General features: G+C 41.0%; 1 protein-coding gene and 1 long non-coding RNA gene across 3 annotated transcripts; one reads left to right on the top strand and one right to left on the bottom strand.

The window, feature by feature from the left end:
• Positions 1-32,442: 32,442 nt before the first annotated feature.
• LOC141920896 (uncharacterized) lies at positions 32,443-36,438 on the bottom strand. 2 transcript variants are annotated; one of them, XR_012622490.1, is made up of 3 exons: positions 36,309-36,438; positions 35,443-35,620; positions 32,443-33,474 (listed from the first exon to the last, which is right to left on the bottom strand). It is a non-coding gene; the product is annotated as an uncharacterized LOC141920896 (long non-coding RNA). The 2 variants fall into 2 exon arrangements; XR_012622489.1 differs by having other exon boundaries at positions 36,300-36,435.
• KCNK1 (potassium two pore domain channel subfamily K member 1) lies at positions 35,632-71,403 on the top strand. Its single transcript, XM_074818457.1, has 3 exons — positions 35,632-36,564; positions 65,513-65,908; positions 68,793-71,403. Exons 1-3 carry the CDS (start codon positions 36,210-36,212, stop codon positions 69,050-69,052), a joined length of 1,011 nt encoding a protein of 336 aa, XP_074674558.1. The 5' UTR covers positions 35,632-36,209; the 3' UTR covers positions 69,053-71,403.
• The last annotated feature ends 686 nt before the right edge of the window (positions 71,404-72,089 follow it).

Here is a 72,089-nt window from a genome sequence, read left to right as displayed (position 1 = left end):
ACAAGCACTCACTGGCACTGAATATATATATTAAAAAGCTTTCAAATGAAAATGCCTGAGAGAAGGGCTGAGCAAATTGATGCACCAAGACCTAGGAGTGAATAAGCAATAAGGGACAATATTTAGGGTTTGGAAGTTGGAAAGATGGGTGAGATCTTAGTAGAGAAGAAAAGGAGAAAGGTCAGGGAAAGATAGAGAAGGAGGTTCTCTGATCCTGGACCGGTGTCATTTAAGTCCCAGCTGAGTTATGTGACTCCAGACCACATGATTTCTTTCTTACTTGCTCAGGGCCCTAGCCAAGGGCTGGTTTGACCAATATGTAATTCATAGTGCTGCCTGAATACCCTGCAGCCTTTTAATCTTATCTCGTGTTAGTTTTTCATATCCATTTTGACATCAGCTACTCCTGTACAATTGCAATTGCACTGAAGCAGGAGCTTTTTGGACTACTGTGGAAATCCACAGAATCCATCAAAAAATCTTATTCAAATATAAAAAGAACCAATTTCTGCTCAGTGAGATCTGACACAGGGCTTCAATGATACTGCAATTGAGTCTGCAGCCCCAACTTCTGTGCTTCTTTCTATTCCTTCATTTTTACTGTCCTTCATCCATCCCTCAAGTACATTTTCTCTTTGATTTCTCAGTCTCTGTCTCTGTTCTTCCCTTTTCCACATGTAAGTACCCTTCCTTTTTCCGTTTCTCTTATGCCTTATGCAGTCTCTTTCCTTTCCCGCCTTCTACCGTTTCTCTACCTTTTATCATTTTTGCTGACACCTTTTTCTTTCCTTCCTCCTTCCTTCCCTCACCACTCCTGGGGCTCAGCTGTGGCCATCGGTCACTCTACAGCGGATCCCCAAGTGGCTTACAGCCTTACAGGGAAGGAACCTGTCCCTGTGCTCCCCCCAGCTCAGCCTGAGGGCAGAAAACCCTCATGTTCCTATCTCTCCCCATCGCTTTCCCTTGGGGAAAGCTCAGCAGAGACTGGACTAGGTGCCCCTGAGCAACACTCATGTTGAAGAAAACTTCATTGCTTTGTCCTTGGATGTAGGGCACAACATATAGGGCACAGCAGCAGTTTGCTGTAATGTGAAGCTGCAACTAGGGCACGTGGGCCACCAGAGCTTGCGCTGATACTTAGACCTCTAGTGAATTGATTTTAGCGCTAAAGGGTGCTGCGGGATGTTGCATCAGCTCATGGGTACTATTGTGTCTTTGGGGACAGGATCTGTACTGGGAGAGCTGATTTAAAACTTTTCTTCTGCTGTCAAGATCAAATATCTTGTAACAGGGAACATTTCTTGCCTAAGGGGCTTGACTGTGTCCTGCTAATAACAATATTCCCTGAATAGATTTTAACATATTTTTTTTCTTGTTCATTTAAAATTGATATTTGAAAGTTTCCTTTAAATGCATTTAGACATTTCCCTGGATGATCAATTATCTCAATTCATGTAATGTTCTCATGCGTAAGCATTCCCTATGATGGCAATAAATGAAATTCAGTAATAAACTCTCATAAATTTATTAAGGTCCCACAGCCACAGATCACCATTGTCAGTTCATATAATACTTCCCTAGTTACTTAAAAGCTATATTACATGCCATTACATTTATAATCCCACTTAATATTGGTCCACTTAACAACCTCTCAAACATTTGGAACTGAATTTACAGTCTCTCATCAGTGCCTCTCTGAGGTTTATTGCAACATTTCCTCTCTAAATGTTTTTGTGGTCTGAGAAAGTATTCTCATTGAAGTGTCATAATCTTCACTCAGCAGCTCACTTATATCTTCCCTCTTTATGTCTCTCTCTTTTTCTCTCAGCTCAGACCCTCCTCATTCCTTGTGTGTTCCACTCTAAGATAACCCCTTTCTATGCAGATGACAGCCTTAGGTCCTGGCTGTAAATCTTCAATGCAAATAGCTCTAGATCCTGCACACTGCTTGGAGCAGCAGGAAACAATAACTTCTGGGAATGTCATTGCCTTGGTAGTATTAGCTACTGTTATCTTGCAGAATAAACTTTATATCCCTGCTTTCCACTGACTATTCCTAAAAATACACAGCAGTTTGAATGTGCCATCAAGTCTCTCCTCTTTTATGAGACCATTTACCCCTGTTTATTCTCAACGTCTCTCCCTGACTAACGACCTCACGTTCAGGTGGGTCAGGCATGTTGACAGACCAGGGCACAAGTTTCCAGACTGAAATATATGACCAGTTCTTGTCTAGTGTTGCTGGCTAAGTAAAGTTCAGATAGGCTTTGCTATTAGAAAATCCTCTGGAGCGTACAAACCACAGTGAACTGGAACTACTGGTTTGTGCTGTCACCCTCTGATTTAGATCAGAGTGCTTCTGAATTTGCCAGGTGAGGCGTGACATGGGTTTTAACCTTTTATCACGCTTTCTGCAACCAGCTTATGCAGGAAATGTCTGACAAAGTTCCCCCTGTCTGAACAGTTTCCTGGGCAAGAACATAACTTCTCAGGTTCATGATGGTTTTTCTCTCTGTAATGCAGTATATCAGTACTATATTGTAGCAGTAGCAATCCATTAACGTTACAGCATCGTGCTTTTGGAAGGACTTTTGTAGAAAATCCTAATGCACCTCGCATTTTCCAAGAGCATGAATGCTGATCAAAGATCTGCTTGCTGGGGGTCAAGAAAGATGGATTGAGGTAACTGCTGATCCTGCCTATGTTCTTCCACTCATCCTGCCCCCAGCTTTTCCCCTGTGACACCACCCTGGCATGCAGGGCTACAGGCTTCCCACCTTTCACAGACCTCACTTCTGGGTCAGCTCCATGGCCAGATAGGGCTCAGCCTCTCCTGGGCTGCTGCCGCCCAAGACCTGACTTTTCTTATCATGTAACTGACTTTGTTATGAAATGAGGCTTTACTGATTAAATGCTCCAGCTTTCATGGAAACACAGAAGCACATCGTACATGGTATATGGATTGGAAAACAACTCCTGCCTGGCAGGCTGGTGGAGAAGGTGAGCATTGCGGTGTGATCAATACTGGTCTCAGCTTTCTGCAGCTCTACTCAGCAAGGGGCAGCCAGAAATCCTCAAAAATCACCAGCATAAAGCCTTTTCCACTAACACTATTAAGATCAAAACATTTCTATTCCTATAGCTGTGTAGAGTTTTAATTAGGGCTTTGTGGCTGGGGGGATTTTTTTCTCCCTTACTTGACACCGTAGGCTCCAAGATAGCTTTTTCATATTCTTTGACAAAATGAAACAGTGTCTTGACAAGACACAACAAAAGGGAAAGAACATCTTTTTCAGCAGAAGAAAACCGGCCTGGTGATTAATCTCTGCCACTGGCATAGTTGCTCAGGTGCAGACACAGCCAGCCGCCTCCGGGCGCTGGTAGGGGGCCATCCAGGCAGAGGACCACCATGCTTGAAGCTGGTATTGCCTCTCCACCCTCCAGCCGTAGGCAACTGCCCTTCTGCTGGAGGTTACTGCCTGCCACAGGGAATAGGCAAAGGGGAACGAAATGCATTTGCCTCCCGGTTTCTTCCATGCAAAATCTGGCTGTTTAGCTAGAAACGACATTAAAGGAATGCTCATTTAAGACTTCAAGGAGGTTTGGGGATGTGCCTTGCTGTCCCAGCCCTGCTGCATGGGCAATACTCTCTGGCAGAGAGGCTAAACATGCAGATGAGTTTGGGATCATGTCAAACCTCCAGAGAGCAGTCCTGCGGCCTCGCCTGCCATGTTTGCTCCTGTGGAGATGTTTCTGCTCCCATCTGGCTTGGGCCAGGTCCACGAGCAGCAAGCTGGGCTGGAGCTTCTCCCGGGAAGCAAATGGCAGAAAGTGGGCAGAGACAGCACAGCCTGGTGCTTCGTTCTATTTTTTTTTTTGGGGGGGGGGGGGGGGTGGAGAGGGTAATCTGGATTGCCACACAGAAGGTTCTATCACCTGCAACCTATCTATTGATAGAATTACACTGGGTCAAAAATTAAGCCTTTTTCTGTATAGATAAGATGTAGCATTAGCAATTTTGCAATTTCCTTGCATGCTTTCCTCATGTAGATTTCAATTAGGTGGATGATGATAGTGATCTCTTTGTTTTGTCTTTGTGGATACTACAGAAGGGATTATTTTCTTTTTTGCGCTTCTTTTTTTGGCCTTGCTATTATTATGCTGAGGCTTCAAACAGCTGAGTTGCCTGGAAATTCATATTTCCCCAGAAGAACGATTTGGCTTGTCTGCTGATGGCAGAGAGTGCAAGCTGGCACACTTACAAAAGAGAAAGCTTATTTTACCAGCAGCAACTGCATCTTTCATTCAACCTGGAACAGCAGACAGGAAACTAAGGGACTGTTCAAGAAGCAATTCCAGGCAAATTATGATATGAAATCAGCTTGGAAAGAACTGTGATGGAAAGCAACTATATTATTTTTTTTGCGTTTTTCTGTTACCATTTTTCCCTCTTTTTTTTTTTTTAAAGAGAATATTAGAATGAAACCAACCTTCATTCAGGAGGAAAGTATATTGATTCAGTTTTGTGTCTTTCAGCTTTTTCTCCTCTCTGATTTGTGAGCTCCTAAAAGGCCCCTTTCCATCACTTTTGTGAGGCAATGTGTTCCATATTTGAAGTTTGCACCATTTTGTGATTTCCATGGCTTAGAAGAATTTGGTTTTTCTTAAAGTATTATATCAGAAACAGGCTTTTGTTCTGCCTTTTGTTCCTTTAATGAAAAAAAAAATATTTTAGTGTGAAATCATCTTGATTTTCTCACAACTTTATTTATGCTGAATGGAGGACTGTGCCCTGTGGTACACTTCTCAGGAGGGACAAAGTTGCAGGCAGTAGAAGGTACAAAGCAGTAACACTGGTTAAACAGTCCTTCTTTCCTCCCAGTTGGAGGTATTTAAGAAGAAAGCAAATGTGTTACATGTGCTGACTGCTGTGTCTTCGTCTAGGTATTATGTGTCCTGCCCAGTTTATAATGTGTCAAAATTTGGAGGAGCAGAAAATTGTACAAGAGTTTGAAAAGTAAGGACTGAGACAGTAACTGCAGTGCACCCAATGTCTAGGTGGTATTATTTTCCACCAAGAGATCAATTTTATAGTCTACCTTTATGTTCTTTTATTATAATAGAAGGCCTGAGGAGGTTGAGCAGGGATGTCCTTCTCCACGTGACAGGCTGCAGAACCCATCTTGCCCATGGCAGGAGGATGCTGTTGTAGTGACCCTCCTGTTGTGGTGGATGCTTGAATGCATATCCTAGTGCAGTAATTTTGCTGTGCAGAAGTAGGTCAGGCCCTAGATGGACTGTCCCAGGGCCATGGACTGGGTATTCTAATATCCAGCTCAGGGTACCTGCACTGCTGGGGGCATGATGGACTCATCTGGTTGCTTCACAGCATCTCAGGGAGCTCAGCATATCTCACAGCTCTTCTATTACTGTATTGCTCGTGATACCGATGCCTGAAATCATCCTATGGCCGCACAGTGAAGACCATAATTAAAATATAAAAGCAACTATACTGGATGAGCCCAAAGGTTCACCCAGCATCCTTCCTTCAGCTGTGGCCAGCAACAGGTCCTTACGTAAGAGCATAAAAAGCAGGGCAAATGCAAAGGGGTACCTTCCTAGCTACTGAATTTTTTAGGGGCTTTCTGAGCTGGAGATTGCATGCAGACAGTCACGTTCCCTCACCAGTGGTGGACATGCATGATTACATGAATTTGTCTGATCCCTTTATAATTCATTGGTACATTTGGCCTCTGCAACTTCCATGAGCAGTTAGTTTCACAGTTTAATTAGATGTTATGAGAAAAGGTATTTCTTTCTCTTTGTTTTAAACCTGTTGCCTGATAATTGGGTTGCCTTCTAACTCTCATAGTGGGTGGAAGATTGAGTAATTGTTCCCTGTTTACTTCAGTTATCATTACAAGCCTCTATTATATCCCCTCTCAGTTGTCTCTTCTTTTCAGCTGAAGAGTCCAAGTCTAATTAATCTGTCCTCATTTCAGCAAGGCTGGAATCCAGCTCAAAATAATTGCCAAGTGAGATCCTAACACACTTGTCCAAATCATACCTACAAACCTTTGGAGGTTATTGTTCTACTTATAAAACCAATGGACATCTTTATAAGACATGCTATGAACGCAAAGGGCAGGTAAGGGGTACTCAGACAAGAAGGACAAAACAATAAATAAGTAATACTTTTTCACATAATGTAACTTTTGATCAGCTATAATGTAAAACTGAATGTTCTGGTAAAGTATCCAGGAAACTTGCATCTGGCACAGAAATTCCTGAGAAGACACAAAGTAAAATATGCTTCAATTCTGATTTCTGCAGAAGGGGAAAAATTAGGAGAGGCAGACCTTTAACTGGCAAAGTTCAACAGCGGGAGTTCTGTGGTGGTCTGTTGTTTTCTGACATGGTTAAATCCAGTTGCCAAGGAAGGGATTGAGTCATCGTACATCAAGAGCTAAGATGCTTTGAAAGGCATTTGTAAGTACCTGAATATAATTTAAAGCTGTCAAGATTATATAAAATCATATTAGTAAATGAACCACGGATAACAGAATGAATGGTTTAGATGTGCTTCATTTCAACTAGCTGAATATCAAAATCCAACCTGGTTTTGGCTAAATCACAAGGAAGACTGTTCGGTCCTTTCATTATATTATTCTCCATGTTACAGTATATGTTCTCTGCAAATTAATCTTTCCATGTTCACATCCATTACAGTATGTAAAAAAGAGGCAGGCATAACTTACTGTATGTATGTATATGCACTTTAAAATCAATTTATGGTTTCACAAGCCAAATTAAGAATGAGACTGTGCTGAGCACAAATGAACTCTGCAGTCATGAAGCTCCCAATCTGCTAAAATATTCTGTATAGATTTCAGGTGGAGTGGACTGTTTTTAGATTTCACATGTAACCATAGCACTGCAAAGTACAATATATCCAAAATAATCTCAGCAGCTACAACACCTCTTTGATCAATACAATGTACAAAATTCTGCGCAAAACCTGATCAGTGTCTGAACTTCTGTTCAGAAGCCAATTTTCCATCTGACAGTAGCTGTCTCCCACCTCCCATACACACGAATTATGTTTTCACTTCCTGGGTGTCTGTCAGGGAGTCAGGAGTTTGCGTTGCTCCAGGCACTTGCAGAGCAGCGGCTCTTTGGCCTCCCGGGCTCCTGGTCTACCTCAGTGTAGGCTGTTCCCTTCTAGTTTGTAGAAACTTTGGAAGTACTAGGGGACTGTTTGGAACTGGAGGAAAACCACATTTTGAAACATCTAAATCTTACGTGAAATAAAATTCTGTGTTTTTACTCAGCTTTAATTACAAGGCATATTTCAACTGAGGGTTTTATGATGTGCAGAAATCTAATAACCTTTATAAACCAGAGATTTAAGTTCTGTGATGAGTCCCAAAGTTTCAGACTTTTAGACTTACAATATGAGTATTTTCTGGGCTGCATAAGGGGAATAGAGGGAAGTTCCTGGATGGACATGTTGTATCTTAAAAAGAAAGAAAATACAAGCTGAATACTCTGCTATGTAAAGAAAACAACAGGCAAAGATAGCCAAAATAAGCAAAAATCGAAGGTGTGTCATTTAGTGTGATGACTAATGAACATTCAGATCTTGCAGCTTTACATATGGAAAAATAGGATGTGAAAACGCAGACAAGCACCTGAAGAGTGATGCTCTGTAGGCTTTGTCCTTGCTTCTCCGGGGCCTCCTGTACACGGGCAGAAACCGGGCAGCAAGGAGTGGAGCAGCCCATGCATGAGTGCCCTGGTTTTGTTCCCAGAGGTGCTTAGTCCTGGCCACCTGGAGCAGGTAGGCATCTTTCAGGAAGTTTCTCCACTCTGAAGACCACACTCAGTGGACTTAACCTTGGAACTTCTGGTTTAAAAAAACAAGACAAAAAAACAGGTCATACTGCCTTGACTTATTTCCCCTTCACTGTCTTGCACAAATCAAGTGTAGCTTCATCCAACCGAGTGTGAATTATCTCCTAGCTAGTCAGCAGCACTTGGAAAAATCTTGCTACAGACAGCATCTTTTAAACTGCTTAGTATTTTCCACATTATCAAGGTTATTTGTCCAGTGACTGTCACCTGCCTCCTCCTTATCCTTCTTCTAAACCAATAAAAAACATAGCTATTAATATATTCAAGGAACTTGGTATAGTCCTTCCTAGATCTTTAAGAGACATCATGCTACCTGGTTATGGAAAATTGATTCTGAAACTCCTGAAACTGAAAGAAAACTCCCTAGTACAGCAAAACCAATCATCCAAATGTTCATCCAGCAACAAAACAAAATTAATTCAGACTTTGGGATAGAGTCCCACTTCACTGTTTTCTTCTTTGCTTTTCTAAAAGCAATGTAATGTCCTCATTTACCTTAAAGTAACTTTAGTAAACTTCTGGTACTGGTATGTTTCAAGACACACATTTGGAGAAATCTAAATCCTGATATATCGTTGGTGGTGGGCTTTGTCATCACCTTTAGGATTCAGAAGGTTGGCACAGGGGGCACCAGTTCTTCATGAGGCTAATCTCTTGAGTAACCTACAGCTGAACACAAAAGCTGCCTCTTGCAGGTAGCTGAAAAAAAAAAATCCTGAGGCTTCTGAAGTGTGAGGCAACTGATGAATGACACATGAAGGCACACAGAAATGCTCTGGTCTTAAGCTTTCATCTGCTTGCTCCTTCTGAGTGCAAAATGGATTTGCAGTGCAGCTCAGGACAAACCAGTTTTACACACACTGAGCATGGGTGTAAACAATTACCAGGGCTGGGTGTTAACAGGAAACAGATACTGACATGGCAGCCATTTCTCAACTCCTCCCTTCCTTTCTGCTCACCTGGGTATCGAGGAACAAATCAGGATACATCAGTGGCTCACCCCAAGCCCTGTGGAAATGTCTTTCATCTTGTATATGCAATGCTGTGTTATGGAGCTGGTGACCTGCTCTTTCAATCTCTATTTTGTTTTTCACATTAGGAGCATTACAAGTGTATTGCAAAATATAGCTACTGAGTAAAGCAATAAGGGAGGAAAGAATCAAAGCCAACACATAGAAGTAGAAAATGCATCTGTCAGGGAGTACAGCCTTAATCTCCAGTGGGTTGTGCTTGCATTGATGTTTGTCAATGCAAAGTGTATGTTCTTACATGCATCTGCGTGGTTCCTGGTTGTTTTTATTTTATGTGTCTGTACAAAGACATTTTCCCTGCAGTAGTGTACTCTGGATAGGTCTGATCCTCCGACAAGGAGCAGAATTAGAGACAGTGGGGCTGTGTCAATGTAGCAGCAAACTGCTGGGGTGGCAGGATTGTTATCAGCAACTGCTCATAATGCAGCAGGGCAGCTCTCAGAAACACCCGCCGAGTGTCAGGTCCTGAGAAAGCTGCTTCTAATATAATCTAAAGCAAGCAACAAGGTTTATTTTGGTCAGTCTGTGGCTCTTGCAATTACAGAAGATTCTGTAATTTTGGAAATCAGATATCCTTTTTATTTAAAAACCCTGCAACTGTTCACCAAGTACACACAAAGGTGTAGAAATGGTGGCGTGGAACACAGAAGTGCTGGGACATATAGCTCTTACATAGTGATCATTTTGTGTGTTAACAATCATGAACTTCTGTGCACTGACAGGCAGGTTTTCTTTGCTGTGCTTAGTGCAGATACAGCACAAGCAGAAAAATAACATCTATTGATTCACTGATCTGGTAAGTAATAGATTTTTCAGGCAATATCCCCGAAGAGAAAAAGATGAAAATAATGTCATTTATTGCATGCTAGAGATGTGTCTCTATTTCTCATTTCCAACAGCTTCACATGTATTAGCAGTTTAAAATTTGAGCTTTAATAAATTGCATTTGCAGTATCTCACCTTTAACTCAATTACCCACTAATCAGACCTTCCATTAAAATATGATCAGAATCTCAGGAACTCATATAAATTTTTTAAAAGTAAAACAGATTTCACTTTCTATTTACATTATTTGAAACAAGTGTCACAGGATAACTCAGTCACTGAATAGAGTCAGTTGTATCTTAATCCAAAATGCCAAAAACCTGCTGTGATTTATCCACAGATGTGACAGGGGAAACTGGGAAACCAGCCTCATGTCCACTTTAAAGGCTCTGTGTAAAGATTCTCCTGGTCTAGTCCATGTTACAGTCACTGTACAACAGTGCTCCTCCACAGAGCTTGTGACCCTGCTCCCACAGCAAGGAGTTTTCTGGCTCGTGCAAATCACAGTAATGAGTGGGTCAGTTCTCTGACCCAGCACTTAAGTGAACTGAGACATCAATTCCCCCGAGGCTGAACTTATGCTTCCCTTCCTCATGGTAAGATGGGAGGCTAAAGATCCTCCATGAGTAGGTGGGACTCCTCTACAGGCAGAGAACATCTATATACAGCCTTAAACGTGGCAGGGCAGAAGCTTTGAGGACTGCAGCCTTTCTGCTGCCAGTGTTTGCAGTGGTGGCTGCTGCACACCACATTGCAGGGACACACTGTGCAACTGCCCAGCCTCTCCTCCCCTGCCTTCCCACCCCAGTTCACCTCTCCCTGTATCCAGCTCAGCAAAGACCCATCTTCAGAGGAGGTCACTGGGGCTGGTCCACTCAAGCAAGTGAAAGCAGAATTGAATTACCAGTTTTTCAAGGGACTTCCCCATGAAAATGGCTTTGTTTACATATAGCTGCTGTCTATGTTCAAAATGTATATGCTGAAGAAGAGCATTTCTCTGCAGCAGGCTCTGGTTGAGAATTTACTTTCTTCCTTTGCAGATCCCCCTGGATCTACTCCATTTCCTCCTGCTCATTGTGCAATTAAGAACTGAAATGGGAATGTGATTGTTCAAGCCAATATTGAGGCCTCCGTGGATGGGCACTTCATTTCTCTCATATCTGTTGTAAAGGCAAGTCCCCGCATCTATTCCCCTGGTGCAATGCCATACTGCGCTGCTGAGAAAGTCATTATCCTTCTCAGGGAATAGCTACGTGTCATGCAGTTGTGAAAGGCCTGAAAAGACAAAGAACTGCTACTTTTGAAACAAGAAAAAAAGAAATGGGAAAGCAGTTTTTGGAAGCAGCAGCAGTTTTCTCAAGGACAGCTGTAAATGGCACTTACTGCATACAAATCAAAGCCAGCAATGATGACAAGAAAGCAACAAATAAACAAGTCAACAACAATGCCAACAAAAAAGCATTCTGCTGCCAAGAAAATACTTTATTTCTCATTAGCATAATTATTGCTTAGATTTTCAACTCCAAATGCCACAAACAATTTAAAAGTTATGTTATGCTTAAATATTTTGTCATTTTTTGGCAAGAAGGCAGGCTTAGGGAGAGCAGAGTACGAATGCCATTGCTGCCTTGTTCTATAAAGTCATCTCCCTCATTTGAGGAATTACCCTTTTGCATTGCTGGAGTGATGGCAGCTCCAAACCTGATAGAAAACATCATGACACCCCTGAAATAGAGGGAGTTGTGCCAAGTTGCAGCAGCAGAACCTTTTAGATTTTAAGCCATGTGGTGCTGAAAACAGAACCAAGGATTTTCACCAAAGAAAATTTCATACTAAACTTTTCACTCCCAGGAAAAAGTTTGGAGAGGCACAGAGCTAAGATCTGGTCAAGGAAAAGTCCTTAGACTTTGTTTTTCATAGACATTTCTTCTTTTACTTCAGTTTTCAAACCTTATGGTGTATGTACACACAAACTAGACACCAAGATGGAATTGAGCAGAAACTTGGTGTCAGCTCAGAAGGAAGTGAAAGAACAAGCAGTTGGGACTCCCTTAAGCCAGAGAAAAGAGAGAGGACTGCGTTTCCCAGTCTTCCCAGTCCTCCTCGAGGCACTGCTTTCAAGTGTGTATAACATTATCGCATAACCCTCCAAATGTAATATCAGATTTAAGCATTGACAAATCTACATGAAGACAGTAATTTTTACCTTGCCTGATCCATTCTCTTTAACTAGAAACATAGCTACTGGTGATTTGAGAAGAAATTTCATTCTTGAGTCTTTTACTGAACAGCATATTTCTGCTATATAGTGCCCTTTCTGCTCTAAAGGATGGTCCACATCTTTTCCAAGATAAACTGAAGGGAGCTTTGCTGGTAGCTACCCTAGGATTAAGGTCCTGAAGTTGAGTGAGTCATATATAATGGATCTACCTTCTGAGAAGTCCCATCAATTAAAAACAAGGTACATTGGAGGAAAGTGCTCTGGCAGTGACTCACCATCTGAAGGACCTTTTGGAGTCAAGCCTACCCTTGTTTTATTGCGGGGGGCTGCTGGGGCATTACCTTTGAAAATCAATTCTTAGACATGATGGATGCTTTCAGCTTAAAGAGCTATGGACTATGGTAGGCAATGAATTGCTGCAATGATGCTATGGCTTTTGTTGAGTCTGTTAATAGTTGGTGGCTATAATTAGCAGAGCCCTTTATGCAACTACCATGTCCCTGAGAGAAATCAATGTTACAGCATTGTTTTACCTTCTTTCCCTTACCTAGACTTCTGTAAATTCAAATGCAAATGCAGCCATGAACATCAAGCTTTGAAATGTATTTTATAGAGCTTCACTAATGTATTACAATGTTTCAGCTGTAGTACAAGATGGTGAAGAATAAAGATGTATGCTCATATAATTACCTGGGGACATTTCGGGATTGGAAATCTTTAACACATTAGACAGATGCTTATCAGGTATGACACAGTATAATTTGTCCAGTTGGTTGGTCTACAAGTCCTCTGGAGGTCCCTGTTTTCCTTATTTTGCAATGATTCTGTCCATGTGGGATGATCATGTTACCTATGAACAGTCTGGTAAACTGGAGGAACAAAAAGCTTAATTGGACTCCTGTGTGGATTCTGTTACATCTAATAAAGTAGATGGTGCTTACAATTCTTTCAGAAAAAGTGTGTACAGAAAATTCTCCCTCCACATAGTCTCCTGTTGTTATAAATCTTATAGGACCAGAATACCTCTGATTTGATACACAGATTTGATTGAAATTGGCTGTTTTGTACAATAGTTATTAGACAAGGGCTGACATACCTACATGCAAGTAAGCACAGAAAGTGATCGGGCAAGCCTTATTACACCATGAAATCAGGTTGAAATGCAAAGCTGATGCAGCAACCTTATCTGGCAATTTAACAAATGACTACTCTGCAGGGGAAACAGGAAGATGTACATAAGGTTTTAATTATACTGATTATTGAGTGGATTTTTTAGTGCATTGCAACCATGGTTTTGTGATAATCAGGCAATGCAAAGCCATCAGAAGCTCTTTGGAACATTTCCTCATTTATTTTTGTTTGCAGATGACACCAAGTTGGGTGGGAGTGTTGATCTGCTCGAGGGTAGGGAGGCTCTGCAGAGAGACCTGGACAGGCTGGAGCGATGGGCTAAGGCCAACTGTAGGAGTTTCAATAAGGCCAAATGCCAGGTGCTGCACTTGGGCCACAACAACCCCCAGCAGCGCTACAGGCTTGGGGAGGAGTGGCTGGAGAGCTGCCAGTCAGAGAGGGACCTGGGGGTGTTGATTGACAGCCAGCTGAACAGGAGCCAGCAGTGTGCCCAGGTGGCCAAGAAGGCCAATGGCATCCTGGCTTGTGTCAGAAATAGCGTGGCCGGCAGGGACAGGGAAGTGATCTTACCCCTGTACTTGGCACTGGTGAGGCCACACTTCCATTACTGTGTTCAGTTTTGGGCCCCTCACTACAAAAAGGACATTGAATTCCTCGAGCGTGTCCAGAGAAGGGCAACGAAGCTGGTGAAGGGTCTGGAGCACATGTCGTACGAGGAGCGGCTGAGGGAACTGGGGTTGTTTAGTCTGGAGAAGAGGAGGCTGAGGGGAGACCTCATCGCCCTCTACAACTACCTGAAAGGAGGTTGCAGAGAGCTGGGGATGAGCCTCTTTAACCAAGTAATAAGCGACAGGACAAGAGGTAATGGCCTCAAGTTGCGCCAGGGAAGGTTTAGACTGGATATTAGGAAGTATTTCTTCACAGAACAGGTTGTTAGGCATTGGAATGGGCTGCCCAGAGAGGTGGTGGAGTCCCCATCCCTGGAGGTGTTTAAGAGTAGGATCGACATAGTGCTTACGGATGTGGTATAGTTGAGAACGGTCAGTGTTAGGTTAATGGCTGGACTGGATGATCTTCAAGGTCCTTTCCAACCTAGATGATTCTGTGATTCTGTGATTTTGTATCACTGGATTAGGGTAACAGAACCTGTGTGTAATAGTGGATCTGATTCCTTCATAGTAGGTATCACTGGTAAAACAACTAACAATTGTAATATGCACTAAGGGCTTATTAAGTGGAATTAAAATAAAACAGGGATCAGTAGCATGAATTTTATGTGGAATTTTATTTTTGTATGCTTGAACACCACCTACACCTGAAGCCAGGATGAGCGCTGCAGGTGATAAACTCATGCTTAAATTCAGTGCTGATGATTTCTACTTATAGATGGTAAAAGTCTTGGGGTTGTATTTGACCTTCCGTGTAACAATGCAACAGTGTATCCACTCTAACATCTGTCAGAAAACCTCAGAAGAACATACTAAGGAATGTTAGTTAGCTGCAGTTTTTCATAAGACTCTCTCTCAATAGTGACAAGTAAATGGGGGAAGTTGAGTGGGGAATTTCCCTGAATGTCAGAGGTCATTGCAGATGATCATTAAAAAGTGGATCTGATCCCTGAGAACATGGAATAGGGATCACATCAGGGAACAGCATCCTCGTTAAGGCAGAGCGATACATTTCACATCCTGTGGAGGAAGAATCTATGCCTCTTTTCACAGAATCACAGAATTGTCTAGGTTGGAAAAGACCTTGAAGATCATCCAGTCCAACCATTAACCTAACACTGACCGTTCTCAACTATACCACATCCGTAAGCGCTATGTCAATCCTACTCTTAAACACCTCCAGGGATGGGGACTCCACCACCTCCCTGGGCAGCCCATTCCAACGCCTAACAACCTGTTCTGTAAAGAAATGCTTCCTAATATCCAGTCTAAACCTTCCCTGGTACAACTTGAGGCCATTACCTCTTGTCCTATCACTTATTACTTGGTTAAAGAGACTCATCCCCAGCTCTCTGCAACCTCCTTTCAGGTAGTTGTAGAGGGCGATGAGGTCTCCCCTCAGCCTCCTCTTCTCCAGACTAAACAACCCCAGTTCCCTCAGCCGCTCCTCGTACGACATGTGCTCCAGACCCTTCACCAGCTTCGTTGCCCTTCTCTGGACACGCTCGAGGAATTCAATGTCCTTTTTGTAGTGAGGGGCCCAAAACTGAACACAGTAATCGAGGTGCGGCCTCACCAGTGCCGAGTACAGGGGTAAGATCACTTCCCTGTCCCTGCTGGCCACGCTATTTCTGACACAAGCCAGGATGCCATTGGCCTTCTTGGCCACCTGGGCACACTGCTGGCTCCTGTTCAGCTGGCTGTCAATCAACACCCCCAGGTCCCTCTCTGACTGGCAGCTCTCCAGCCACTCCTCCCCAAGCCTGTAGCGCTGCTGGGGGTTGTTGTGGCCCAAGTGCAGCACCCGGCATTTGGCCTTATTGAAACTCCTACAGTTGGCCTTAGCCCATCGCTCCAGCCTGTCCAGATCTCTCTGCAGAGCCTCCCTACCCTCGAGCAGATCAACACTCCCACCCAGCTTGGTGTCATCTGCAAACTTACTGGGGGTGCACTCGATCCCCTCGTCTAGATCATCAATAAAGATGCTGAAACAAGAGAGAAAGCCAGTAAAGTCACAGGAATCGCACTAAGACCAGGTCAGAGGAGCTAATGGGACACTGTGTGGCTCTATCTAAAGAAGTACAAGGTATTAAACCAAACCTGACCAAGGGATTCCAGTTTGCCTTCCTGCTGTGGTCCTTGTTTTTCCCAGTTGGTGCACTGCTTGCTTTCTCAGTATGCATTTATACAGCTTCATGCAAATTTATCCCCAGGGTTCCTGAATAAGAAAGGTGTAGATGACCAGGTGGTGTTCATGGCAGAATTAGATGGAAATATTTAGCTCAGCTATCTTTCATTTGTCTGCAGTAGATCTTCCCTTCTGACTAAATGCCAAAATGCTGCCTGTAAAATAACAAGTGTGATGTGCATGGAAGTTCAAAACTGCACACAGGCTAAGGAAAAAATCTGCCACTGATGGCTGCCACAGATTTTTCCAGAGAGGCTAAAGCTGTTAAAACTGCCACTCAAGCTTCTCCTGCCTTCCTCTGCACACATGCATTAAGAAGCATCAACCAGGGAAAGCCGTGGGGATTTGATGTTCCTAGCCTGACTCCAGCTGATTTAATGGGTAGGGTGGAGGCCAGTGGAGGCAGGCCCCGGAAGCAGAAGTTAATAAAGATTATTTGCCCATTCAGTGGCTTGGGGTCTTCTGTTGTCCTATCTTACCTACTGATGGCCTTTGCTGGTCTCTGAGATGGAAGGTGGTGAGACTCTATGCCTGTTTCCAGACTGAACTGGGACTTTGAGATCTCTATCCTTACTCCAGTTCAAAATGGAGAGGGGAACATGCTGCCTGCATGCTGCCCACCCCTCTGCCATTTTGTGAGATGTTTCTGCAGAGCTGGAAGGGTGGACACAGCATGCTGCTGCAAACAGCAGCACACAGCCAGCTCTGTACCAGCTGGGCTGCTTAGGAGGGGCAAGGCAGTGAAGAAAATACTTTCTTCTGGTTTTTTGGTATGTTTGGTTTTATTAGCAGTCTATAGGAAAAAGCTGTATGCAAAATAGTTTTTCCCTTGCTTTCTTAAATTCCCTGGTGCCACCTGTTGATAGTGCATGGTGTACTTATGCTGGATACAAGCCCACAGTAGCCAGGGTAGTTAGTGTTTTAATATTTCTTACATGGTCTGCTTGTCAGAGTTGTTTTCTCTCTTTTCACACCAGTACACCGGGACTTTCCTTATGCGATGACTGGAATGCTCCCTCCAGACTACCCTGTGTACAGTCACTCTGCACTGCTTTCAGAGCCCAGGCAGCAGATGCAAATGATCAAGGATGCATAAATCTTCAGCAGTGAGTGAAGAAGGCAAGGCTGGTACGCAATGGAAGGATGAACCACTAGTCTCTGGATATCTTATTGTCTTGTCCTACCACTGGCTCTTTTAGCAGATTGGTCCTATTTCAGGAGCTTTTTGAGGTATACCGACTCTACAGTTCTCTGCTGGTTCCTGTTAATGAAACAGATTATTGCCAGGGATCATTTCTGATTAAAGGATTAGGGCACAAGGATGAAATTGAAAGGGAATCGCTTTTGATTTCCTAGTCTTTAGATGCATGAAAGATGTTTTCTTAGCTCTGGAGTCAGGAAAACCATATCTGTGCTGATATGTGTTATGTTCATCCATCTGCTGAAGAAAAGAGGCTTCACTCCCTTTGAAGTTTACCCTTCTGGGCTTAGTGCTGGTACAAGCAACTGAAGTGGCAGCTTTGCCCTTTGAAGATGTCTCATTTCTGTCTGAGAGTTTCCTTCATTTTTTCCTTTGGAAGCTAGTGGAGTTAAGGGAATACAGAGCCAGCTTGAACTCAATATCAGGAAGGCTCTAACGTCCTGGTAATAAGAACACTGTAATAACCTGAGTGAAGCAGTGGCATCAGCAGCGGCAGGTTTCATTACATCCATCTCTGATGGAAAAAACTTTATTTCCCCTGGTCTCTCCATGGAGTGTTGCAGCGTGAAACAAAGGGGGACTTTCACATCACCTGCATTGAGGCACTAGTTCAGATTCCCAGGTGAGTGGGTTGGCTCCCCTCAGAGACTCCTGGATCTTCATTTATACTATTGTCTTCTGGAGGTGACTCCCTCACCATGACTACATAAGGATGAGTCTTGTAACTTAGCACTGCCATTAGGTACATAAAGCCAGATGTTGCAAACACCCTACAGCACAACATCAAATCCATTCAGACTCCACAATTCATTTAGCTCCTTTGAGATATGTATTACTGGAGCCATTACATCATATATTTTACACTTTCCAATTACTCTTTCCGTGTTCTTAATCAGCAATTAATTTTACAGCATCATTCTGACTTCCTGATTATTCAAACTTCTTTTCTTTATTTAATACACTATAGACAGATGTAAAACAAAAATAAAGTCAGCCTCTTCCAACCATTCTGAGTCATCATTAATTTCACCCAATTCTCATTTTTAATTGCCCTGTTATCTCTCTAGCTCCATACCCACTTCTTCTGGTTTCTCCTAGCACCTTTGGCTAACGGTAACTCATTCTGGGGTTTTAATTGCATTTTTAATTAAGGCTGCTACAACCCTATTGGCTCCTTTCATCATGCACAGTATTTTTTGGCATGCAATGAGGTACACGCTGGTCGTCGGGGACAGATTCTCACAGAGAGCGTAGGGACAGAGCGGAGCACATAACGCTGTCTGCTTTAAGAAGATGTTAGTTAATTTCTTAGCTGTCTCAAATGTTTGGGTTTAATTTAGTCACCTCATCACTGTCTCAGTGCTCTGTCTGTAAAACATCCTCTCTCTCTCTTATCAGCTAGTTGCATGATTTACCAAAATCCTTGTGCCTTGGTTTGATCACCCGGCCATTAATCAGCAGGTTCTTTGCCACATTCCCTCACACAGGCACCAAACAGCCCTCCCCTGCCCCAGCACTAGCACTTCTGGCATTTTCAGGATGCCAGGGGAACTTCCTTCTCTTGCATGTGTGCCACAGACCCACATCAGCTTCCTGCCCCTACCAAAAACCCTCATCTACTGCACAGAGCCTGCGAATGGATGGAGTGATGTGGCTGCTGGTCTATACCTAAACCTTCCCCTTCCTCTACACTTGTTTGCACATACTTCACGTGACCCAGGATGGGAGTACATGCTCTCTGCTGTGAACAGAGAAAAAACCCATCCTGTCCCTGCTGAGCGCTGCAGTTGTACCACCTTAAGCAGAGCAGTCATATGCCATTAAAGCCTAGCTAGTCTAGTGTTGCTGTAGAGACAGACAAAGCGACACACACACTCACATGGGTGAACAAGTGGCTAGTTTTTTTTATTACTAAAAACATGCGGTTTTATATATTTCAGGTGCCAGAGTGTCACAATATAATTGGTCAAAAAGTTGTTTTTAACATTCTCATTGGATAACCTTTATCAGTTTTCCCCTCTTCTTGCTTCATCCTGCTGTGTAGACTGCAGCTCCTTGAAAGTTATTTGCTTTAAGCAAAGCTTCCCTATCTCAAGGGTACACCAGAATCTTGTCAAGGTCAAACTCCTCTTCAATCAGGTTATCAGCAGACCAGCTGCCTTCCCCAACAATCTAGAGGACACCTATTATAGGTGGGTTCAATGACTCACTACTACTTCACTGTATATGACTCATCTCTCTGACTCTGTGTTAAAGTCCAGATTTGTGTCAATAGGAGTTGTGTTTAAAGAGTTGTAAGTGAACACCCTGACATGGCAGACATTAAAGATGGCATTATTTTATTTCCAAGAGTGCAGAGATTTTAGCTTTCACATCCTAGCCAAATTCTAACTTGAGTATTTACTTTTTGCATCTCAGAATGGTTTCTGCTATTTTTACTGGCAACTACAGTTTCAATTCCTATCCTAACCCCTTCAATTCCTATCCTAACCCCTACCAGGTTTAACCCCTACCACATATACTGTATATAGTACCACATAGAATGGAGCTTTTAGTGTATTTGTATATCCGGAAAAGATTTTGAGAAGAAAAGACAGTGAGTAATGTTCAAATATAAGAATATTTCTTCTTAGTAACTTATATACTCCTCCAGCTCTTCTGAGAGATATTGGTGTTTATAAAATGCTGCTCTGAGTTTCTCTGATGAAATGCGAGCTGTAAGAACAGTCACTGCTTTTAATCACAAATGAACCTGAGGTGTCATAATTACCCTTGGCTCTAGATTCAACAGAGTTTACAATGCATTAGAAAAACATAACCAACTATATGACTGCAGGGTAATTAGTTCAATAAAAGCAAGATGGACTTCTTGTAAAACAAGCTAATATAATTCATTTATTTCAGCTTCTTCAGAAAAATCTCTTCAGGAAGAAATTAATTAAGTTTTTCACTGGCAGCCAGGAGCTTCTGACAACCACCAAGCCAGGAGCTGACTCAAGCACAGCATTCAGGGCACTGGTGTCAGATCAGCCCTTCCCACAGTGAATCCCCTGGCCAGGCTCTAAGGAAAAACTGGCCACAAGTTGGAGGCCACAGGTTCCCCCTGCCTGATGGGGACAATCCCAATGATGAGGAACGAGAAGCTGCACAGAATAATTCTAGGAATAATTCATAAATAACTTCAAAATATTATTAGGATTTCAAACTTAGTTTCCAGAGAAAACCTACCCACTCTAATATGGCATCCAGCAAGGTTTATTCCTGTGAGTCTAGCTCTCAGAAGATGTTTATCCAACAAAAGTGTCAGGAATTAGACAAGTCCCAAATACTGACTTTTCAGTGGCTGTTGTTATCCCCCGGAGCCATTCATAGTCACGGGAATTCCCATGAACAAAGGGACATTTTTCTCCAAGCAAGAAATATTCACAGGCTATTGTTACATAAATAACTGTAATATCAGTTATTTCTCTTTTCCTTAAATACATACAGGGTCAGATAGAAAGAGTTTCAAAGCCCAAACAGACTTTCTTCCAGGCGGCAGAATACCAGGATACAAAATGTAAGTGAGGCTTATCCTTTCATCACAGCTAGTTTTTCTCAGATTGTGTAGACAGCAGGTGTTTTATCATACCTTGTACAATCATGCTTTGTAAGAACTTACTGAAGCTACCACCAAGATCCCTAGGTTCCTCACCGAGAATCACTAGTGAAGTACAACCCTTAAACTTTCCTTACCAAGCGAAAAGATAAAAAAAAGTTGGGTGCTCTGGGAAAGGATGAGGCAATAATAACAATTATAAACAAGCTGCCCTCTTAACCAGAAACTAAACTTAGCTCTATGCTGGACCATGAATAAGGCTCAGTGACTATAAAGCAAGAGATGTTCATAGTGTTTTGGCTCATCAGACTTGGTGCTGCAGAGCAGAAACAGATGAGTTGAGCTGGTTTCACAGGGAGACTTAATATCTCCTAACAGTGCACTTCCAGGTCTTACCAGCTCAGGCACAAAGCCCTCTAAAAATCACTGGACTGCTTCTACACCCAAGCTTAACACCTACATACATGCTGCTCAGCAGAAATCACAAATTAATCCTTGTGATGTTATCCAAGATGGCAAGTCCAGATGACACATGAAGAACTTTAGTTCTGCTTGTAAAGAATATTTGTGTCTTCTGAGCTGCTGGGACAGGTAGCTGACAGAAGTATTTGTAAGTAAAATTTTTGGCCTCCGTATCTTTGGGAGGTAATTGTCTCAGCCAGGTTTAGTGATATTTCTTAGAACTTCACCAAGCCACTTCTAGAAGCTTTTAATGTGTAATTAGTTGTAGATCCCTGTTAGTGATTCATTAATGCATTAATTTCTTTATCATCCTTGAGTTTCAAAATATTCACACTTACTGATACATGCCTACTAAATTTTTTCATCTCTCTCCTTTCTACTTTTTCTTGATAGTGAAAACTTTGCTTTCTAAGTGTTTTTTCTTTTTTCTTTTCATTTCTTTTTTCTTTGAAAGAGCATTTTAAAAGAACTGTTTGATACAACAATATTTATTAGAAAATTATAACCCTTGAAGGCTTTTGAAGCACCCTGTGGAGTTTAAAGGAGAATTGTGTCTTCTGTAGAATGTTACAAGAAGTCTCAAGAGTATCGCCAAAGGATATTCATAACAGTTCAGAGGTTTCAATAGTCATTTCTTGTAGAACCATTTGAATGTGTCTATAATTCTCTCATAACTTTAATAAGGCCTCTTGGGACAATCTTAACTCACTCTATTTGTTGACAGATTTGTTGTGCTCCATTTCCTTGAAAGTTTATGGTCTGAAGGCTAGATTGTTACATGTCCAGGATCCTTTCCTTTACATTATTTGGACAATATTAATGGACCTTAGCATGAGCATATAGGCAAAAAAGGAAATTAAGTACTATCTCTTCATGTTTGAGAAGACACAAATTATGTGTCTGACAAGACACACAGATGAGACTTTCAAAGTCAAGGGAAGGAGCCACTCCTTTGGTTTCAGTGGGTGTTGAGCCAGGCTGTTTCTGGAAGGAGAAGTTTCTTTTCAGTTTTTCTGCCTTTGTGTAGTGTCTGTAAATCTCTTGTGGCTGCTTTCTGTCCTTTGCATTTTCTTTGTTCATCTATTTTTAAATAACCAGACAGACACTCTCTTATAGTTCAACTTGTTCTTCAATATTGATTTTTTAGGCTGACATATGATTTGCTCCCATGGCTGTTTGCAGTGACAGATCTTTGGAGCCAGGAGTTCTTGATAAAAGAAATTGTGTTGTTTCACCCAGTCACCTTGTCTGGAAGCCAGGAGGGCCTGAGCTGTTCACGCTGGAAATGATGGCTTTACTTACATGACGATTTAGTGAAAGTCTGCTGTATATGTCCTAATTAGATTTGAAATATCTGAACTCACCATTGTATGGTACAAAATGTGCTAAAATGAGAGATGCTGCCTTACCTACCTAATGTAAAAAATGTTCTTTTTTTCTTTTTATGCTGGAGGTTGAAGTTAACAGTTTAATTAGGTTGGAGTTTCAAGTACAGTCAGAATTCATTTGGGCTGAGGTGTGATTTTTACAGTTCATTCCTGGCTAACAAGGGGAACTATTTCTTCTGAAAATCAGAGGTCCTGAAGGGAAAATATTTCCACTGCATTATGTTTCAATTGGTTTTAACATAAATCCAGCAGTGGCTGAACACCTGAGAATGAGCAGAACATGGTGGAAGTGGGGTGCAGCTCTGCTCTTCTCTTCTCAGGTATGGAGGCACCCACATCTAAAATGCAGATGGGATGAGCCATCTACACTGGTCTTGTTTACTCTGATCAATGCTGACTAATGATCTGACCTTGTGCCCCTCTGCTCCCCATTCCTTCCACTCCCTGTCACTGCTCAGAGACCAATTTGGGGGCCATATCTGAGCTGGTCAAATGTTAGAAGTGGACTGGAATTCAAGGAGGAAAGGATCACGGAGGATTCCCAGCACTGTGGCTGCTCCTACAGGAGTGCACATCAGCAGGACACATTGCAGAGAGATGAGGTGGTCAGGGGACACAGCAGCTCCCTTGTGTCCCTCCCCTCTCCCTAGCTATCCACCCTGTTCACACACTACGTGCTGTAGGTGTACCCAGAAGGCATTAAAGCACAGCAGTGTCTTGATAACTAGATGAAATATCAGTACGATGTCAACTGCTTCTTTAGGAGTCACTTATTCTTCAGTTTCTCTTTCAAAAAACAAGCCTCAATTTGGAAATACCCATCACAAGTGGATGAGTAAAAAACCTAACTTTATAAGTGACAGCATTATTGTGGCATTTCAGACAATGAAAAACCCAACAACATCTGGTCAGTTAGCATCTTTTCTGAAAAAGCACAGCCATATAAATATCTGTCATACTAATAACCTTTTTTGTTATTATTTATATAGTAAGACCACAGAACAAAAGAAAATACTACAATTGCTGAAATTCCACTAGTGTTTATATGGAGTAAATAGCACTACATATATACAAGCATCACTTGTAAAATATGGAATAGAGACATTTATAGTAAAATTGTGTACTATCCTTAGCTACAGATGAATCATTTTCCTCCCAAATTTACAGCACGCAACAATACATAGAGAAAAGCAAATTATAACAAATTATGCTACAGGAATGAGAGGAAGCTAGTCAACAACTGCATCAACTATTAGATTATCTTTTATAGCTAATACAAAGACATACTCTCCTGAAAGCATGCCACAGGGTTGTAATTTTCATAAGACGAAGGCTATACTCTGAAACGATAGACTTCATAAGGACTACAGTCTGCAGAAATGCTAAAATGCACTGAAAGGAGTGACATTTAAATCTAATTATAGACAGATTTTCAAACTCAGCAGACAATGTAATTTCCTCTGTAGTTTATGAAGCTATATTTAAAATAGTTTTCTTGATTATTCTACTTTCATAGCTAAACCCATTTCAATATAAAATGATGAAGTGAAAATTCAGTTTTCTGCTTTAACATCAAGCAGAAGAAATATTTCTTAGGGAGTTCATTTGGGGGGCTGGAGGGGAGATCTTTTCCTGCTGCAAAGCATCGTGCCATTTGTCAACAACTTAAGATATAAAAGAAGTACCTTGGGAGACCAAAGTCACAAAAGTGTATTGCACAATTGTACATAAAATGCTGTGAGATATATATTTTTCATAAATATTTCATGCTTTAGGATAGTTACATCCAGCTTCTCTTTCAGTCTGAACTTCTCAGAAGACAGTCAAGATTTATACGATTCTGTGGTAATAGTACATTCTGTTCTCCCAAAATAATGTCTGTCTATCTCTCACAGAGTATGAATGGGAACGTCTACACAGACATAAGCCTGGGGCTAAAAATTTTGGACTGCCTACCTTCAGGTTTCTGAACTGGGGTTTAGGCAACTAATCACCAACCACTTGGCTTTCCTAAACTGTTACAGGTCCTTCTGTGTAATGCTCCTTCGGGTCTGCCATCCTGTCCCCTTGGCCTGTGGAAAGTCATATATGGGCCACATATTGCCATATGGGAGGAGGCAGTGCCCTAGCATATATTGCACATTTCCACCACAGCCTGGACACCATGGTAAGTCACCAAGGCCAGCTCTGCCAGAGGTGTTATGCTGGAAGGTAAGACCTGCACACCAAACGGATTTTTCATCCATTGATATTTAAACTGAAAACAACTGCTGTTTCTTAGTGGGGGCTAATGGTGGGAGACACTGCATCATTAGCAGGGAAGACTGTCAAGTAGAAAGGGGCAATGGTGACTGGCAGCAGAGCAGCTGGGACATGGATGAGTTTTGGACATGCCTACATGCATACAAACATCCTGGAGAGACTGCAGGAAGTACTAACGGAGATAAACAACGTGGCCCAGAAAGGGAGCAAGGTAAGACCCCACCGTAGGACAAAATTTGCTGGCAGAGGCCAGCTTGGAAATTGGACATCCCTTCCACATGCTGTAGAAAAATACACTTTGCCTGTGCTTCATACACAGACTTATCTGCTGGCAGCAGACACCTGGCTCCATCATTGTTTTCTCCTCCAAGCAGCGACTTCAGTCACTGGGGATTAGAGGTTTAGGAGGCAGATAAGTCCTTCATGAGATTGCAAAAAAGTACTGCTTTGACCTGCACATGTCAACTTCCTAATGATTTCAGTGGGGTTTTGCTGGGACTCCTGGCTATGTTAATAAATGCCTGTCCAATTCTCATGGCATATAATATAATATAATATAATATAATATAATATAATATAATGTAACGTAACGTAACGTAACGTAACGTAACGTAACGTAATATAATATAATATAACGTAACGTAACGTAACGTAACATAATATAATATAATATAACATAATATAATATCTTAGATAAATTTGTTGGCCAAATAGATTTGATATAATTATACAATAGCATACTGAGAAGAAAGTTCTTTGCAACCCTGGACTAATTGCTATGGTTTTGGGTAGTAGGAGTAACCATCATCGTTTTCATCATCAACATCATGCCTCCCAATATCACCCATTCTGTGATTCTTGTCATTATTATTAGCTGACAAGTAGTATTTCTCTTCTAGGTGCCTTAAGCAATTTAAGGCAATTCCACAAGATCCTTTCACTGGTTTTGGTTAGGGAAGACTTCTCTGTACCGGTATTCTGACAGAAGAACATTCAGCCTCTAGCTGCTGGATGTATATTCTTCTTGTCTTCTCATGCTTGTTTCCTTTGTGCGACTGGACTGAGAATCCTTTGAGGACTGAGGGGTCTATTCAGCACTAGCCTAAATGCTCAATATCTCTGAAGCTTAATGTTTAATATATATATCACCGTGCATAATTCTTACAAAAATCTTGCTGAAACTTTCTTTTATTACAGTCTGATTCTTCTCTGTTTTGGCTCCTCGGAACATATTGTGCCTTATGTTTCATTATTGTAATCAAACCTCAAAATAACTAAAGAAGAATATACAGCCCCTAAGCTACTTCTTCTATAAACAATACTTTCTCTTTAAATTCAGCAATGAATTTTGGATGTACCAAATTTCATCAGCAGATTTGATTTTGCTCATCAATGCTGGTTTGCACCGTTGCAGGTAAATTGTTCTCTGCCGATAAAGCACACAGCATATGAAAGCCTTTGTATTTTATAGTCAAACTAGACACAGTGAGAACTTAACTGTAATGAAATAGAGGACATCAGTACAATGTGAAAAGAATTTATTTGACCCTATTGATTAATAATATTACACGTTATTCTAATCCACAATACTATTAGGGGTTTTGTCATCCTCTTTCCTTCTCTGTGCACTGCCTAGAAAAATACTTCCCTTTACTTAGTAAACACGAAATAAGAGCATTTGTCATTGTGGCAATATATCTGATTACTATTAATTATATTTTTGCTATTATTTATTAATATTTTGATTGGTTTATGTTGATGAGGGATCTGATGTTGGCCTGAAGAGAAAACAGAGATCCATCTAAAGCATAAAGCCTCTCAGGAAGATTGTTCCAAACGCTAAGTTATATATGTACTGTCCCAAAATTAATTTCATGTCAATTCAGCTTCATTAGAAACCTATGCTAGCAGTCAATTCTGCAGCCTGGTTTAAGATTTTCTCATTAGTTATTTGCGCTGACCTAATGCTTAGAACTTCATTAATGAAAGGACACCTTGAAAAATATACATAGTGTTAATTTTATTTCATTTTCCTGTTTATGAAAATATAGTCCTAAATTCATTTTATGGGGTGTGTAGAAGAAAAGAACTTCAGCTAAGATCAAGAACAGGCAGAGGTATTATTAGTTTAAACAAAGAAAGGGGGGAGGTAGAGAAAATCATAATGCAGCATAAAATCAGAATCCATAGCTGGCAATGTTCAAAAGGGTTGCAAACATTAGTTCCCAATCTCATCTTCTCAAAGCATTTTGTAGATCTGTCTTAAAATCAGAAGAGATTAAGGTGAGAGATCAGAAGAGATTAAGGTTAAAGACTTGTTTGAAGGATAACAGGCTGGATTCTGGGAAAGAATTTTCAAGAGAAAGCAAGGAATGATCTTCTTCTAGCATATGTTGTAATTGTTTCCCATATATGTCTCATGAGCCAGACAGAATAGTATCAGGTCACTGATACTTGTTTTGCCATAAGAGCAAGAAAACCAGAATTTGGTGGTGGGGGTGTTTTTTAACTGCTTCATGCATTTCTGAAAGTACAGGGGAAAAAAACCTGTCAGGTTTTTAACTGAGGTTCTTCTGGATAGATCTACATTTTAAGCCATTTCTTTAACAGACTGTAGGCCAGACAGTTTTTATATTTCTTTCTCAGCACACATGCCCTCGTGAACATCTGGTAAATGTTACAAGTGTACAGTGGATTCCGACAGAAGTGGATAAAACAATACTACTATTGTATTATACTAAAAATTAATCAACCCAATAGCATGATATCTCATATAAAAGTTGTCTTACTTCACAGAACTTTTTCTCTTGACCTGTGATGTTCTAAGTGTATCTTTTCAGGGGAAAGTGTAGAATTTGGCATTGCTGAAATTGTAATTTTCTTAAACCTTAAAATATCTCACGACTCAAGATTTGCAAAGGTATCTTGGGCTGAGTGACAAAATTGTCCTTTTGTACTTCTGATAGGTTTGTTAGGCTGATTGAGAGCCAGTGGGTGAAAATAGGACTCAAATTCAATTTTGATTGATGAGTCAGATGACATAGTTGAGAAAAAGTAGGACACTGCTGCTTGTGTTCCCTCTAAGTGGATAAAAATAAAGGACTAAATTTTCAAAAGATTCAGGTCACTGAAGTAGGCTTTGGTATTCATTATAGCAGGTACATGTGGCAATAGTACCCATAGGCTCTTCCAGACGTTGGTTCAGCAAGGCAATGAATTGCACTTATTAAAACTTAACTCTGCTGAGGCAGAAGGACTGCATGGAAAATGACCCTGTCCAAGTAGTGTGGCTAGGTGGGAGTATCACAGATTAGATGGTTTTGCTTGTGTTTCCTCATCTGTGAATAGTAACTCTTGCTTACTTCATTGTGGTAATGTGGGCCTTCAGCGATAAGGCTGAGGATTTCTAGTACGAGGTGTTGGTTTGTGCTGCACTCACAGCAAAGAGGTATTAGGCCTCAGAGCTATCAGGACTGACCGCAGAAAGAGATGGATTTGCTCTGCAGGAATGACGAGGGAGGGATGCCTGCTTCAATGCTCACCCCCACCACGTGCTGGCTGTAAAGCGTGTGCCCAGAGAAGAGGGTTGCCTGGGTTCTCTGTCCCACTAGGACAGTTGTAGGAAAGTATTGGAGCTTGTGCCAGCCTACAGTTAAACACTAAGCTCCTTCAAACTAGAGGATCCATCCAGCACAGGAAATATCCAAGGTCAGTCACAAGTGTTGTCTTCATGTACAGCTGAGGATCTGGGTTAGAGTGTGTTTTATGTATTAGAGACTGGCAACGATCTGTAAGATGGGTCTCTCTTTAAAATTTAAATTCTCTAGGAGTCTAGAGCCCTGAAAAGCCAAGTTGCTGCACATCCTAGCTATCAGCTATAGCTACAGCAGGAAAGAGAGATCCTTTCCCAGAGCTGCAACCCTACTTCCTCCAGGGTTCTTTTACTTCTTGGACTGCATCTAGGCAGCATCTGAAGGTCATCCTAAGAACTTGCCTTGCGGCCCCTGTATGATCCACACAGAAGCAGCCACATCCAGCACCAGACTTTCCTACTTCAGCACAGTAACTTGGCCTGGAGGCAATGTGTAGTTACCACAAGGTCTTATATGGGCCAGGATGGTTGCAGACATCCAGAAATTCAATGCTACAAACGATAACGGCTTCAAAAACATCTCCAGCCACCTGAGCCCAGCTGCCCAATGCAGAGTCAAAGAGCAGTCAATGTCAGAACCAGGCTTCAGCACACCGACTTGAGTGCATGAAGAAGTCCAAGTGCACACACTGTTCAGTCTGAACTATTTACCCAGGTCAGGGAGGCCTCAGAGAGCAGTGCTGTGCTGTGTACACATGCTGGGGCCCAGGAAAACAGAGTCAAATGGACCTGAAGCTGAAAGCTATTTTGGCAAGTTAACGTGACCTTCCATGAACAGGAGAGAGGGTGTGTTAGCTGTCAATGAAAACGTCACCACTGCTGGGTCCAGGTTTACTTCTACGCATCCTGCTGTAACACAAGTCCAACTCAGCCTGTTGCATAAAATTGATTATACGAGTACACAAATTCTAAGGCAATACAGTCTGAATTAAAACAGGCAAAAGGACCTACCAATACTTCCCAATGGCAGCACTAAACTAAGAAACTGGGACTGAGCCTCAATTAAACAAAAACGGAAATAATGGATATATGCCCTAACTACTGAAAAATGTAATTACAGAGAGGCCATTCAGTGCATAACCCTGTCTGAGACTGTGTGTTTTGAAAGTGACCCAGAGAAAGCTGTTGGGCTTTGCTGGCACCATCATTTCCTGGGTGCCCAAGAACCAGCAAGACATCTCTGAGACAAAACCAACATTGGTCCCAGAGGTGGTAAGATCAGGAGGGAGGCTTGCAACAGCTGTTCGAGTCCACCTCAGCTACTGCATTATTTTATATCCCTCCATAACCATCTTTAACACCAGGCTGCCAAGAAGGGGGAAGATGTACTAAAAATTCTACAGAGCAGAAGGAAGAGATATAAAGTATTTTGTGAACCTTTATCTTCAGTACAAGGTATTAAGTATCTTAACCTGTTTTCCTCTTTTCAACATCTTGAACAAGAGGTTAAAAAGACTGATTCTGCTGGCTGACTGCACAGGACTTAGGAGGGCAAGGTCACTTTATTTAAAACACTGAATTTTATTTAATGTAATGCTCTAATACGGTCATGTTGACATCCTGAATTCTTTGAGCTACTACATTCCTTTAGCATTAACACAATCCTACAAATCACGGGCAATTACCTTTCTACCAAGATATGGCACAACTTAGAATATAACAGTGAAATGTTTGAGGAAGCACATTATATATATATAATTATATAAAAACATGCATGTATACACATGAATGCATGTATTCATGTACATATATGCAGCCCTCATCACCACTGGACCTATACCTCTTGAAGTGAGCAAGTTCCTTTTTAGATAATGCCATTGGGTAAACCTGATGACAAGTATACATGAAATTACTTTTTCCATTACATAAAATGCTTATCTTATTAAAACAGTTATCTATCAGTTATTCCACTCGGACACTGAAATCATTGGTTAAATATGAATACTTACTACAACTCCAAGGAAAATTACATTTACGCTGAACAAGGCATGACTCACTCGAGAAAGAAATTGTGCCTGACCATGCATATAAGCTTTCTTGATTCTAAGTAACACTATGCCATGACGTAAACCTTCCCCTAAATATAGCCCCCAAATCAGGCACATTCATTCTTTTGCTATCACAGATCAGCGGTCTTAACCTTTGTGGCCAGTGTTGCACCATTAAGTTAACAGCATAAAATGATCTTTTTCAGGAAGCCACTAAATCTCAATCCTTCTCCCCTCCCTCTCAAGTAAAATGCAGCCAGGCAGGATATTGGAAATGGCATGGACACAGACTTCGCTGAGTCTTTTTCTTCCACAGCAATATTTCTACTGTCACCAGTTTGCTTGGTGATAAATTTTAAAGACCTAAATATGTCTGTACTCTCCTATCACATCTTCATCCTCCTACCACATTAAGATGGGAATGAATCTCCTCTTCAAAGATTACTTTTTTCTATAAAGTCAGGCTGTGTTGTTTCAATTTTTGTAAGATTCACATTATTTGACCTAAATCTAGATGATTCCCTTTAGCCAAAATAGAACACCTTACCCACTGGAAACAGAACACATGGCAACCCATATGACTGCTTCTCAACTTAACTATGTTTGTGTTGGTGTCTGTGAGGATGTGATTCTTCTAACTCCACATTCTGCCTGCCCACGGGGGCATGACATTCAATCAGAGCCACTAGATGACCTTATATTAACATTTGCAAAAGCCCACAAATTGAGTGTTCAAAAACAATCGTTCAGATACATTTTCTTCTACAACAAGAAATGTATTATGTTGCAACATTCATTTAACAGATACAGCAAATTAGGAAGGATTCTACTTCTCAGTTTCATTAAAAAAAATATTCATGGGAACAGTTAAATGTGGCAGGAACCTTAATGCAGGTGAATTCAGAGAATCTCACACTTATGGCTATCTATGTATGCATAATTTAGGACAGATCAGTCAGACTTCAGACTTGGTAGAACCACTGAATTTATACTCATGCCAAATTTGATGAAAAATCCTGAAAGACAAATCAGTTCCCTATTGCTACTCAATATTCAGCTGACAGGGTGACCCAGCTTTGATACTATTTCATGTTCTCTGTATGTAACTGTTTACTGGCTCCCACACTGTCCTGGTTCATCCCACTCTTCCCCACCACCACCTCCTCTGTTCACTGTACTGTGAGCTCATGCTATAGGTATGCCAGAGCAGAACAGGTTTGTCAGGACAAGTATTGCCTAGTAACTGATCTTATTTACCCTGCTTCTCAGGACTTGAGGTTCTTCAGTGCAATTTATACTTTGTTTTTGAGAGGAACGACATTTTCTTCTAAGACTGATGTCAAAATGTTTGTGATTTTGATATAAGACTACTCCAAAAAAAAAATCCTTTCAGTCAACTTGAAACTTCCTGTGTATTTGAGTCACTTTCAGTTATTTCTTTTTGGTGATGAAAATATTTTATAGTCTTGATATTAGTAACAGTGCCAAATGTGGGTGTTTCCCCAGACTCATACTCCCCTTCTAGAGGGAGGTCTAGAGCTCAGTGATTAGAGCAGCAGAGCCCCAGCGTCAAATCTCCTCTTTGCTGTACGCCATTCAGCGTATGCCAGTCTCAGGACACTGGAGCACTCTTCTGAGCTATTGCTGCTTTTCACTGAAGCTACTATTTTTGTCTAATGTCATTTACACTCACTGGACAAAAGACAAGAGTACAGTGGTCCCCCTCTCTGGTCACTGGCTGTCACCAGGCTGTCATCTTCCTCGAGCCTGCCACCATCTCCTTGTCTTCCAGTGTTTGGAGCACTTCAGCATTTCATTGGAAATGTGTCAGTGTCGTGGTTTAAGCCCAGGACAGTCAGTAATAAAAGAATTTTTTTAGTTAACCAGAAAGCTCAGAGAAAAATAGGCTGCCATTAACACAAAACCTCTTTATTTCAATTTCATGTCTTCTACCAGAAAATGTGATTTCAGAATCAGTGATTCACACAGCTCTGCGAGGGCCTTACATTTCTAATGTATGAGAGGATTTTCTCAGCCTCTGAACTACACTAGAGAAGCTGCTAGTCCAGTGATGTGACAGGGGAGTTATCCTATCTCCCCAGGCCGCAGAGTCAGAGAGACTACTAACTTTAAGTATGGTTTCTAGCACCCCAGGACACAAACGTGGTTTCTGTTTGAGTTTTATGGGTGAATCAGACCATCTGTCTTCTCTTCTACCCTTGATAGACAGGCAGCTTGTACTTGCATTTTCTGTAGCTCAGAGGGGAGTTTGGTGTGATAGAGAGCACCAGTATCTACCAATGGTGGGTTTCTTCACTATGCTAGCAGCTGGATTTCTCCAGCAGTAAGTAGCCCAGCCATCCCTGAACATAGCTAGTGGCTGGGTGATGCGATGATGTGGTATGCTTTATTAACAGGATTCATGTTTTATTAAGAGGGATGATCACAGTAGAATGAAACTTCTGCTGGAAAAATACTGTTCTGTAACAGCCTGCTCCAGAATTTCAGTCACTCCTTGCTGAAGCATTTTGTGACTTTCTGTTATACAGTATATAACACTGAATTCAGTACACTGAATCCTTCACTAGCTTGATCTTTGATTAGCAAAACAATGTGAAAACAGACATAGCATACTCTGGAATAAAACTGGAATGACATAATTGCATTCACATATAATATTGATACTATATGTGGTAAATACTGGTAAATACACTTGAAGTCAGAAATCTGAACATTATGACACCTTTCTGCACATCTATCCCAATGAAGTCTGTAATTAAATTATCATCTATGTTAAGGGCTTTGAGTTAAAACATGAACATAAACAGTGGTGGCTAGAACCCAGACCGTCCACACATTTGCTTTGGAAGCAAGCACATGAACACTTCGGTGACAGAGCTGTGCTGCTCTGCCGTTGTCTCCCATGGGCCCACGCCTCCAAAAACCTGTGGGGGAAAAATCGAGTTGTAAGAGCAGTGCAGGTTCTGTTCAGCAGAGAGTCCTCCTTTTCTCTCTCGCCCAGCAAGCCTCCAAGTGTGAGAGACTTCTAAAAATGGAGAATGAGTGATTCATAAAAATGGAAAACTGAAGTAAGACAGTAAATAAAACTGTTCAGCTTACCCAGCCACAGTTTCCTATCACCACTGAAGAGAGGTGTGTTCTTAGGCAAATATTTTTTAACCTTTAAACAAATATTTGGCTTGAAGGTTGGGAAAATCCTGTTTCATAGCAAAGACACGTCCACTGCCTATCACAAATGCCACTGTACCTACCAGATATTGCCAGAAATTGGATTGTATTATGAAATCTATTGTATCTGGCAAACTGAGTACACTTGATCAAAATGGAGCCCAGTGTGTCACACATATTGTTGTAAATGGCTTTTCTATTACAGATGGAGGTACTCAGTCATTTGGAATTTGAGGGGACAAGTAATTGGATGGAGTTAGCTAAGCATACCAAATTGGCCAGTGAGGTTTCTTGACCTCTTTCTCTGTAACGATGCTTAAATGCACGTGGTCTTAGTTCAATGCAATAAAACATTTGTTTGGAATACTCCCTTCAAAAGCTTGTCTGCATTACATTCTTTCAGACAGTATCCATTATTAATTGTCATTGCTATTGATTTAGATCACCTTTTTCCTACACATCACTAGTTTACAGCAAAATATACATTTTAAAGAGATGCTGACACTGATGAAAGGTGCTGAAGTGGTGGTGTAGGGATGTGACATCTGTCTTTGTCTGTCCTTTTGTCAATGAACTTCTGGATATACACCACCGATTTTTTTCATTTGCTCATTTCAAGCCCCTCCCCTAAATTAATTGTGCTGCACCTCTGCTCAGTGCTACAATTTATACCATATGGAACCGTTTACCCTGTAAGAGTTCAGGAGTTCAGCGGTGGGTGAAAAGTTTATCTTCCTACCAAAACACCCAAGTGCCTATGGTGCCCCCTCCCTGATTGTATCATTGAATGCGCATGCAAATAGTGCACACGCACGCACATGACAGACACACATCAGTAGGCCAGAACATGTGTGCACTCCTGGCACGGCATCGAGAATCTGCTTGCCCGGCCTGTCTCAGGTACCTACCACATCCCCCACGTGTGCTATTCGACCAAGCATTCAAGCAGCTGCTTTTTGCATGCATGAACACATTTACATTCTGATCATGAAACAAGGGGGAGAGTGGTTAAGCCCCTGGAACAACTCAGCTGTAGCAGGCAGTGGGGAATGGGCCAGGAACTGGATGAGCCGTTCTGCCAGGCCAGATTCATCCCACAGCCTAGTGTAGCTGTTATATAAAAGGAAACGTTGACACATTGTTTTCAGTTTCTAGCACGAAAAATTGTTTTGTGCTTTTCATTTTTGTATTCTTTTCCCATTTTACTCCTTACAGCTTAGAGGGGCATCTCACGGCTTAAGATACATTGCTGGGTTTGATATAACCTGTCCGAACTCACTGGGTCAGCCCCAGTAAGTTTCTAATTTACAAACTACTACTTTGTGACTGTACAAGTTGCCACCAGCGGAGATGTGAAAGGGAAGCGGCAGAGCCCTGCAGGATGCGACCAGGGAATCTCCTGGCTCTCCTTTACCAGAAGCTGCCTTTAGTCACCTTAAGGGACACTTTGGGAAGCTACAATTTTCACTGCTCCTTTTCACGTGGTGGGGAACTTCTTTGCGGGTTAACCATATGATTGCTGTCCAGAGTTTGAGATGGAGGAAGAAAGAGGCGTTTGAAGTGAAACTTGAGGAGATCACTGGTTCGACTGGCCAGTGCATTTGTATTTGTCATGGACGCTGCTCTGAGCGCTAGCCGGGTACTTCATACTATTAAAAAGTAAGTGTCTCAGGAGCCCAAGAAGCAAAGACTCACTCAGCTTGGAGGGAGTTGCTGGAGGTTACCTGCTTCAAACCGCACCCCCAAACAGGACCCATTTTGAAGTTTCGTCCCCGTGGATCTGAGGCAGGCCATTAATGCCCACCATCGGGGTTCCTCCTTGAACGTTTCACATCCCCCAGCCGAAATTCAGCCTCCTGCTTCACACTGCTGCGCCTCTGGCGTTACCTTCTTCCGCTTTGCCTTTTGAAATGTAAAAAAAAAAAACCCAAAAAAACCCAACCCAACAAACCTAAACCAGAGGAAGGAATTGCTGGTTTGGGGGCTTCTCACTGTAGGGGCGGGGGGAGCCGCGAGGCAAGGAAACCTCCAGACACTTTGGTGGGAGAAAGGGGACGGAACCCCGGCGAGGCGCCGGCCGCACGCCACCCCGCCCCGCCGCGGGGGGGTAGGGGGGGGCTCTCGGTCGCCCTAACGGGTCCGCGGCTGGGGCCCCTCGCGCTCTCACGCGTTACCCGGCGACGAGGAAGGGAAAGCGCGAAGGCGCCGTTTTAACGGGCGGCAGCGGCGTGAGGCGGCGGGGCCGGGGCGGGTCGGGCCGGGCCGGGCGGCAGCAGCAGCAGCAGGCCGTCCCTCCGCCGCGGTACCTGCGCGGCGCCGCCCCGTGAGCGCCACATCAGCGCAGCTCCGCGCCTTCGGAGCCCGCGGCCGCAGAGAGGGCAGGCGGCGGCCGCCGCACCGGCCGCGCTCCCCCACGCACCCCCCCCACCCACCCCCCGCTATCAACCCCCAGCTCCCCCTCGGCGGCCCGGCCCGGCCCCGGCTGGGGAAGATGCTGCAGTCGCTAGCGGGCAGTTCCTGCGTGCGGCTGGTGGAGCAGCACCGCTCCGCTTGGTGCTTCGCCCTGTTGGTGCTGGGTTACCTGCTGTACCTGGTGTTCGGCGCCGTGGTCTTCTCCTCGGTGGAGCTGCCCTACGAGGACCTGCTGCGCCAGGAGCTGGGCAAGCTGAAGCAGCGCTTCCTGGAGGAGCACGCCTGCCTCTCGGAGCAGCAGCTGGAGCAGTTCCTGATGCGGGTGCTGGAGGCCAGCAACTACGGCGTCTCGGTGCTCAGCAACGCCTCGGGCAACTGGAACTGGGACTTCACCTCCTCCCTCTTCTTCGCCAGCACCGTCCTCTCCACCACGGGTAAGGGAAGGGAGGTCGACCCGGCGCCGGAGGCCTTCCGGGGAGGCCCGGACCCCCTCAGGGCCGAGGGGCTGCTGTGGGGCCGCCTTCCCCCGCGGCGTGGGGGCAGCCGGGCCTGTGGGTGGGGGGCCGGGGCCTGCCGCCCCCCCTCACGCCCAGGGCCGCGGGGCTGGTGCGGGGCCGGCGACCGCCGGCCCCGCACCAGCCCCGCGGCCCTGGGCGTGAGGGGGGGCGGCGGCAGTTGGGCCCCGGAGCGCTCGTTACTTCCCAAACTCTCTTGTGTGAGGGGAATACTTGATGTAAAATGCATCAGCCGTGCTTGGAAACCCACCCAGTTCAGCATTAAGAGCCAGATTGCCAGCCCCCCCCCCCCCCCCCCCCGCCTTGATAACTTTGCTGCTCTTGAAAATCCGGCGAGGTGCCCACCTCTCTCTCCGAACTTTTAAACGCCTTTAAGGGTGTCTCCCTAAGCTCTTGGTCTCCTTTGCATTTCTTTCAGCCGTGTTTGGGGGGGGCAACTGCTAACCTGGGTATAATAATGAAGTTAAATTTCAGTTTCCCACTTTACCGTCGATTTTGGTCGAATATTTGCGTGTAAAAGACTAAAAGGTAGTGCTTACTTGCTTCCAAATTGCAATTTTCATAGATATTTTGAAAAGCTCGAGGAAACAGTCCTTTGGCCATAGTTTCTGTAAGCACTGATTTTTATAGCAGTCACGTTTCTCATAAGATTGTAGTAGACAGCCTTCTCCTAAAGGATGAGTACAGGCATTGTGCTGGGACGCTGGGCTGTGGTGATTTGAATGTGGCTCACTGAAATAAGTAACACGGGCTTCTCGAAAAAGAATCACCCTAAAATTAGTCCAACCAGAGGCCTTTGAGTCTTGGCAGTACATTGATACTACTATAAAAGATGCAGTGCTTTTGTTCTTTTTTTTTTTTTTTTTTTTTCTTGCCCCCAAGTAAGCATTCTTTCTATTATGGGCAATATAATCTGCTGATATCAATAATGACATTTAATAATTTACTTGATCTTATTTTGGTGCTTCCTGACCAGTTTCAAACAGCTAATGGTTGTCCTAAAAATAGTTGTCATTGAGTATACAGATCAGGTTGTCTGCTTGTTGTAAGGAGGTTGTTTTTTTAAAAAAAGTAAAATAGGGTTATGGGTTTCCCTGTAACACACCCCACACCCCCCCCCAGTCTTAATAACTAGAGTTAAGAAGAGTGAAAGTGACATCCTTGTGGCAGTTAAATGTTTTCAATGAATAAGTTTCTAAGCATTAATGAATGTGTAGTAATACTACTGGTGAGAAGAGCATGGAATTGCGATAATACTTCAGCATGTAAATCTTTTTTTTCTTTCATTAAAACCATAAAGCGCTTTAAACTTAAGGTGCTGAATTGACCTTATGATGCCTGTTTCCATTCCTAATCAGTCACATTGTCTGGTACTATAGAATGTAAATTACTTTGTCCAAGAGCTATTTTTGTATCCAGATTATATTTTCTGTAAGATAATAACCTACATTTTCAAAAAAAGGATATTAAAAAAAGCTCCTGCTTTTCTATTTGTTCTCATACAGTGTAGAGTATGTAGCTTCTCTTTTTTTTTTTTTTTAATCAGACAAAAATCTAATCCACAATCCTTGCAGTTTCTTATTTTTAAATCTGGCAATATTGATTTTGGAGATGAATCAATCAAAAAATATTCACCATCAGGACAGCGGGATGGGACTGGGTTGGTAACACTTCAGTACTGCCTGCTAAGACACAACTACAGGATTCGGTGGTACAGTTCAGGCAGAGATATCTCTTTTCCACTGCACATCTGCTTAAGGGCAAGGCATAACCTGACTCTGCATGGGTAGCAGATTTGATCATAGAGGCCCTACAAGGAAAACACAAGGTACCATTGTCCAAATTGAAAACCTTTTAGAAAACTCCACTTAAATGGCGTATGCTTAGGAAACACAGAGATCCGAAATGCATGCGTTATCATTATTTCTGTGAATTTCAGAAACTGAAGTTCATCTAGTCATTGATGTAAAAGACCAGGCATGAAACGGTTGGTACTTCCTTCTATGTCCCATAGTCCTTTGCCTCAGGCCCCTTTTGACAAAATCCCTGTTTCTTGTTTTATGCAGTGGCCTTTAGCTTCACTTGTTTTGTATTTAATATAAATGAGAACTTGTACAAGTAGACAAGTATAAATCCAGACAAATATAGTACGTCCAACACTTGCTCAAATTCTTCCCAGAGTGCACAGATTTCTGGTGAGGTTCATTTTTTTTCCCCCCAATTTACTCTGCACCTGCGCAAGAAATCTTTGAAGTCTTTTGAAATGGTCATTAAAATGAAAGACAAGCAAGAAGCAGAACCTGCCTGGTCATCTCAAAAACAGGTGTTCAGAAGTGTTTGAACATTCAAAAAATGCTATATTATTATTGTACACCTGAAATTGTACACCTGAAACGTGCTCTCTTTACTGAGTACAGTAAGCGCAAGAACCGTGGTACTGATGGCACCAACTGAAGGTTGCTTCTGTGTGTGACTGAAATTACAGGGAACACTGGGATATGCCTTATGTACAGCTGACTGAATTTGTCATTCATCATGTAAATAAATGCACACCTACCCCTTGTACAGAGGACGAGGCTTATTTCATAGCCTTTTAGTTTTCTATATAAAGCATGGAGGGAAAGTGTTTAATTTTAGCATCCCCAACGCCACTTCTTGTTCCCTCCCATTCTTATTATACTCTTTGGCTTCTTACTCACTAGACAAAATCCTTGAAGAAAATGATAAAGCCAGTTAAGAATCTGGAAAAATTCTTAAATGGAGGGAGTTTGCATAATAAACACAGTAAGGCAAATTGTTACTTGAAAGCAATTTATATTGCTGCACATGGACTGTCACAGGACTGTCACAAGCTGCCTGAAGGACGGGCAAACAAAGGGCAGTGAAATGGACTGGGGGTGAGGCTTCAGCAGATTATAGAAGTGACTGGCAGCAGGTTTCTCCTCTAACAACTTTATTCCTCTTTATGCAACTTAAGCAGTCATGCAGAATGCCATATGAGCAGTGTGCAAGAGGAAGCAATTTGGTCATTAATCATTGACAACGTAAACACTAAGAATATACAATTGTGTGCATTTAAATAGCATCTGTCTCGGAAACTCTCTGTAATTATGGCCTTATGCACATCTACGGTCATTGCTTGTCTCAGTGCTAGATGTCATGAATGATCTTGCTGAAGCAGTTGTTTCGGGTTGACTTTGTTGTGGGGCCATCTGTACGAATATGTTCTATTTCTAAAAATAAAAATGAAGTAATTTTTTATGCTCGCTCTCTCAGGTAGCGTGTTTTCACTGTTCTTGGCATGCTGTTAGTCTCTAAGACCTTATCCCATATTGGTGCAATATGGGAATACTGCACTACACGAAGCAGAGTGGAATAAAACAAGAAATTGATATTGATTGTGTTGCAAGATATGAAGAGTAAAGTGGCTTCTGTTGAAGAAAAATAGACGGGGAAGGAAAGGGGATGCCAACTTAGGAATTTAGAGCCTGTTTTTTTTTATATTTGTTTTTGGAAAGGGTCGTCTCAGTGTAAGGATACCCCACAACATTTTATGCAAAAGGACCATAAGTCTTATTGTGACTGTCCAGCTTTGAGTAATTTTGCCTCCATCACAAATGTGACTGTAGATTTCATTTAACATTTGGATACCAGAGGGATGTTGAGAAAGAGCTTCTTTGGATCCTTCTCTGTTGTGATAGTTGGCAAGGCACACATTAAAAGGAAGCTAGGATAGCCTTGTCCTGATCTAGGGATTTGCAGAGGAAGGGTGTGGAGAAGTTGCATCTTCTATGATGGCAATGCATGTTTTTCATTTTTTGGTTAAGATCAGGCTGGACTCTCATGCGAGCCACAGGAGTCAAGACGGTAAGAGAAGGGAGGAGAGGGCTATTAGTACTCAACCGCTGTATTCTGAAGCCCCTAATGTGGTTGTCTGCAAGGTGGTTACTGTGTATCAGCGTCTTCTCCGGTATTTAGCCCGTACCCGTTTCAATGTGGGTGCTGAGGATGGGTGTATTATGCTGCGTTGCAAGGAGTGACACCCAAGATCCATGATGTGCTGAATTCAGATTTCTGCTTGCTGTATTCTGAAGAGAGTAAGGAGCATCTATGCAGTAGTTGTAGCTAAATGCTGACAGTGACTGAAACTGTTGAAACTGCTTGGTTGAGGGACTCGTAAAGAAACAATATGGCTTTCAGGGAAAGTTTTGCATTCAAGTTAAATAGCTTATATGAGTCTTACTGGCAAGCAGTATGAGGTGTTCATGCATATATCATTTGATTCATAAGAGCATTTTCTGTTAGGTCTGATTGTCATAAGCATTGCTACTGGTGACTTGCAAGAGAAACTAAACTATGCCTTTATTTATGAAAAGTAACAGGCTGGGAGATTATGCTGGAGTCAGCGGATGTACTGCAAAAGAAGGTGCAGTCCCTATGAAGAGATGAGGGAGAAACCTGTCAGTCTCCATCACTTTCTCCATATTCTTCTGTCAATAATTGGTCTTTCTCACTTTTCTTCCCCTCAGGGGAACAGACCCCACATCCAGTGGGTGATTAGTGTGCAATACAGGTCTTAACAAATCCAGGGAAGATTAGGGAATGCCATGAAAGCATCATGATGTCTTAGGCTGTTGAAGTAGAGCCCTGAGGTGGAAGAGGCTGCTTGGTTCTTTCATACCTTATGGAAGAATGAGTATTTAACTTAATTGGAAAGAGGATAGCTTCCAGAGGCTTTAAGGAAAACAGAATTTTTTGTCCCATACTTGAATTTAATGTAAAATGCATATTTTATTTTGCTGGCATCAGAATATGTGGCTTGTGTCCCTGAGGATGCCTGTATTAGCTCACTAATATACACCAAATAAATACATTTCATAATTCATACCAAATGTATGTCTGGAGATTTGTCAAGATTCTTTGTTGCCTGTTGTATGAAAATGTACAAACTTGGTGATGGTTTGAACTCAGATCTATCTCACTAGTAGTCCCCTCTTGACTCCAGCAGAAAACTGAAGCTTCGTTGTACTCCTGCTCTGACTGTAACACTCACAGATCATTTAAGCACCTGTGATAAAATTACAGCTGTACACGAGGGTGGGGGTGCCAAACTTTGGGAAGGAACTTTGTTTCTCTTTTAAGAGTTGTTTGTTACTTAGCAACGACATCTACAGGAAAAGGTAATTTGCCGAGGATGGTCTGGGAGACAAAGCGAGATTGTGCAGCGCTCTGCAACAGAGTGGTTTTTATACTGGAGTGCTTCTAAGAAAACCAAAGCAAATGAAGAAGTAGGTTGAGAAAGATGCCAGAGGAGAAGGATTACATTCAATAAGCCAACTGTTTGGGCACTGACTTAGGATGTGAGAAACCACATTCTTTTCCCTCCTTTTTCTGGAAGGACTTGAACCCGAGCTGCAGCAGAGTGGTTGAATGCTACAGGGTGTTCTGGGACAGGGTAGTCATAGCTGCTGTCACCTAGGCTGTCTCCTTCTAGATAGATCAGTAGCCTGTCCTGGAAACAGGCATCCCACCTTTTGGATTAAGTAGTATAACACAAAGTGATAGAGTCATTCTGTCTGCCTGTGTGTCTGCTTTCCTCTCAGGGAAAATTCCTGTATTTTATACAGCATAGAGCAGCTCCAGAATTGCTGCTGTCATGTTCTAGTCTGGCCCCAGGGTTAAGATGCTGTCTCCTGGGATCTGGGAGGTTTCAGTTGAGTTCTGCTTAATGCCATTCTCGGGACAAGGATCCGAACTAAGGCTTTCTAGCTGTCTTTAAGAAGAGCCCAAAAGACTACCATCTAGGAGAGCTGTAAGAGGAAGTAAGATTAATATGTATAGACTAATACTGAGAAAGACTGGATGCTTCTGGTCTCCCAGCCTTACAACACAAAAACATGGGAGCATTCAAGAAAACTTTAAAAAAATAATCATCAAAATCAAAAAATAATCAAATAATCAAAGAAAAGAAGGGATTTAACAAGTTTAAAAAAACAACCAAGCAAACCCACAAAAAACCCCACAAACCAAAAATATCTTGTATGAAGAGCTCAAAAATACCTGTATTTGTCAAAATTAATGATAATAAACTTTTTCAAAAGGATATTAGTCTCTGTGCTTCAGGATGCAAGCCACTCTTTAGTTACCAGAGTTGACAGTTACAGACAACAGACCGGTCACATTCTCTCTCGTGAGTCCAGGACAAAGGGACACACAAGAGATGTTTTCTCTACTGAAGTAGGCAGTAGTGGAGAGGAAATCCGGGTCTGTCCTGTCTTGTGTTCCAGGCAGGGTAGCAGTTCCTGGTTCCTCATGTGAGTACAGCAGTCAGCTGTGCCAAACTCCTGCTTGTGTTTGCTGAAAGAAAGGGTGGCAAGAGTAGCTCTAATCTGATGATGTTTATGCTTTGCAGGCCAATGAGTAGTAAAAACCATCTCCTGGCAGAAATTGGAGAAGCCATGGATTAGCATGACCGTATTATTGTTTGGAGCACTGCTGGCTGCTGATGGATGGAGTGTCTCTTACAAGCTCTGTCCTCGCTTCTGCATCCTGCTGCTCTACCTGCCTTGCTAAATTCCCAGTGATAAGGAGACAGCCCAGCAGCTCTCCACAGGTGAAGGACTGCAGCTGCTGTCCCTGTAGTCCTATGTCAGGTCTAGGGTCATTCTTCCTATGCTGAAATAAAAAAAACAAAACAAAAATCCCCCCACAAAACCAGTCCTTGAACTTGGTATAATACCCAGAGTGTAGCTGGGGTCAGCACTGAGTTAATGGTGTTCTGCCCTTGGCTTATTGACTCATTTTTTTAAACGTTAACTTTGCAATTTCTCTGTTTTTTTCCTGATTTAGCTAGGTTAAAATTATTTGCTGTTTGTCATAGGATTACATGGCCTCCTGTTACATTATTATTATTTATAATTATTACTCTGGCTTTATTTTGCTCTGTGGTATTTACATCTTTATTGAAAGGAAGAGAGTAATCTCTCAAGAAATTGCTTTTCATTAAAAAGTTTCTATTTGTAATCCTTTTGCAAAGCTGGAATTTTTATTACCATTCTACTGACATCTCCAAATCAAATCCTCAGCTAAAAGTTGTGTACACTTCCAGAGCAGAACTTCTAAAACTTAACAATCAAATCCTGCAGTTCCTGACCATTGCAGACTAGGATTTTCACTTTATGTGGATGCAATTTAAAATAAGTCTTCTTTCAAATCTGTAGTTTCTCCTGTTTTCATTTATTTGTTGGCTGTTTTTTGTTCTTTCTTTGTTTCACTTTGGCCTGCTGCATCATCAGTTTAATAATCTATGGGGTTTTTGGATAGAAGAACCTCATGATCTATGGAGAAATGTCTACTTTAGCCACTGCTGCAGCATAATTATAAAGTAGACCATGAGCTGCTAAGCCATATGAAGACCAGGATGTTTCTTGGCATGTGCAGAAGTGGAATTTTAGCAATTTGAGAAAAATTAGGATACCTATGAGAGTTTTGATGCCTTCAGGATTAAAGAATAGCAATAAAAAGTGTCTCTGGAATTAGCTACCTAAATTCCTACTGTCTCTCTGGATCTGAGCTCAGCTGCTTGAAGTTTATGATATTTGTACAAAATTCAACTGAACTCCTAGAGTAGTTACTGCTGGTGACCCAGAAGACCCTGGGAAAAATGTGTCAGTTTGCTTTTTCACTTAAGAACCTAGCTGAAACCTTAAACAGATTGCGTTTCTTAGGAGGACAAAACAGCGATGTGGTCCTGGTTAAGACCAGGACTGAAAGGAATGAGTGGAGCAAAGCTTTTCAAGTGGCTGTGCTTCAGAAAAGTATCTGAGTGGCTTTTGCAAGAACATATGGATTTTCTGTCCTGTGGAAAGAAAAAAAACCCCCACATTCATCTCTGAAAACAGAATATGAAAACTTCCTTGCAGGGAAAGCACATATGAATCAAAGTGGTACACCAGCTGTCACCAGACCCCAAACGTTTACTAACTGATGCTTCCTCGGTATTACCATAGTCTGTACTCTAAATGGATTCTGTGCCAGTGGCTTCTGTGCCAGAAGCATCCTTGAGGAACTGGGGGATGCAGATGCGGAAGCAAGGAGGTCACTTAGGCAGTATTCCCTGGCAGCAGCTGGGGGAGGAGGTTGGGCTGGGAAACAGGTTTTGCCAGTGGAACAAGCCAACCTAGTAGTCTTCTGAGTACCGCTCTGCTTGCGTGTGAGAAAGTGAGGCTGTGCCCTCTGACAAAGTTGCGTACTATTTACCAGTAGAAACTTTAATAGCAGTTTTCCATCTTTCTCCTGAAAATCATGAATCCAGACTGTTGTTAGGCTAACAGGGAGTAGAGGCTTTCTGCATCTTTTTACTGTCCACTGCTACAAAGCAAAAACTTTTGGAGTAATCAGAACTGCTATACAGAGTGTTTTTAAGCATAATTTAATACTGTTGCAAATGCAGTTTTTGAGAGAACTGGTACCATGAGAATAGAGTTTTGTCATCTCTTTGCTCCTCATGCATTTCGTGTTCCACATACTGAATGTATTTTCTGAAGATGGTAAAAATAATTCCAGAAGCTAAATTGAAAAGGTTAAAATGTACCTCTGAATTTCATGCTACATGTGCTATGTGAGTACCTGCTTCTGTGACTTTCAATTATTTAAAGACTGTTTAAATCGAATCGGCTAAATAACCTTAAATTCTTTAACAGTAGCTACTTCACTAATGGTTTCTAAGAGTAGAAATATGAGTTGGTTTAAGGGGGGGAGGGGGACCAACCAGAGCTAGATATTGAAATGATAGAGATAAGACATACATTGTACTGTTCTTTACATATTTTTTTATAAGCAGAAGCTTAATTCTAATGATAGATGAATCTAGCTTCAGAATTCTGGTTTTTGCAATAGAAAATTCATTTCAGTCAGCACTTAGGTTTTGAGACTTAGTTTCTTTGTTGTACTGGCTGTATGATATTGTTAGTTGTATGCTGAAATGACCATAAAAGGAATCCTTTTCCCAACTTTACTGGAAATATTTTATTTAGAGGTTAAATATTCTTCATGCAGTGTTTACAGTAAAGGCACTGCATTTAGCTGATATGACTGTATATCATTAAAATAGTGAATAAGTTACACATTTGCTTCTGTATGTTTCTTGCAATGTTGGTAAAAGTTGTGTACCAGTTTTTTCATGCAGTGAGACTAAAAGTATGAACACATGGTCTGCTGGGGAAAAAAAAATAGTCTGCCCTACAGAAAATTACACAACTGCAAAGCCTTCTGGGAATTCTGTCACAAGTGCACATCTGCTTTTGCATCTTCTTTTCTGTAGTAATGTGCCTAAAGGTGACGCATGAGTATCCTGAAGCTAAGCTAAACACAGAATTGCAGGGAAAAGGTCTCCTGCATCAAGGCAAAAGGAGGCAGCCAGCTCAACAAGAATTGTAAAATTTACTATTGTATCAGAAAGTTCTTCTCCCTTTTTGTTACACACACAAGGGCTAAATACATACTAAAACTATAATTATTTTAAAATGTGAGACGATTTCTCAGCATTAAGAGGCAAAAGTGTTCTTTCAGAAGACCTCAAATGATGGCAGCACTGGCTAGAATGGGGCTTACACGTTTTTATTTTAAAGCCTGTACTGAATTGTCTCTTATGTGACACTTGGTCTTTTACTTTCTTTGTTATTTTAAACCTATATGACACACTGTGAACACATATTTTGCTCAGTCGAGCTTTTAAAATGTGATTGGCAGGCTTAGACATTGCAACATGCAGTATTCGTGCCAAAGTCCAGAGGCAAGCTGCAATAGGTATCCTCCTTTGTTTGCAATGTAGTTTGAAAAGGGGTTCATTACTTCAGAGTCAACAAATGCAAAGGCAAGGCAAAGATTCTTATTTCACCTCCTCCCCAATAGGCAGGGTCGTACTATACATGGATTTAAAGAAAGCTGTTGTGAAAAAAAGCCTTGTGTTCAGAGATCTGCTAAAAAATGAAGTAGCTTGAATGTTTAACTCTTGGGGACTTCATTGTACAATCCTATACATCTCACTTCATAAAAGGGGAAGAAGACCCCTAAAAATTGCTTGTTGTATTAAAGATTAATGTGACAAGGCCGTGAAATCTCTACTCCGTATATATTATTTAAGTAGCTATTTACCCAACTGCGTGTTGTACAAGAACAGCATAGACCTTTCCCTTTGAAGCCTACAGCCTAAAGGAAATGGGAAAACCCTAAACCAAACCAGAGAACTTCCTTCTCTTGTAGAGTTGTGGAAGCTCTAGGCTGTACGACTTACTCATGGGCAATTACATTTTAAACATGTCACAGCATGTCTTGTTACTTATTTTCATTACTATATTTTTATTTAGTATTGGAATGCTGACTCAGTAGTATAGCAAAAATGACTAAGGCTCAAAGATGTATCATTGTGTTACTGTTTGAAAGACTGTAAACCGTAAGAGTGATGCACAGAAATGAATGCAAAATGCTGGAAATCATTTGAATGATTAATAGTTAGCAATGAAGCCCTCTTATGTGAGGGTATGAGATTGTTTAATTTACCTATGTGCATCTGCACATCTGTTGAGAAATCCAGACCTCCAACCTGGCTTCTGGTCCACTGCTGCAACTCCAGTTGGGCAAGCAAAGAACCGTGAACACTACATGATGTTTCTTTGCATGAATCAACAATTCATGTTGATAAGAAGAGAGTAAATCTAAGGGCAAAATCCTGCCTTAATTCATTATTGGAGTTGTTATGCATTTACATTCTGCCTATCTATAGTGCAAAGATAAATCTTTATCTTTTAGTCATATCTTTTAGTACAGCTATTTGTATTAAGTGAAGCCAGCTTAATGTTCAGTCTGGGAGTAATTGCCACCTGACAGAATTTTGTATGCTGCTTCGAGGAAGATGTCATTTACACTAGAAATTATTATTAGCCATGAATCTCAACCAAAGCAGAAGATAGAAACTCTCTCAACATCTTCAACAGAAGTTGGAGTGCCAGATTTTAGCCTTGCATTTATACCATGTCCTTAGATGCCATGAGGGAGATGGTGATAATCTTTCACATTTCTGAACCATTTTTTATCAGCAGAAGCTGAAGCATGCTCATACCAGGAACTGCTTTACTGATTAGAACACTTTTATTATGTTCTGCATCTTGTGCGATTAGAGTGATATTTCTGTATGCACTTTGCAAAACGGATGAACTAAGACAAAGAGGAAAAACACTGGTGAAATATTATGTAAGAGCCATTAGTATAGTTGAGAATAGGAGCCTGTGAATTTTGTCCTGCAGTTCTCTGCTCCCACTGCTAGGCTGCATTCCCATACAGTAAGCTGATTTCCCATCCTGTGGATGTACTCCAGCATGCTTTCATTTTCTTGTATTGGATATTCTTTTTTCCTTTCCTTCAGTAATAGTTTTTCGGCTCAGTAATATTAGAGGAAATTGCAGGTACTTGAATAGGGACTCACAGAAGGCATATCAAAGTGTGCAATGCACATTTCTGTATCTTTCCTTCAGTGGAGACTGCAGAAATAATTGCCACTCCCTTCTAGGAAATCCTTCAGTTGTGTACTGTGTGTAGAAAACAAACTAAGCATCAGTTAGTACAGCCCACATAAGCAAATGTGTGAGTAGCCTTTGTGGGAAGAAGGCAGTGTTTGTTCTGCTTTAGCATGCTGATTGCCTCTCCTAATACCTAGTAAAATGTTTGCTCAGGGTGATGTAAAACAGAATAGACTGAGCCTACCTAACAGTGCTGCCAGCGGAAGGAAGATGTCTTGGACTCCTGATTCCCACCCTATGGTCCAACCTTATTCCCTGTGCTAGGACTGTTGCCTACTGGACCACAACAGTAAGCCAAGTCAGTTTATCAGACTGGAAGAAATGTATTCACTTGATGCTGGATTAGTTTGCTCTGAGCAATTGCAGTCAGGTAAACTACAGCCAATGCAAGAGAGGGTAGACCCACATTGAGAAAAGGATCTTCTTTCTCAGCAGTAACTCTAGGATTAAATTAGACATTTCACGTAAGAATTTGGTGAAAGCATGGAAAGAATCAGAAATGCACAGCCAAATTAACAACAGATGTAAGAAAGGAACTGGCAACCTAAGAACATGTTCCCTGTAATGATAATGCATTTGACAATTGCTGGCTGCCCCTTGTAAAGGAGCATTATTTCAAGCAGGATTAAAATGACAGCTAGCAAAGCTGAAAGAATTTATCAGGAGTCCTCTTGTTAATACAGATGCCACCACTACAGTATTTCTCTCTGGTACACCTCAGGTACACACATCTGAAGGGGAACTTTATTTTTTCCCACTGGGTAACTAGTGTTATGTGATAAATTGCATTATCCTTGAAACTAGTAAGGAAGTAATGCAGTCATACTGTTGTGTTTAGTTACTGTAACTGGTTTACAAAATCTGATCATTGACAGTTACAAGAAACTGGATGCATTCATAGGACCAGACACTTGCAAATACTTTTCTCCCTTGAAAAGATGTGTTAACTGTCAATTTATGCATTGCTGCCCAGGCTCTTCAATGATAGGCCTTTATTTTGGAATTATCAACCAGTTTACATTCCCTCTCCCTCTATACAGATCTCTGAGATGCCACCTGCAACAACCCACTTTCCTCAGAGAGTCACAGGTTGCATCGATCCATCCTTTTTCATGTTGGCCACTGGCAGGAGGGTGCTGAACATGAGAAACCTTAGTATGATTCAGTCTTGTGTGCTACCTTCACGTAATGGAGTTTAAGGAAATGGGACTCAGACTTATTGGTCAGTGTTGACGGTTTTTGACTTGACATGGTGGGTCCAGAATTGTGATGGGGCAGTGGAGCATTTTTGTTGAACTGTCCTACTGATTTAATGTTGCCTGCTTTCATTATATGCAGGGCTATCTTATTATGTCCCTGAGAGGCTAGAATGATGTATTTGCACTAGGAAAATCATCCTATAGTCGTAAGAATTTCTGGAAACATCAAATATCCACCAAGACACATTTCTCTAACAAACTGAAGAGAGGTTCACCATTTTAAAATAAATTGCCATTAATCTAAACAGACAATATAGTGTTTGAAAACAACACAGCATTTAAGTTGCTCTGTTTGTGTCTTCACATTGCTGACTAAATGTCTTGTATCTGTAGTTTGCCTTTCTAAATGCTACATCACTATTTCTAAATAACTTCTTCTAGATAAGCAAACCCAAACGTTTCATCATCTTATGAACATAAATAGTATGTGCAACTTTCCCTTTATTGGTAAGACACACAGTTGTGATTGTCCTGGGTATCCTGATTCCAGTGTAACTAGTCAGATTTATGGTTCCCACAATTAGTGTTTGCTGTGCAGGATGTCATAAACATGTGAATGATTCAATAGGACTAGTGTATCTGTAAAACTTGCTTATGGTACACTAAGCTAGTTCTCACAACAGTTGAAGTATTTCCGCATTGGGCCTTGCAAATTAATCTTCTGTTTTGAGCATGAAACTGAGTATATTCAGCTAGGCCACATTCAGATGGCAGAGTACCATCAAGCATCATATTTAGGACTGTGATTTAGAGTTTAGACCTAACCATCTCGTCTGAAAAAGCATCTCATTTTGACCCTTCTGTAAATATTGTCTCTTAATTTCTCTTTATTATTTTTAAGTTAGAAATGAATATTCCAGATGAAATATGTCACATATAAAAGTGGAGACTGATGCGCTTGAGTTCTGTGTGGTTTTGTTAGTTCCTTTAGTGATTCTTGCTCTTTGTGTTAAATTGATGTGCTTCTATTTTGCTTTATGTGCTGTTGAATTCTTCATGTTTCCAAGAACTAGCTATTAAAACAGAAGACAGAAATAGGATTTATTTGTGTGCAAATGCATTATGATGTCTGATTGATTTATGTATGTGTCCTGATTTCGGCTGGGATAGAGTTAATTTTCCTCTTGGTAGTTGGTATAGGATGAGAATGATGTTGATAACGCACTGATGTTTTAGTTGTTGCTGGGCAGTGCTTACACTGTCAAGGACTCTTCTGCTTTTCACACCACCCTGCCAATGAGTAGACTGGGGGTGCACAAGAAGTTGGGAGGGGATGCAGCCAGGACAGCTGACCCCAACTGACCAAAGAGATATTCCATACCATATGATGTTGTGTTCAGCGTATAAAGCTGGGGGAGGAAGAAGGAAGGGGGACACGTTTGGAGTGATGGCATTTGTCTTTCCAAGTAACTCTTACACATGATGGAGCCTTGCTTCCCTGGAGGTGGCTGAACACCTGCCTGCTGATGGGAAGTGGTAAATGAGTTCCTTGTTTCGCTTTGCTTGTGTGCGTGGTTTTTGCTTTACCTATTAAAATGTCTTTGTCTCAACCCACGAGTCTTCTCACTTTTACTCTTCTGATTCCCTCTCCCCCATCCCACTGGGGGGGGATGGGGGGGTGGAGAGTGAGCAAGCAGCTGTGTGGTGCTTAGTTGCCGGCTGGGGTTAAACCACGACAATACGAAATATTGATGTATCTTACAAAGATAGGTAAGGACTATGTGTCTTTCTCTGCCAGACAAGGGAGATGATGCTAGTAATTTCCCTGAGTTCCACATATTAAATCGATAACAAGATTAGAAGTATAAATTCCTATTCCCCTGCTGTATCTAGTAGATAACACTTTCTTCCATGTGAGGTTGCATTTTAATGCAAAGATGCTGCTTACAGATCTGATTTTAACTCCACAGCATGAAATGGCCTAATTTTTTAATGTTGTGTGATAATTCCTTACTGCCCACAATACCAGTTTCATTCACTGTTTTCATGCTCTGTTCTTTCTGATGGTGCAATAAAGCAATTTTTGTTTCAGAAGTGGAGGTGGGAAGCATACTAATTTGCAGCTGGTTGTTTCTTTTTATTCCCAGATGGTAGGAAGAACAAATCTGGCTCATTTCAGTGCAAGAAATGATAACTTAGCAAGACTAGATAGGTATTCTTCACTAATTGGATATGTGATTAAAGCACTGCAGTAAGTGCCACTGAAACACATTCAAAGCTTTTGACACATCCCAAGGTGCATTTGGGATGGTAACAGGTGCAAATTATCAATTTTTAGAAACCTCTCCCAGTAAATTGCACCAGGCTTCAAGTAGAGTACCATACTGCACAGGTGCTGGGCTCAGCGACAGCAGCTGGCACATCCCTGTGGTACACCATGCACAAACAAGGTCGTTCAAGTGGTGGAAGGCTGAAGTAATTGATAGAACTTTAAAACCTGTTACAGGAAAATTAGAGGGGGTGGGGAAAGAGAAAGTTGTAGCATGAAATGAAACCATGGTTCCAGACCTTTTCTGGAAAGAAAAAGCTCCATCTTCCACCAGTCCCTTCAGAAAGTGTGTTTCCTCTCAGCTTTGCTGCCAGGTAAATGTGTCTTAGGTGCTAAAATGAGTTTTTCCATAGGTGCAGACTGCCATATCTAAAGACAAAATCTGGAAGCATTACTATTGTGTAAAGCACATCACCTTTATGGAACAGTCAAGGTGAAAGTCTCATCATGCTTTTTAGCAAATTAACATGAGAAATTAGAAGATCACTGTCATGGACAAGCTACTGGCTAAATCTAGTCAATAATGTTTTCTCTTTCATGGTTTCTCTGCCAGAACATTGTCCATATTAAGATTTTTTTCCTACTTTGAATATTTGAGGATGTGGATTCCAGGAAGAACTGCAGAAAGGCTTGTACCACTTCCAATACCTTGAAGTTGGTGTTGAAGTTCTTAAGGCTTTTAATGAAGGCTTTTAATGTTTCTTTAATTGCATGTTAATCTTGGTGATCAGTGGCTTTAAAAAGTCCATTACTGTGGGAGTGCTGCTGCACACATTGCTGAACATAACAGTGCAAAAAACCCTTGACAAAAGACCAGCACAAAACCTCGTCTTGTTTTCTAACATTTCTGAGGACTACAAGTAAAGCTTTCGTAATAAAGCTCATTGCTATTTCTCTTTTATCAAATTTAAGTTTCTGAGACTTACAGACTTTGTTCTATCAGAAAACATTCATAATGAAGTAGTTTGTTGGTGGGGCCCCTACTTTGATACAGATTTTTGACCATCTGTTGCCTAGCGGGCAAGTAAACCAATAAAAGAATAATTGGAATTTTCCTGACTGAATTCTCAGAGGAGCCCTCAGGAAGTCTCACCTTGCTTTTGACCTGTTGGTTGGGTTTTATTCAGCAGACTTTTGTCATTTTCTTTTTTTTTTCCTGCACTGAAAAATTAATCTGAGATAACAGGGAAAATAACTGTTCAAACAAGATACAGGTTTCTTTACTTATGCTAAATCTTTGCTAGAGGCAGATCTAAAAAGTGATGTTTGTGTTTTGGATTGGTATTTCTAGAAATATGCGGTTATTGAGAGGTCTGTGGAGGGAAAAATATCCCAACACCAGACAGATCCTGGTTTGATTGCAGTTTAACCCTTATAGAGTGTTAAATCCAGGATAACACTAAGAGGAACCAATTTCTAGTATAAAGACTTCAGGTTTAAAAAAAAAAAAAAGTGCTGTTAACTTTAAAAAAACAACAGCAACAAAAAACCAAACCTAAACAGCCAACCCAGAAATGCATGCCTATCTCTTGACTATCGTCTGTGATAGAAGTCTGAATGCTTTGCCACGGAGGTTTAACAGACCTCTGTCTGCTGAAGGCACTCGCATATTTAGGCTTTGCTCCTGCCTTGAGCACTGGGTGAAGCATACAGAGGGCGTGAAGTCTTTAATGACATGTCACTTCAAAAAAACATGACCAAAGTTGTCAGGGCTCTGTGGGAGCACAGGTCCAGCCCACACAAACCTCATGTCGGGCTGAAGGTTTAGCATGTCACAACAAAAAGGAGTTTCTCAATGGACAGTTTGATAGGAGCCGTGTAGCTTACAGCTAGGGTTTGAAAAGTCTGCTCTCGCAGGGTAAGTGGGAAAGCTTTGCCAGCTGAGTGCCTGGAGAACCCACGCTCTTCCTGCAGAGAGCGTGCCCTTTTTAAAGGCATGTTCAGTAGCCCTGGAATGGAGTATGTGCCTGGCCTGGAGTCCTGCCACCCTTGTCTTGCATGTGGTAGATCCTTTCTTGGTGACGAGCAACGTGTGCTTTTGTGTAGACTGTGCTGGAAGGGTCTAACAGTTCCCTTGGGTTGATAATGTCTGCTTTACTCATACATAATTATCCAGGCAGGATTAGCAAGATCCAGTGTTGGGTGGTAGCATGAAAGAACATTATCATTTTCCACTTAAAGTTATTAACTTTTGAGCTGTATTTCTCTCTGATACTTCTGTTGAGAAGAGACAGTATTGCACCAAACACTTGCTAATAATCATCTCAGATGTAGGAGAGACATACTAATTTTGGTACGTACTTTTTTGTTTCCATTTGGTTCCTGTGCAGTGAATTCCATCTACTGTTGTGCTGCTCTAGTACACCTCCTTCTTCTCTGCAGTATCAGTACTGAGCACTTCCTTATAACCCTCTACCCCTCCCCATATGGATCTTAACTGCTGGTGTGGGTATGACTTCATCATTAGCATCACTGCTATATGGTTGCAATGTTTTTCACTTCATTAACTAGTAACTATGGGTAAATACTAGCTAAAACAGCAGCCACTGTAAACCGTCAAATCGTTACTGCTTGCTAGCCATTCAGTACGCCCATCAGACTGCAGTCTGTGCATGGGGCATGCGCTGCCTTGCACGGTGGTGTGAGCGACAATGGATGAACTTTCTGATGAAAGGAACCATGGAATGTCTGGGTCCGAATTAGAAAATACTAGTTTTTGTTTGGTTTGGCCCAGCATTATATGCAGTTTTGCTTCACCTCATGGAGCATCCTTGTATGTTCACGAATGACCTGTGGTTCAGGTCGCCTCACAGACTGTTAGTACTGTTGCCGTTCCTCTTGCTGAGTCATGATGGCCATTCAGAAACTATAAGTGAAAGCCTTTCCTACAAAAAATCTGGAGCCTGTTGGAGAAGTGGAAACACTTCATGTACGCGGAACAGTACTTTTAAGGCACTCTGGCATGGCACTGCTGAGCATGAGTGCAGGAGCTGATGCTAGAGAAGTGCTGTTAACTTCAGTTTCAAGCTGAAGGCAGCTGAAGTCTGCTAGATTCTTGGCCCTGCGTAGTGTGTTGGTTCAGATCAGGAGTGCACTGCTGAAACTAATCTCCAGATTACTCCCACTTCCCTGTTTTGGTTCACACTTTTGGAGCAGTTTTGAAGTGTGCAGACTGGACTTCTCAATTGAACAACCTGAAACAGGCACTCCTGGAGAGTAGTGAAGCACACCTCAGCTGTTATTTGGCACCCAGTCTTTGTACACAGAGTAGAGCAAATCTGAAGTAAACCCCGACTTCCCTAAATATAATGACAAATTTAGGTCCATGCTACCAAGTATTCCACTCTACGATACACATTTACTGTGTTGTAATACTAATGTAAACAAGGTGACTATGCAAATTTTTTTGGTTTTTATTTTTTTGTTGCTATACTTTACATTCCAGTAGTCAAAATAATTGGTTCTGGGCAGGAATTGGCAGATACTTGATCCTTTAAGTAATTTGATCAAATGGTGCTTTTTTTTCATTACATTCAGATGAGATTTTTAGAATAAGATCTCGGCTCCTGTTGCAATCAAACTATTTTCATGTTTTAAAGGACCAGTTTTGCTGACAAGCCCGACAACACAAAAACATTTTCTTCATCATGACAACTTGTAATTTCTCCTACTACTCTGTGGGACATGAAGAATATAAAAAATTATCACATTTTAAAAATGGAAAATTACCATCTATAAATATATACTTTTCAGGGGTTCCCCTGCACTGACTGCAGCTTTTCTCTTGCTAATTGAAATGACAACAGGGTATGTGTACTGCTTTATGTTTTGTCACTCAAATTTGATTGAAAAATGTTTTTATGCATTTTAATATTAGTGTTTGTGGATCATGAGAGCAGCTAACTCACCGGTGGAGCAAAGCAAAGCTATTTTTCATCAGTCTTCAAGAACATGTTTTTTTCCCTAGTTTGAAAAGGCATGTCTATATTTTAATCTGTACATGAACATGTACAAAATATTTATAATAATTCATATGAAAGTATGTCAGAATTTGAAGAAAGAATTAAAAGGTTATTTGTGCTTTATTGTCATTTATCCTGAATATTTAAGGTGACAACAGTTCCTGCTGCCATGTAATTGGTACAGAAAAAAATTGGAATTGGAAAGACATGCCCAGGCCACAACATCACTATTCCCATCTCCTATATCTCATGTTTATATATAAAGGTGCACAGCAACCTTAATACAATACAGGGTACAGAAATTTCTTCTTGAACAGACAATTCTGCAGCATCAGCAGCTGGGTTGGACTAAAGGCAACAACCATCTTAATACGTTTCCGAGCTGGAAAGAAAAAGAATATTCCTTGGAGATCATAGAAATGGGTTCATGGTAAACATGAATAATGTAAGGATTTCTGTGCTGTAATTTTTGAATTATAAAATGTTTTTTGGAACTTGGGAGTTTCCAGGACTGCTAAGCTGCAGGAGGGGACAGCATGTATCGCTCTGGAAAATTCTAAGTGGACTTATAATAGCAAAAATTTGGGAGTTCTTGTTATAAACAAATGGTACTATAATTTTCCTATAATTGAGAAAATAAATAGATATACAATGTATGGTTTCATTCTGGTCCCAATTGTTTAACTCATCTGAAAATACCTAATGCACTTTCAGTTTCCTTTGCATAATTAATAGCCGAAGGAGAGCCAGCAACATGCCCCAGCAGCAAAGAGGGCTAATGGTATCCTGGGCTGCATGAGGAGTGTTGCCAGCAGGTTGAGGGAGGTGATCCTTCCCCTCTGCTCAGCACTGTGAGGCCACACCTGGAGTGCTGGGTCCAGATCTGGGCTCCCCAGTACAAAAAATATATGGAGCTGCTGGAGAGAGTCCAGTGAGAGGCCACTAAGATGATGAAGGGACTGGAGCATCTCTCCTGTGGGGGGTGGGAGAGACTGGGACCGTTGAGCCTGGAGAAGAGAACGCTCGGTGGAAGCTCATCAATGAATATAAATACCTGAAAGGGTGGGTTAAGTAGTGATGATGCAAATGGCAATATGGGTGCTGTTGTGTCGCACAGTGTGCAGTAGCATCTCAGTCTTTTCTACCTTTCCATTTGTGTTCGCTTGCTGTTTTATATTTTATACTGAAGTTGTATGGTTTGAGTGCAAGAAAATATTTTTATTCTGTTTTGGTAGCACAATAAGTATACAATAACTGAAAAGGATATAAACAGTAGTGATATTTATTGTGGGATATATGAAATACTTCTATGAAATATAAGAGTTTTAGTTTAGTTTTAAATATTTGTTTATGTATTAAGTTCTAAATGCTTATTACATTTATGTAAAAATATTATATGCACAAATTATTTTTTAAATACCAACTTTTTAATATATTTTTATATGGGTAATTATTTATTTCTGCAGAAGTGATTTTCCACTAGAAGTGCCACCCTGTGCATAGGTCCAGGTCAGTAAAAGCGTTTGCTTTCTCTTCATGTGGGACTCCCAAAGAAGGCACGGAGTTGGGACTGGGCTTATTGCAGGAAAAAGCATAACTTTTTAGAGGTCTAAGAACATACTCAGTAGGAAATTGGAATCAGACTTCTGGTCTCAGCATGAGAGGTTGGGTTTGTTTATTTATTTTTGATTAACAGTTGCTGTGTTTTCTGAATGTGGATGTGCTGTTACATGTCAATCTGTAGCTGTATCCACTGCCACACTGGTTATTTAGGCTGATGCAGATCATGTTATTCAGAACAAGAATTGAACATCAGTGTTTTGCCAGCACTGGTACAAATCCTTGGGCAGCTTAAAGAATACCAACTCTAAGACCATAAAGTGAACTATTTATCTCAATGTATTCACAGAAATAGTGTGGAAATATCTCTTGCCCTCATACAAACATTCTCCCCAGTTTCATTCATCAGCGTCCCCTTTTCCCAGCATCTGTGGATGCAGTTTCTAGCTTAGTTTCTTTGTGCAGGTGAAATATTGCTTCCTGTGCAGGACTGGATGTGGCAGACTTCATATGCTTTACAAGATATAAATGTTCTGATGTACAGCTGTTCTGGTAGAAATTGGTTTTTAAACTGGCTTTGAACATAGAAGGCAATATATACATGCCATGGGCTTGTTTCTTGGGTTCAGATGCTGCTGACAGCCATCCAAATTACTCATACAACCTTACTACTAAACTGACTATGTTCAAAGCCAAAGTCCTTTGACACTAGAAATTGGCAAAACAAAACTATTCTGAGAAGTGATTAGGTGAGAAATCATTATGGAGAAGATCTAATCCTCATGGTTAGTTGTTTAAATATGGTTTTACCACTTTTGTTCTAGCGAGCTTTGAGGGATATATTATTATTGAAGGGAACTGGAATGGCACCATACTAAATCACCTCAGCTGGCAGTTTAAATCACCCTTACTGGTGCTGTGGGAGGATGAACCTAATGAATGTTTTCTTCAGTGGCAAAACTGGTTTAAGAGGTTTCTGCCACACCCTTCATCACCTCCCTAATTATGCCAATGCAACTCTTTGAGGATTGTGCTGTAAGCTTTGATTAGTGAAATGAACTAGGTTTCAAACAAATCTCCTTCTCACTTTCCCTCTTTTTTACACCCAGATAATTTCATCAATTCAGTTTACAGCACCTCTCCCCCCCCCCCCCCCCCCCGGCACACAAAACCAGTTCCATTAGGTCAGCTGACGAGGTAGCAAAATGTAACATCCAAATGTATTTCCTCTGCTTAAAAATGCCTAACACAGTGGATTTTTTTCCTCCTCCTTTCTGCCGTACGGGGTAGCTTATCTCAGCCTGACTGGAAATCAAAGTTCTCAGGTTTGTTTAACAAAACTGAGTTGGTGAACTTTCAACTTTTACCCCTTTTTAACATATAATTCAGTTTTAATGTCTTGTTTTAATGGTATTGCTGTGTCTCAAACCTCTGACTAAGAGTTCTAAAAAGTTTTCTAGCAGCACAATGCTACTGTTTTGCACGTTTTTAGCTGTGGACCTGTTTTCATGTCTGTTTACAGTCCTCTTCTGTCTGTATTGCAGGGCAGAAAGACTTGTGTGCAATGGTGTGCTAAAAGGCTGGTTAACTACCTGCCTATCAGCCATCATCAAAGCTGGTCCTTAGCAGTGCACACTCTGTAGAAGTAGGAAAGGCAAAATACCTTTTCTGAAATAATTTGATTCTGAGCAGATGCTTTGGCATGTGTAGATATGCTGCATAATATAGCATATCTCTTTCTAATTTATTTCATTCTGTATGGTAGGTGCCCTTTGCCTGCAAATTTATGGCCCAGTCAGCTGCTGTACTTTACATAAATGTCCTAATCAACTACTTCAATCATAATGTTGTTGGTTTGAACTCTGTAGAACAAGTTTCTCATCACTTTAGTTACTTCTGTGCTCTCCCTTGCAATAGAAAAAATACTTGAGACTTGTTTGTAATCTCTCTTGCCACATGGATCTACTGTCACTTGACATTTCCTTTCTATCTTAGAAGATAATAGACCAGTTATGAAGAAGGATGTATTTCACTGTTAAACGCAGTGGAAAATGTCAAAGGTTTATAAAAATAACAGTGTAGAAATTATGTAAATGTTATCAGTGACCTTCACCATCATCATATTCCAGTGAGTCATGTTACGCTTGGGATGAATGAAAGATTTTTGCATAACTTTAATACACAGCACATGATTCACTTCTTCTATTGGGGCATTTTGAGATTATGAGCAGACTTAAAGGTCTGACTTCTCTTCAGGGACACTGACTCAAACCAGCAAAGGGATAAGTGTGCTTGTTGTGTTGTGTTACCCCATTGGGGTTGGGTGTTATGACTCTGCCATCTGAATGGGTGTGTCAGGGAGGACACTGGATGTGCTGAAGATAACCCCCTCCCTGCCCTGAGAAGCTTGGTGGTGCCACATAGGGCTGCTGGTGTTGCAACAGCTCACCTGGGGCTAGGGGGACCTGAGGGAGCAGTGGCTTGAGAAAACCTGTGGTAGGAAAGAGGGAGAAGAGCACCTGGCAGAAGAAAACAGAGGACAAAACCATTGACAGTTTAAGTCAGGAAGGGAGAGGAGCAAGCTCTAAAGCTGTGGGTGGTTGTGCCCATTCATGGGACCAGCCCATGACAGCAATCATGGATGGCCAATGCCCTGGGGGTGTAACAGAGGGGCAAGAGAAAGAGCCAGTGCTGCAGCCTGCATACGCACCTTCCACGCTTCATCACCATAGCCTGGGAGAGACTGTCTGGGGGAAGCTTTCCGAAGGCTGTGGCACCTGTTTGCCTGTTACTTGCCTCACCTGATGTCAGATCCATTTACAACATTCAGACATCTGCCCTTCAGGGCAGCCTCTGGGGAATTCTCTGGGGAAGTCCAGGCTGGATTATCACAATGCAGAATTGCAGCACCTCTGCACTCTGGCACTAAATGCTCAATTTAGGGTCCTGAAAGACCTGTAAGGTGGCCACTGTTTCTTAAGAGAGAAGACCAATTAATGAGCTACAGGAGGGACTGAACTACAAAGAGACAAAACAGTGATGATACAGAACTGCTTAGATTGGTCAAAGCAGTATCTGAGAAGGATGAAAGGGGAAAACACCAGTGCCAACAAGTGCCATGCTGACACAGAGTGGAAGAATAGTGTGAATTGCTCGTACGCAATGCTGGGTTTAACATAGGCTGTTATGAGTTGGATGGTGTTGTAAGCTACCTAGAAACTCTAGAAAACAAAGTGTGATGGTACATAAAAATAGAGGGAGAAAATATATCTCACCTGGAATAGGATGATCAATTCTGCCTATTTCTGTACAAAGTGATCTAACAGGAACAATTAAACACGGGTAAGACAAAAGGGAAAATAACTAAGAGGAACTTGCATAAGAGGGATACAAACCACTGAAAAGTATAGAGAAGTCATGACCAAGCCTTTTTACAAAGATATAAGAGCAACTGACTAACTTGAAAGACAGCAAATGGAAGAGTAAATATTTTGTTGAACACATAATTGACCTGTATAACTCACAGCACCAAGATCAATGTAAAAAGATTTAAGCGTTTTAAATTATTTTTAAAAATAAGCACTTTTGTAGACTATGATGACATTCAAAATTACATCAGAACAGATAAAGACATTTTGTATATTTTTGTAAACTCATAACAGTAGAAGTCCTCCAAGTCATGAGAGTAAATTACTTTTAAGGAAAAAATCCCCATATGTGAACAAAACAAACCCAACTGTCTGTATCTTGTGGGTTTTGCTCTTTGTATGAATCAATCAAATATGGTCTGTCTCAAGACACTGAGCTAGATGGAGCGTTGATATTATTTAATTTGTCAAATCCTGCTGGTCTTGCACACATTTTTTCTGTGAGCTTTTTTGAAGGAGTGGTACCACCAAGCTATGAATAGACAATAGAAAGGATTATATGCGAGTAATATCCTTTTATCTCTGGTATCACTTATCTTCTGAATTTGGGCAGGTTATCTGAGGGTTTGGTTATTTCAAAGGTCAGTCCTTTTAAACAGGTGATTGTTATCTGATATTTGCATTATACATATGAACACACAGCATTCAGTAAATCTTGTCTGTCTTCATAATCAGTAATACAGTTATCAGATATGCTACATGGGCAATTTAATTCTAGTCATCCATAGCAAGTCTCCTTGATAGAATAAAGAAATGTCTTCATAAGTAGTCTCCTTTTTGTGAGCATCCTTTTCACATAACAAAAAGAGTATTTTAGGATTGTAATTGTAGTGCTTCTGAACATGGTAGTTTCCACTGAAAAAGGCAAATAGGCGTACATTTTATTATCTATTATTTATGTAGAACTAGCATGTGCTAGACACTTTACAGAGGGATTATAGAAGGGAATTTCACTGAAGGTTACAGTACAAAGAAGCTGCAAACAGGTGCAGGAGCAGAGATGGGAGGCAATAGAGTGCAAGTGTCTGAAAGCAGACATGGAGTATCTCCTGGCTCGGATCTGCGATTTCCTCTCTTTTAATGTATGGCTGTGTTGGGGTTTTTTTTTAATGACTTTTGTACAGTGATGACTAAGATTATAGGCATTGTTAGGAAAAGTCACATAAAAGCAATTTCATACTGGGAAAAATATGGATCTTTTTCCTCCCCGCTTGCCATAACCTCATAAATTGTGACTGTTTCAGCTCAAGCCTTTCAGTATAATCGTTCCCAAGCAGTGACTGTATCCTGAGTAGCAAGCAAACATTGATCACTCATGTGTTGCTTTTTGAAGATGTCATTGTCTTACTGCTGCTGGTTGAGTGGAGCATATATTCTCTTCTCAGTTTGAAACTGTCAACCCTCTTTAGTATTATAGTTCCTGTAATTGTCAGCAGCTGAGGAGCAGATACACAGTCCCCTCAGCTATGCCTTAAGTGATGTGACAACCTCACCAGAACAGCAGAGCAGACCTTAGAAGGTAGCATCTGCTTCAGGCACCTCAACTAATTCTGTGAATTGGGAAAATTTCTGTAGGGGTTAACCAGGCGGGCTAGTCTGAGCACCCAGTTTAATATAACCTTGTTGCAAACTTTCCTGTAGTAAAGTCTTTTTCATTCTACATTTTCCTCTGAGTCTGGGTGCATACTGTGTAGCACCTGGAAGGATAATGTCTGTCCTTCAGAAGGAATTATGAGAGAAGTATTGGAGAGGTAACAGAACCCCTCCTCACCAATAGATGAGCTGATGGCTGCCTGGGTCAGCGCAGAGTCTGGAATTAAATCACCATCAACCTGCTCTGTGTGTAATGAATCAACAAAGGTGTCAAGAGTGGTAGGGTTGTTTTTTTGTACACATGATACAGATATTTGAGTTCAAATTAATGAAAGCTTGGATTAATTGTACAGTGCAAACATATATTAAATTTAGGAACCTGGAGCTTGCAAGGGACTTTCTAGGTCGGCAAGCTCAACTTCTGCTTGCCATGTATAGCCTCACGATGTTGCACTATCCATAAAGTTATCAAGCTTCATCAAGCTCCATTTTAAACATAGCTGGGCTCTTTCCCCAGTACTGAACGTGAATGCTCTAAAACTCTTCTCTGAAGCTCAAAAACCTTTTTTAATTTCTAGACTAAGTTTATTCATGCTACATCAAAGCTATTTGTTTGTGTGGCAATATTATTCTTCATCTAAAGCATTTCTTTTCCCTTGGTAGTACTTGTATGCTGATGCATTAACAGGGAGATACTATATCACTTTTCAGCCTCCATTCAGCTGTGCCAAGAAAGCCAACCACTTTTATCTTCCTCTCATAAAGTAGTCTCTATTGCCCTGATGGTTTCAGTAACCTTCCTCTGCTCTTCTTCCAGTGCAAATTCATTCCTTAAGTGTAGATGCACATAATGAGGTAGATTAGTCCAGGTGAGGTCTGATCTGCATCTTACTCAAATAGTACACCTGTAGTTCTGCTTTACTGAACACACCTTGATGTGATTGCAGTTGTCTTTTTTATGTTTGTGGTGACACACGGCTCAGTTTTAGATACCCTGTGATCTACTCAAAACACACATCTTCTCTTCCAAACTTGGAGTTGATGGTCTGTTACAAAATGCTTTCAGGAAAACTAAGCAACTGGTGCTGGTCCTCATATGGATGTGAGACAGGGAAAGACAGAAAACAGTAGAAGAAAATGGTTAGTTCCTGAAGTAGGGGAATGTCACAAGAGTTGTTTCTTGGAGGCCTGTGGTGGGGCTTGTGCTGTTCAACATGTTCATAAATGACCTGGAGGAGGGATGTAACAAAGTTTACTAAAAGCACAAAATTAAGGCAGTAATGATGATGGAAGAACTCTGGAGGGCAACTGGGCAATAAAATGGCCCTTGAACATGAGTGCGGATAACATGTTAAATCATGCACACAGCAAAACCAGTCCTAGTTTCACATATGAAGTGATGGGATCTGCACTGGTGGATCCCCAGATACCTCTGAGGGGCAAGATCCTGGGCTTCTGGTAGGGCCAAGAACATGTCAGCTCAGTGGTAGTCAGAAATACCAGTCAAATGTCCAGTGTTATTAGGGATGGAGTAGAACACAAGGTGAGAAACCTTCTCTGCAACTTCATAAATCTGATTCAGCTGTGTCTGGCATGCTCTGTGCAGTTCTGGTTCTCTTATCTCAAAGCAGATAAAGCAAACAGAAGGTGAGCAAGAAAAAAAGCCGTGAATTAATACAGTTTTCTGGGGTTCAAAAGACTGAGCTTGGGTAAATTATTCATAATGTCATTAAAATTCAAATACAACTGAAGTTTCCTGTAAGGTTAGCTAACACGGAAAACTACACTTCTTGCGTTTCTTCTCTAAGACTTTGTATGTTGTAATGATAAGACATTTTGCCCACCTTTCATCGTCTGGAAGTGTCTCTATGCATTTTAAATAAAAATAATATTTCCTTCTCTTACTCTGCTGGAAAACTTAAAAGGTGCTTCTACTATTAAATTCATTAATGTAGAGGGGAAATCTCTCATGTTCATATAAAACCTGATGGGACTTGCAGAGCAGCTAGTTTCCCAGAGGGTTTCCAGGAACCCTTAGGGAATATCTGCCCGGTCCAGTGCTGCACTGGGCAGACTGGGCAAGTGTAGAGTGAGCCCAGTTCAGAGATCAGAAGCAGCATAACCCTGTACACACTGAGCCCTGCCTGGGCTCCTCAAGATAGCTAATTTCAGTAGCTCTGGAAAATGCCTCATTTTGCAGCACTAATGTAACCCGAATGCACTGACAGATTTGGGGCTGCAGAATTATGAGGGCCCCTCTGCACTTGCTTGGCTTGATAACAGTGTAAAGACTGCCCAAACTAGATTTCTTCCTTGCTGCAATGAAAACAAATACTCATTTTTTGGTTGGCAAACAGAAGAAAGCATTCCTGGTTTATGCTGGATTTACTGTTCTTTCCTGTGCCTATGATTTACATTTAGAACCAGGCTGTCTGGCAGAGTGTGCTTTGGCAGCGTAGCTGCTTTGTGCTGGGTACAAGTGTAATTGCACACATTTGTGGAATTGAGATCGCTGGCCATGATCAGCCTTACACTAGTGGATATGTTCCTCCACTCTGAGCAAATCACTATTGATACTTCTCATGTGTAAATGACTAGGCAAAAATCCAGCCACAGTGGTTAGATCCCAGGAGTTTTCTGTGAAAATGTTCTGCTTTTAGGTATCTTTGGTGGATTATCATCTAAACACCTTGCGGAAGCATAGAGGTATATAGCATGGAATGCTGATTATAATACTTACATGTAATTTTAGTGATTTTCACAAAAGGTCTTAGAGTGTGTTACTACAAAGTAGGTGTAGGAACATTTTTCTGAAGTATGGATTAGTTTACTTAATAAGGTGAGTAAAAGAAGCTCCATCACTTTATAAAACTAAACAAAAAGGTCAGCAGGAAAATCCAGAATAAAACACAGATTTCCTGGCATAGGTTCCCACTCCTGACTAGGTACTACTTCCTTCTCCAAAATAAGCGTTTGTACAGTTATGTTCGCAATTTTAAAGTACAAAAATATTTTTTTTTTATTTTTACTTGCTTATTTCTAGTACTTATTCTGTGTTTGCCTGTTTAAAACAGACTTTTGAACAGTATTTGTCAAGAATAGCAGAATTCAGAATTGGCAATAGTGAAGCAGTTTTTTTCTCACACAGTATAGCCAATATCAAATTGGTACGTGAGCTCCCAGCTTTAGCTCAACCTGTATCTCCTCTGCTTTGTTCCAGGTTATGGACACACAGTGCCTTTATCTGACGGAGGAAAGGCCTTCTGCATCATCTACTCAGTCATCGGGATCCCATTTACACTGCTTTTCCTGACAGCAGTGGTACAGCGCATCATTGTATACGTTACCAGGCGGCCTGTACTGTATTTCCACATTCGCTGGGGCTTCTCCAAGCAAGTTGTTGCAATCATCCATGCTGTAGTCCTTGGGTTCATCACTGTCTCGTGCTTCTTCTTAATCCCAGCAGCAATATTTTCTGTTCTGGAAGATGACTGGAATTTTTTGGAATCTTTTTACTTTTGTTTCATTTCTCTGAGCACCATTGGCCTTGGAGATTATGTTCCAGGAGAAGGCTACAATCAAAAATTCAGAGAGCTGTATAAAATTGGAATTACATGTAAGTATCAAACTAACCAGCTAAATAAAAGTCATTTTATAAAAAAAAAAAAATCAGACTTTTCCACTCCATTCTGTGGATGGTGATTGTTTTGTGAGCTGTCAGCTAGCAAACTGGGCATTGTAGGTAGCTGTGCAAAGAAGAAACCTTTAAATAAGGTCAGTTTTCTTAGTTAAGAAAGAGAAAGCTAACACCAGAATTCCACTGTGCTAAACCATAGCTACTTACTCTCTTATTAACAGTAACAAAAATGCTCGCATTACTGTTATAAAAATGGTTATGAGCATTGTGGGCTAAGATTTCAGTGCATCACAGAGCCAGGCAGATGATCCTTGTAACCTAAGGTCATCTCATAAGGTGAGAAGACGAGTGGGCAGAGATGAATCGAGTGTAGCAATGGGAAATGAGGCAGAATAGCAAAGTTTCTGACTCCATTTGTAACAGAAGGTAGCTGAAGCTGGCACTGGTGCATATCAGTCAGAGAGAGACAAATAAACTGAGATGACAGCAAAACAAGACCATGAATGTTAAATTTAAATAGTTAATTATGTTTGACACAGAAGAGAGGCACAGTGATCAGTGATTTGATCAAAGTAGAGCTAAGAAAATTACCTTTGTGTTGGTATTCTGAATGAATGTATGCTGAGGGCAATATTCTTAGTGACAGTGTTTTGAAGCACCCCCATTTCTGATACAGCTTCAGTCTGCGCAGTCCTGGGTCACCAGGCACGCTGTTTAAAAGATCTGAATGGCCTAACCTAACCTTTCGTGTCAGGTCCTTTTCTTAGGCTGGTATGCATTTGTCTGTGCAGCTGTGCATGATCCAGCAATTTTAATGTAGGCAAAGTGTCCATTAACTTGGTTTTGTAGTTTCCCTAAAGAAAGATTGGGCCTTGGAATTTTCGTGCCTTGAAGCAGGGCCTTGAACTAGCCAACAGAACACTTTATGTTATTCTCCTGCCAGGTCTGTTCTCATTGCAGGAGATTTCCCCCTCTACCCATCATGTTTATTTTACCAGCAGTAGCTTTTAATTATTACCCTGCTGATCTGTGGAGTTGATCTGGCGATGCTAACTGATGAATTGAATGGAGAAAGTCACACGTAATAAAGGCCTTGTAAAAATTTTATCCATTCTGAAAACTCAAAATCAGAAGAAAACATTATGGCTCAGATTATCCTTTTCCAAACTTTAAAACACTTAGGAAATAAATTGTAGGAAATACTAAAAGGAAAAAGTAGCTTTTAGTCAAAGTTATGACCTTAGAATATTTAATTTCAACAGTTTTTAAAGTTGTAACTTTTAAATTATTGTTTTTCCTTTCATGTGAACAATTCAAGGAACCAAACAGAATATATAAAATGTTTTCTCTTGCTGAACGTAAATTTTCTTCAAGAAGAGTTTTGGAGTTCTACATCAGAAAATGCATAATGAGCACTACAGGCTTTTCAAGAATTTTTAGGAGAACACAAGTCCTGTTCTACATCAAGTGGTGATCAGCTGGACTGAGTTTCAGAGATAATTATAAAATTCTCTATGCAGATTTATAGATGCCTTTTAATTGGCATAGCTTTGTCACTTCTTCCTTGTGTTAAGGCATACCTCCCATTTGATGTCATGAGATAAAGCTTAAAAACAATTCGTAAATTTTAACTGTAGTGCTGATGTAGATCAGTACCTGCTATTGCAATATTGATTTAATGGTGCTCCTGGAAGGAAAAGGAGAGTGTTATTGCCAGCGAGTAATCTGTAACTACAGGTGAAATATTTATGCCTTTAGGTAAAAGAACAGTGACCATATGTAGATTATAATAATTAATCTATGTTGATCTTTCAGCGCATTTAATGTTCAGCCTTTGGATGAGCATGTTGTACTAATAATTATACACTTAGCTTCTGCTTGATTTACTCATTGAAATGATAAAATATTCAAGTAGTCATGCTCCTCATTAAATTGTAATGATCAGTAGCAGGGATCTAAGGAAACATTGAGATTAAGAAATGCTCATTTTAGCACCTTCCCTCAAATTCTAGATGCATATCTTTGGAGAGGGGAAGAAAAAAAAAGAGCACAGTGGGCTATTAACCATATGAAGCTCCATTTCCAAAAGTCTCAGTCTATGAGAGCTGACTATTACCTTTAAAAATCAGAGTCAGTACACCACCAAAGTCATCAGTAATATCGTTTAAGTAACACTTCCAAGTTTGGATAGCTTATGTATATTAGTAAAACATTGCAAATATCTTCAAGGTCATCAGATGTAGAGACTTCATCAGGTTTTTAAAATATCAGCAGTGATTTTTCATTTTGATTTTATTGGGTTTGTACATATTTCTAGTTGCTTTGTTTTTCCACTCAGGGTATTGGATATCTTCTTATAATTTTAAAGGAAAATAATTCAAATGTTTTCATAAAATATAGGTGATTTGTCCTGCTAAACTGGTACAAACAGCAAATAACCATAATTAGCTGCCATTGTTTTACTTCTTTTTATAATATGTAGGAATATTAAGGGAAAAAAAATCTTTTGAAGAGCACTTAATCATGAAGGTCATAAGTAAGTGGGGGAGCATGCATATGGCAAATTTTAAGATTCTGTTTCATTTAATGCCTTTACTTATTTTTCTCTTGTACAGTTGTAACAGAATTAAAGCCACTAGGGTTACTTTTTTTTGATTATGTGAGTCTTGTTGATTGTAGAATGGAAAAAGAAAAAAAGGATTTGACAGTCCAAAGTGGGTTACAGAGCTCTGAAACTGGGTCATAAAGAAAATTAACATACTGTTCAGCGATGACAGGCATGGGAAAAGTTACAGAGTTTAAAAATGTTCCAGACCCACTTAATTTGCTAATAATTAAAACACTTTTTTTTTTTTGTACCCAGGTTATCTGTTGCTGGGTCTTATTGCAATGTTGGTGGTTCTCGAGACTTTCTGTGAACTCCATGAGCTCAAAAAGTTTAGGAAGTTGTTTTATGTGAAGAAGGACAAGGAAGAGGACCAAGTGCATATAATGGAACATGACCAGCTCTCCTTCTCTTCCATCTCAGACCAAGCAGCCTCCATGAAAGACGATCAGAAGGCAAACGAGCCTTTTGTGACTTCCCAGTCCCCAACTTCCAATGACAGCTCTCTAAACAACTAATACAGGGGTATCCTGTATTACCATTGTTTTGGTGCATTTATGCTACTTACCATAAGAAATAGAATGCCTCATATTTTTTTTCTGAAAATATAAAAGCTGGAAGACTGTGCTACTTTAACAAGGATTCATCACTTCTGACATAGAAAAGACTTCTGGGAAAAATGTGGGAGCAACCCTGGGAATAGGGAAAAAACGTAGGATGTGGCTGGGAACATTAGAGCATTTTGCTTGAGGGATAAGGAGTTAGGTGTACCACTTTCAGAGGCGCCAGAGAGAAAGGCTTGCACAAGCAGCTTAATCCAACATCTGTAAGAGAGTAGGCCTTCACTGACATCCAACTCATTTAGTTGCACACCCCATCTTGCAACTGGGTGACAGCAAATTTTGGGATGTGCACTTTTGATTGTCAGAAGTATAGTCACAGATTTAGTCCAATCACATCTTAATCTGGAAAATATTTCCAGAGCAATATCTATAGATCTGCTGGATGGGGGAGTATCTAGATCATCCCTATATTGCCCAGTAACTTGCAGGTGCAAATAATAGTTCTAGGAATGAAAAAATAAGGCTCCGGTCCCTCCTTTGCCCATGCCATTTACCTTCAGATTTCCTACTTCCTTAAAAGGTCCCCTAATCACAAGAAGAATGTTGTCCTGATGAGAGTGTGCCTTGAGTCTTCCATGCTGTTTGTCTTTATATGAAATACTTTTGTAAACTCTGAGAGATATCAAGACCAGTTCAAAGTGCTGGGTGAGGTGGGGTTGTAGGGAAGGGAGACAGCTGCATTTCAGTCCTCTGTCCTCTGAAATGGGCAGGAGTGCGTTTTTAACTATGTGGAATGAAATGGAAAAGAGTCAGCATGTGCCACAATTGGCATAGCCATGTGCTTATGGCATTCTCCTAGTAGATGGTTGAAATCAGTTGAGCAGAAGGACTCAGTGCTGTTTCTTCCACAGTCCAACCCAGTGTCTGTGCTCTCTGCTGACCTGATAGGTAAGTGGAGGAACACAAATCATGTCACCTTTGAACATAGCCCCTTTTTCTTCTTTTGCTTTTCTAAGTAGTACTCAGAGCACTTTGGAGGACGAGGGAATGTTTCAGGGCAAAACAATTTTTCAGTTTTTCATATGGCAAGAAAAAAGGAAAAATGTCACATTTGGTTCAGATGGAACCGAAATTTTTTCCCCTTGGGAAAAGTCACTAAAAAGTCAAGATCTCACTCAACTTCTGAAGCTGGAACCTCTTTGGCTGTAATAGGAGAGGTGTTTTAGTCCAGCTACCAGTCACTGTGCTGAATGCAGGGACCTTGGAGTGAATTTCAGTGAGCAGGAGATGAGACTTAAGGGGTTGTAGTACTCTCTCTTCTGGCCTTAAGAATCTACGATATGGGAATCTTGAGAATACTTTGCAATGAACAAAAGGTCTGGAGCACAAATAGCCATATTAGAGCAGCCTCCCACATAGGAATAGTGTAGAGGAGAGCTTTTTCCCTGCAGAGCAAGCATGCCGGATTGCCTGTAATTTGGCTTTTAGTGTTTAGAGCTGAATAATATTTTACTGTAAAAGAAAAAAATGCAGTGTGTCTAGATTTAGCGCACGTGGGAAAAATACTTGAAAGTAAATAACCCAAAATATGCTGTGTTTGAGCTTAATTACAGCTAGCATCAAACAGATTTTATATCTTTACTGGAAAAACTTACTTTATGGTTAAATCAGCTGAAAGTCTTCAATTAAAATTTATATTTATAGAAAACCAGAGCTAAAAGTTTTGAATGTTTTGGGTTTTATAGATTAGGTGAGAGCATACTGTGTTTGCATGTTCCCAGGAAAGTGGCTATTTTTATACTGCTTAAGTTAACACAGTTCTATTTATAATGAATGTTAACCAGTATATATGTACATATATACATAAATATATTTATATACTGTACATATATCATAAATCACCAGAGTTTAACAGACTTAGGAATGGCATTTTAGAGGTTTTTTTTTTCCCTAGGCTTCTCTTTATACAGTCAGTAATTGAAAACTATGGCATTAAAATGGCATTGACAAAATTGAGTACTGTACTATAAGAAACATTTATACTGGTTTTTTCAGTGGAATTCTATTGATTGTTTTCAGTACCTTAAAATTCAAGATTTCATTTCAGTGTAACATTAAGCTCTAAAGGATATGCACAGATGCTAAACAATATACAAAGTTAACTTGGCAGCGTGTACAAATGTAGACACATGAAATGAAAGCACAGAATTCAAAGCAGAAGCGATAAACTAAGCAGTATACTGTGATGTAGGTGAGTATTTGTTATTTTAAACTTAAATAAAAAGTCTGGCTTTTGCCTGCCTGCACTATGAAGTGGGGAGTATTTTCTTTAGTGGGTTGTGTGTGTGTCTGCGTTTGTCAAGATTGTGCATCCTTTAGTTAGCCTTCCTCAGCTCAAGGAGGCACCATTAATGCCAGAGTGTGTTACCTAACCTTGATATTAATTGTAGCTTAGTATTGTGTTGATTATTCCTATAGAAAAAAGCATTCCAAAGTGTGTTTGTTTTTGTTTCAGATGCTGACTAATTATAGCAAATAAAAAATAGTGGCATAACATTTACCTTGTCTTTATAACCTAACTACTCCAATATTTGAGGAAATCTGAAAAACTGTCATTGCAGGTTATCAGTACCACTGATTAAAATGGCTTTCATTTCCTACAGCTTTTATGTGATGTGAAGCCAACACACAAGATCAGAATAGTTAAAACTGGAATCAAGATTAGAATGAGAAAGATTATCATGCAAGAACCTTAGTATAAAGTGTGTATCTTTCCTAGAGGCAAACTGTGAAGTGATTGTGTGTAAACCCAAATGGAAAGCATGGGTCGTGAAACAACGGTGCCGAAACAAAAGTTGCAAGAGGGAGTAAGAAGTGTGAGCAAATTACTTATATGCAGAAGAGGATTGCCTGGACCCTATCCTCACTCTCCTGTCTTGAATTGATCAAGGCATCCCATTAATAGCTTTATTCCCATGCTACAGCTGACATT

The sequence above is a fragment of the Strix aluco genome, chromosome 3, assembly GCF_031877795.1.
Source record: "Strix aluco isolate bStrAlu1 chromosome 3, bStrAlu1.hap1, whole genome shotgun sequence".
Classification (NCBI taxonomy): domain Eukaryota; kingdom Metazoa; phylum Chordata; class Aves; order Strigiformes; family Strigidae; genus Strix; species Strix aluco.
The sequence above is the reverse complement of the archived record's forward strand: the minus strand, read 5'-3'. Positions and strand labels throughout refer to the sequence as shown.

Coding starts and splice junctions, on each gene's coding strand:
- KCNK1 (XM_074818457.1), top strand. CDS start 36,210: ATGCTGCAGTCGCTAGCGGGCAGTTCCTGCGTGCGGCTGGTGGAGCAG. Junction 36,565..65,512: donor CACCGTCCTCTCCACCACGG/GTAAGGGAAGGG, acceptor GCTTTGTTCCAG/GTTATGGACACACAGTGCCT. Junction 65,909..68,792: donor GTATAAAATTGGAATTACAT/GTAAGTATCAAA, acceptor TTTTGTACCCAG/GTTATCTGTTGCTGGGTCTT.